Genomic DNA, 61,315 nt, shown 5'->3' with positions numbered 1-61,315 from the left:
TTTTGATTACCATTCCTCTCTTGAGTTGAGGCACACAATTAAGGCTCTTAAACACAAGCTCAAACCATAGAAAAGTAATGGCCATTGACCACAGTACAATGTTGTTGTTTTCCATTTTAGTACTTTTTAAAATTTTTAAATTTTTGTATCATGGGGTTTTATGATTCTTTTATGTAAAAATCTATAAAATTTTAGGTTATTAACAATAAAAGGTTTTAGAATAATAAAAAAAAATGCTGTACTAAACAATGTTGTAACTTATTGTACATGTAGACACTCACTCTGAATTAAATGAAGCCTGAATCCAACTTCGTCTCTTATTTATGTATTGTCTTGTAATTGTGGTAAAATTCTATTTTTTCAATGACTTACACAACTGACATCACATGCCATGATTGTAGCATGTGCATTTGAATAGCTGGTGCATTGAAAAAATGAAAATTGTTAGATCTTTTCTTGCAGCCCATTAACTGTATGTTGTGGGATTGGGATGTTGACAGCTAGAAAAGCACATCCTTTAATGTCTTCTCTCTTTCAGATCAACTGTCTCGCCGGTTTAAAGCAACCATAAACTCATCCAAGTTTTTATCAGTCAGTTCAAGATTATTGCTCCTTAGTCAAACTGCCTCCATTCCCTTGCTTGTCAAAGATTCAAAAAATTAATAAAATAAAAACAAAAAACTTCCCCCGAGAGATTACTTATATTTAGGACAGAAATCCTTCAAGAACTCTCTTGTATTACGATAATATTAATATTTTCTTTAAAAAATTTTAATTAAAATATCACAAATTTATCGAGATTATTTAGGAATGAATACGCTAGTTGCACCGTAATTTTACTTTTCGGAACATAATACTTATAAATGAATAGCTTAATTCTATTGTAAGTTGAGAGTATTGGTTCGAGAACTTAATTCCTTCCTCAATTATGAAATAATTAGGTAAAAATAATTTTTTATCTTACGAAATATGAGTGGAGTAAATATTTCTTAATTATTAATAAGAGTAAAAATCTAGACAATATTTCATAAATTTTAATATAAACTAATATCAATATTAATAGTCTAATTGTAATATCACTATAAAAAAAAAAAGGCTCTATTTCAAGCTCACTGCCAATCCCCAAGTAGGTATATGATTACGTGAATAATTTTTTTATTTTGTATTTTTTTTAAAAAAAAAAAGGAAGAAGAAACAGAAAAGAACAAGGGAAAATAGAAATAGAAAAATAATGAGGCATCTCTGCTCTACTGTTTTGCTGCTGAAAAAGAGGGAAAAGGGCTTAAATAAAAGCACATGGGTGCATGTGTAGTCTGTTGCTTGCATGTCCAAACAACAACAACAACAATAATAATAAATTAATTATGAATGAATGAATGAATGAATGAAAGCGCAAGGAAACAGGCTTCTCTCTAAATGGCTCAATAAATAGAAACAAACCAAAAATTAAATCCAACAATTTTTTCAATTCCCATTTTGAACAAATTTCTTTTTCTTTTTTTTTTCAATCCAAGTTTCCTTTTCTACCGTCACACGCTACTACTCACCATCACGGCACTAGCTTCTAAAATTTTATAAGCATTCTGATTTCTGATAGCGATGAAACTTGTGCGTTCGTGTGACTCGGTTGAGTCCGCCCACCGAAAACGACCGTCCGTGAGAGGTGGCTAATGACTGCTGTTTGGTTGAGACAAGGGACACGTATCTATCCCCACATGAGAATGGCCCCCTATTGAAATTTGACCCTTTTGTCTCCTGAGGACCCCTGCCCTTGAAATTAAGGGAATCAGTTTGAGAGAGAATAATTAATGAAGGCAGGCTAAAAGAGATCTGATAAGCAACCTCTCCTCACCCGCCATGCAAGAGCTTTAACTTGACTTTTTAACGATTGTTCAATGACATTCAAATTACAATCATAAATTAACAAATATTATTACAGATTAATCAAATAGAATAGGTCTTACTAAATTACAGCTGCTATAACTTACTATCTCGTATTAAAAAAATCATACGGATCCCACTGCCTAATTACTACATTTTGTATGGGGTGTAAAATTACACCGCTTAGCAATTGCCCAAATACAATTCTCTAAATATCAAATAATGCGTCGCTCGTTATTGAAAGAGAAGCTTTTTTTTTCGTATCTCCCATGTGCAAAAAAACTAAGAAGGGGAGTTTGTCATTTGTCAATGTGGGGACAAAACCCACATGATATGTCCCAGAATTCTCATGAGTGATATTTGGCGTTTACGGCCAACCTTTTGAGCAGTGGAGGGGTTGGATATTCAAGACAAAAAGTATATGAAATAAATAAAATAAAATAAAATAAATTTAGCCCATAAGTGGCACTTGGCAGCCCAGACAGAGAGGATATGGAGCATATATTACAAAATCGACCTTCTTGAATCATTCATATGATTCGTTCGTCTCCCTCCCTCCCATCTACCCAAATGAAATCAAATTCCATTTACGATTTCAAGCAAATAACCGAAAGGCTTGGCTAAATCTAAACGAGAGTTTATTAGAAAGGATCGATATTCATTCAATAATAAGGCCCTTCCCTTTAACTGAATTTTGTATTCAACAATAATTGATTATCACGCCAAGACAATATTGACCATAAAGTGCAATTTTCATCTATCGTAAATGGCTAAACATTCTAAGCATACACTACTATTAGTAATTGAATAGGACTTGAGAGCACTAAAAAGCCGATTCAAATTTACTTGAACCGATACAGGATCAGGATGTAGACATTTTTTTTTTTTTTTTGGTATTTAATTAAGCATTCTCTAATACTGACCCATATGAATGAATTGAATGAATATATATCAGCACAATTAAGGTGAATTATTAATTTTTAATACTGATTCAAGCAAGACAAGGGAAATAAAAATTTTAAAAATATAAAAATAGAATTATTAAAAAAAAAAAAAAAAAAAAAGAGAAAAGAAAGAGAGAGAGAAATATGTATTCAACAAGAGGGATAAAAATGAAAATAAAAATAGAACATACACAAGGTCATTAACAAGAGTGTCACCATCAGGTGGTGGGAGGGGCGGCGGAGGAGCTGGAACTCGAGCCGCCGCCGACGGAGAGGAGCTCGGCGAGGGCAGTCATGGCACGCACCTGCATCTCGAGAGCAGCTATATAATCAGTTGCTTCTTCGAGGATAACCGGAAACGGCTGCTTACGGCAACCGGGAACCAACCGTCCAAGGACGCGAACTTTCCGTTGAACAGCCGGCAAACTCTTGGCTTTCAGCCTCAAAACGCTAAATCCCGCCTTCTTTGACCGGCCACTCCCGGTGGCCGCAGCTGCTGCTGAAGGAGCCGATACTCTATTCACCTTCTTATGTTTTCTAAACTTGAGCTTGAGTCTGTGAGTCAAAATGGCTCGGCTCCACCGGGTCCTCCCTTTGGCCGCCACGGCTAGCACGCGGTCAGCCGCCTCCCGGACGGCTCGCCCTCGGCGCGGAGCCGAAGGAGACGCGCCGTTGACGTGGTTTAAAGCTTGGATGAGTTTTGAGGAGTAGATTTGTTGCTGAGTTTCTGATTTCCATTGGGTTTGGTTTTGCTTGGACTCTTTTGATTGTGAGGCCTTCTTTTTCTTTTTCCTTTTAGAGCGATCAGAGTTCGTTACCGGATTCGATATCAGAGTTGACGACATCGTTTTGGTGGATAATATTCGGAAATATTCCAAGTGCAGACCTGCTGAGGAGAGAACAACCTATTAGAAATTGGATTTGAGAAAACGGAATTTTGAGAAATTTTTGGGAGAGAATATTATTACCTTTGAGAGAAATAAAAAAGGAGATCAGGAACGAAAACGGAACGGGGTGGGTGAAATGACGTCGTTTGGTTGATTGGAGAGATAGATGGAGGGCGAGAGGAGAGAGAGCTGGAAGGGGGATGATTATAAAGGAATCAAAAGACAGCACGCGTCATTTCCTTAAAACCACATTTTTTTTTTCCATTTTTTTTTGGCTTTTCAGTTTCGTGGAGACGTCGTGTCCGAGGCTCGAGTGGGTGTGCCGCTGGGGCGTGGTCGGTTGGTCCGTTTGGTTCTGGTGCGACTTTCTTTTGAGTGCTGAGTTGAGTCCCTTCATGTCTTTTACTGTTACTTGCCTTTATGATTTTATGATTTTATCTAATCAACAACCAAATCTTATACGTACAAGTAGCAATGACCGAATTGAAAGCTTATATTCTCAAGTGACATCCTAATTGATTTGCTCTCTCTCCCATGGTGAGAATGATTCGGAGTTTAATATATATATATATATATTTAATTTGAGATAAATTGCAATGAAACTATAATAATTAAAAAAAAAAGTCAAATACAAAATTTATATCCTAACTTATATAACAAATATGCAATTCTCATGTACGAAGAACTCCAAAAAATAATTATAGAACTCAAAATAATTTACAATGATGCCACCTCCCATCACCAACCTGGTAAAGATAGGATTATTGTCAATTAATATGCCTCCTAAACACTCTTTACTAATTATGCTGTGATCTAGTAAGCTTAATCCTGTTTTAATGGCATTATCCTGTTTTAAGGGACACTTCAAGGACATTGGAAAAGGTTTAGCACTAAGAATGGTTCCCCTTAAGTAATTACCAAAATTTACCATAACAAAACTTACTAAGTTTTGATTCTTAGTAAGTTTATGGCAGTTAACGAACGCAAAAGGATCTTAAGACGAATGACGAAAAAAAAGTCTTGTACTCTTCTTACCGCCTACGAGAAAAATACAAAAGGCTGCTTCCGAAATTTCATAATTGGAATATCCATTTTCTTTTTCTTTTTTTTCAACGCTGAAAAACTCATATTTGACCAAAATCATACCATCAACTTATTAATTTTCAAGATACAAGTCGCCTCGAACACACATATGGAAATTTCTACAACCGCTGTAACAAGGCTGCTCTATACAGAATTCCAACGAATGCTTTACTATTTATCGGTTCATATTACTAGTAAAAAAGAAACAAGCCTTTCTTCTTGAGTCGTGAACCGGACCGGGTTTTTAGATCGACTGTTGTGGTGTTAGCCCACAACCACAAGCATAACAAAGCAATCGGACACATACAGATTCAGTCATTCAGACACCCACCCTCCCATGCTTCAAAATTCACAGAGAGAGAGAGGGAGAGGTTGGTTAATGGCGTGGCGATAATCGATTGGATGGGTGATGGGTCTATGGTGTTGGCATCCACTAATTGACTAGGCTTATGGGTCCCTGACTCACAAAAATATATTTGTTTATATTCCGTGCAATGATTATTGGAGAGGTGAAAGAAAAGATAAAATAAATAAATAAACAAAAGAGAAGTGCATGTGCAATGTAGGTTGTTCCTCTGGCACTTTTGCTATCTTCGGCTTTTGTTTTGTATTTGTTGGAGGAGATTTTCGAATTTTTCTCGCCTTTGTGAGGTGCGGTGGACAGTTATGCTCCACACTTCATGCTTATGGGTCCCCCACTTTACCTATTGGGTTTGATATTTATTCAATTATCCCTGTTGAATCATACTTATCAAGACGGAGATGGCTACCATTTAAGAAAACAAAATCAGGCTTCTCCACTAAGTAAAATTATTATCAAAACTAATTGTCATTGTGACACTTCCCAATAACAACTATTAACAAATAAACAATGCCCACTTGAACAAATTAAATCAATAATAATATGCGTGTCTGATTATACCAAACTAATCGTCAATAATAAACAAGCAGCCGCATGTATTTTTCAAATGTGAATTTGAGTAACGCAACACCGTTGTGCAGGAAAACAAAGCTATACAGCGTTGATGAGTGGTGGGCATTTTAGGTTTATTCAGAGAATTCTGAACTAATCATGACCCAAGATCCGAATTGAATAGGTATAGTTTGGTTATGTTTGTCAAGTTTTTATTTATTTATTTATTTTTTCGGGTGTAGTTCAATTTTGGAAGACACAAACCGAACCAAAAACGACAATGAATGTTGTTTTGCAGTAAAGCAGAGAAAGCATTTCTTTTTTCAACTGTGATAGCTCTATTTTGGAGCAAAACTATAGTATATTGATCTAATTTGCACTTTATACCGTGCAGGCATGGGAGACTTCACATGTTTCACAAAATAGTTTTTAGCTATTATTTAGGTCTAGACATAAAAGTTGAAGAACATAGGGATTGATGATCTGACTTTAGGATAATGAAAACAATGTTTAAATTCCGCTATGATTATGAATTCGTTAATATGTCTAGAATACTACCAATAATGATGAACCTAATCCTAATTCTCACCAAAAATCATGGTACCATGTGTGTGCCAATGCACATTGTGGCCATTATACAGGGAAACCATAAAATATTTTTTTGAAAATCTAAAAAAATACTACAAGGCATAATGATGTGCCAGAGAGCTTGCCGCCTTCCTATGGGACACAATTAAGCAGTGAGCACCAAAAAGGGAGAAAGCAATAAACGGGAGCAGAAGAGTGGTCTACTAATTGCATAAGGGTGGTAAATGGTGATTGAAGATGAGTTGAATTTGGTTCAATCAGTTATTTGCGAGTGAACATGTGAGCTGTGATATTAGTTTAAAGCCATTAGCAACCAAATCCAGTGAAATGACCAAATCTAAAGAAAGATTTGGTTGTGAATATTGGGGAGGTCTATAACAATAGCAACCAAAGTTTCATATGCATTACCATTCAAAGAACTAAACTAATCTTGTATAATGCAGATAAATCCAAGAGAAGAGGGAGAGAAAGAAAAAAAGAACCCGGGAGTCGAAATCAAGTCCATCCATTTTTCACGCCAGCTCCAGATCACAGTCATCCGGCCTTTATCTTTATGATCTCCCAAAATATATCAATCTGTACGCTGACTTGTGCAGAAAGAAGAAGAAGGAAAGGGAGGAAAAAAAAAAAAACTCAGTACTAAATCAAAGATTGTGAACAATAGCCTCTAAACAGTGTTAAAAAAAATGATACAGTGTTTATGTATTAGCCAATTTAGAGATAGCAACTTGCTGGCAAAATTATATGGCAGCAGTATAGTGTTTCATTAAAATGACTACATCCTCGCATCTAATAATGTCTCTTATTAGCAACGTAAAACAATTCTCTCAATGATTGGTTCATGCATTCATGTGCAATTAATATTGAAATATTCATACGTACTTCTATGAGCAAAATGAAAAGAATATATTAGTATTTGCAAAGTCAATTGCTCCAGCATGAGAGAGATATGTCCTGAAATCTGGTGACCTGTAATGTCTGTTTGTATCTAATCCAGTCCCAATAGTACAAGTTCTGACAGTTTCAAAGAAATTATTAAACAATGTAGATAGAGAAGAGCAAAATAAATACTAGAGAAATTTACAAGAAGATCCCCTGTGCTGTAATTAACATTGAATGAGGAAGCAAGCTCCAATAAAATATAAAATATATTAACTATTTTATATTTTAACTGTATTTAGGTCAGACATTAAAAATAATAATAAATCAAACTACATTTTAAATACCTCACAAGAAGAATATGTTATGAACCGGCCATGTGAGACAGAGTGCTTAGCATGCCTGTGAATTTTTGGACTAAATATCTGAAACTGCTGTAGGAAAAAAAAATGTCCAAAGGGAATTGATTTACTACAGTAATAGAGGTCAAAGTTCCGAGCCTATTAGGTCCTAAAAAATGCTAAAGAATAAAGATACAACACCAAATCATTCCATTTTCATTTGACACCAAAATTGGCCCTGCTCGTTGATTAAACCAGATTTTAGCTTAAAGACACTTGCTGATGGTAACACATCCGATGATTGCAACCCAAACCCTAAATTTCCCTTTAATTGTACTAAACCCTTGCCTTAAAGTAGAACTATCTCTGTGTAATTAAGAACTTTAACTCTTATTCAACAATTAGATATATCTTTTGTGGATTACACCAAATCTTTGCCTTTTAATACAGCTAGCTCTCAAGTAACACTATTATTCATAAACTAACAAAAGCTTATAGGATTACAGCACATCATAATTTGTTTTTAGTATAGGTCACCCAATCTGCACAAAACAAGATCCCTCTCTGTAATTTTTATTTAAAGCAAATGCATCATTAGTTTTTGCAAACCTCTTCATGCTAAAAGAGTTTCAGGCTTCTTTTTTGACCCACTAATGATTAATCTAACTGTCAAATTATTCTTCCCTGTCCCCTCATAACACCACTTTCAAACAAGGAGCCTATATAATCATGCTTGGTGTCTTAACCTGCAATTCATTCTCAATTCTTCTTCTCAACTCTCAACGAATCCAATTAAAAATATTATCATCTCGCTCCATTGTCTTTTTACCCTGATATAAAACTAGTTTGATAACTACATGAATAGAAACTGCGATAAGACAGGAATAAAGTGTCGAAAATCTCCTGATCTGATAGACCCCACTTGTGGTTGTTATAAGGCATTGCTTCTACCATTACCAAAAACCTTAACCATGAAGGCATGCTTACTTTTGGTTCCTTGACATTCACTTTTGACTAATTTACTTCTATTTTCTGTTTCATCATGAGTCAAGAGTCTCTGAACTATCACTTCGATTTCCTCTGTATAAATTATAACAATTCAAGATTCTGTGACCCCTAGCTTTCTAGACATCATTTCTATTGAATATTAGAAATATATAACCAAGTTACTACATAACCTCCGTACAGGTACACTTCTACACTAAAATTTTTTATACGCTATATTTCTACAAATTAACTGCTTCAATTGTTTGCATCAGGGTCACTCCCTGTGTTCAGACAACAATATCTGTTATCCCTCTTCCAGTTAAGGATGGGTTCAGATATGGGACTAGAAACCTGCAGCAAAAGGCTCTCTTCCTGTTGTTGCTGGACTGAAAAAGGAAACCGGATACTTAAGAGTTGCTAACACCTAGGCATGGGTTTCAAGTCAGGCCCAATTCAGTCCACACTTATGAGCCTACTTCGTTGATCCATAAAGATAATTAGCATATTCGGAGAAGATCATGCTTAGCTACAAGAATGTCAAACAAGACCATAACACTGAGGGAACCAATTGTTATGGCTCACTAGTGATACTACGAATGACACTCGGTAATATGAATCTGTCAATGACAATTTGTAGTGGGATAAATCAAGCGCAGACTACAAACACTTTGGAGACCTATAACTAGAACAAAAGATTAAGAAACATTGTTGCAACACTGAAGAGCAATGAATGACGTTCTGAACTGGGACATCACCGTATAAGTGGAAAAGAATTCAACATTATCATTCCTTGATCAGCAAAAGAGATGTGATAAGCATTATAGCCACTTATTTTTGAAGTACTCAGCAATCCAATTGCATGCATTCACTCCATAACAGGGGACCTCAGAAATAACATGAAATGGCCCCTCCGTTTACCATCCACAGACAATTAAAATAGATGCACAGAGAATTGTTCTTCCTCATGTATTACTGTTAGCATCCACCGGTTGTCTTACAAGAGTTCATTAAAGTTCACATTTGTTGAATAAAATGAGAGTCATCACCATTTCTATGCTAGTAATAAAACAATTATATGATCAAAATATCTGCCAAAATGATATGAGTGTACATTTAACCATCCAATCTTTGTCTGAGTCATTCAAAATAAAGAGGATTAGTATTTTAGAGAGTCTATTATCAAACACTTAAAACTCAAACATATAAAACCAGATTTACACATTCACACTTAAATATATATTCAACATAAAGCGCAAAATGGCGAAGTATTACCTCATAAGTAAACGATCAAGTAGGCGGAGGTCCAGTGAAAGCGCGTTGAGGCTCCGAATTAAAGAACAAAATCACCGATACAGCAAGAATACAAACCACGAAACATGCAAACACAATACGATGCTTCATCGAAACAAGTTCTACGACGCCATCTCTCTCTTGAGGAATTGCGAAGAAGTCGTCAACGGCGATCTTAATCAACGAATCCAGAAGCTTCTTGTTCTTGGTATTAACATCGGCCGAGTTCAAAACTTGTAATCGAGCTTCTGTGAGAAGATTCGCGAGTACATCCGCCTCCACGGATCCGATTGTTGCGCAGTTTGATACAATGAATTGATGACAATCGACTGAGAGATCCTTGACGTCACTTTTGTTGACAGAGATTGTGGAAGATGGAGTGAGATCAGACAGATTCAACGGTTCTGGTGAACCGGAGAGTGATGGATTCGAAAAGTTCTAAAAGTGTATGACAAATTCAGTTACGATCAGATCATATTAAAAATTAAATTTAAATTAAATCAAATTTTCAAGCAAATAATATTGGAACCTCGGACACCGTAGGAAGATCGGGCAGCTCCTTGAGGAATTTTTCCGGCGAGGAATCTTCAGAAGCGGTCTTAAACGCAGCGTTTAAGCTCTTCTGAAGAATCTGTGTCGGACAGGAGATGTCAAAAATAGTGAGAAATTGAATTTGAATGCGAGATTTTGGGATTGAACAGTGATTACCTTTTGAGATTTCTTCAGCGGAGTCTCTTTGGATCTGCGATTCGAGACATCGGACAGTCGAGATTGCTCCTTCTGTGGAGTTTGAAAGTCTTTCATCTTTCTGGTTCTTTGAATTTGGCGGGAGAGTTTGAGGATTTATTATTATTATTACTTTTTCACAAAATGTAGTTCGTGAAATGAGAGCGGGTACAGGACTACAGAAGTGACTAAATTGAGAGCGGATACAGAAGTGAGTAAATTGATAAATTATATCGGTTTTATTAAATTATTAGTATTTATTATATGGTAAAATTTATCTGACAAATTAATTATAATGATAGACGTATTAATTATATTGAATTTTTATTTCGGCTGAACCGAGTTCGAATGAGGATATAGAAAGCCCAATCCCTACTTTTTTAAAAAATGTAAAAAAAAAAATATTTACTAATTTTGGGTAATATTTTATATTGAATTATTAGAAATTTATTATTATAGTATATGAGGTAATGTGAGATTTGAAGGTCTTGGTAAGACTGATCTGATCATTAACCAGTAGAGCAACGTCTTGGTCTCCCTTCACACCATTAATTGCCTTGGCATATATAAAATATTAATATGAATTATCATTTATTTAAAAAAATAAATCTAGATTATCAACTGTAGAATAGTGAAATAATAAATATAAAAAATCAAATAATTCTTAACATTTTTTAGTAGATATAAAGCTAACCAAAAAAAAAAAAGGGGGGAGAGAGAGAGAGATAAATCATCCCATGTATATTCATTGCCTAAGAGGAGTATATAGAGAAAAAAATTTGGCGCATCTAATAAAAACTGTTATTTATCCGTTTAATTCTTACATAGGGTTATTATCAGAAACCTCCCCTGAGGTTTAGCGTATTCTCAGTTTGAGAGATTGTATTCGCGTATTATCAGCCACCTCCCCTGACGTTAATAACCTGTTTATTTGACCGTGTATTGACTGATAAAATGATGAAAATACCCCTATCGTGGGAAAATATCTTTCTGTACACAAATTAAAGAATTGTGCGTTAATAATAACATGTATGTTTTGGCGCCAAAATGGTCAATAAAAATACCAAATCATCCTTTGGACTTTCTAAAATGACTTGGATGAATTAAACAAACAATTACAATTTTTGTTAATTATTGGACAGGATGTGAAATATTGAAGTTAATACTTGAAATTGAACTGCAGTTGTTACTAACATTATTACCGTTGCCTTTAACGGTTATATTGCCAATACCAGTGGCTATATAACCTGCCATAAACAAGCTAAATAAGCAGCATACACTTTGAACTCAAACTGAAGAGAAAAATTAGCTTTCATTTCACTTCAAAGGCACAAACCCAACACTACCAATATCACTTCATCTCCTTATCAACCATCTCTGATATATTCATCAATCAATTAAAAAACTCAGCATTATTCAAAGCTGGAACATTCTTGCACATCAATGGAGTCACAAAGTTCAAACAATTCTGTTCGATCAAGCACATTTTATGAGCCTGCTTGGAGGAATACAGTCAATGGCAAGCTCATTAGGTTCTCAAACAAGATATGCAAATGCTACATGAGAGCTGATTTGAAGATTTCAGAATCCGATGACAATCCACATATGCTTTACTACCGTTGTGCCAAAAAAAATGGTTGTGGATATTTTAAGTGGTGGGCACCAAATAGAGATGATTTTAACAATGAAGCTTTATTTGAAGGATGTGTGTCAACAGATGTATGTTATGCGGTACTATCTAGAATTGAAAATGACGTGAAGACAATGAAGACCATAGTGGAGAAATCACGAAAATCTACGAAGGTTGCAACTGTTGCTAAGGTTATGGTTGTATTCAATGTGTTATTTTTTCTTTTCAATGTTGTGATGTACCTTATGTAGTGTGTCACCAAGTCTAATGCTTTCTAAACTAAATGTTCCAGTGATGACTAAAATTTTTTTTGCTGCTTTATAACTCAAATGCAATAGTATTTTCTAAGTGAAATATATTTATAACTCTAATTTGCAATGAAACACAAAGTCAATCATGCCACTCATATATTTTTTTTAAAAAAAACTAACTGAGTTGACCTATTATCAGCATCCAAATGTGTTCGAGCAAAAAATAAATTGTAACTACAAAGTAAACAATAACAATTTCTGAGCATCTGTCAAAGAATATTCACACATCTAATCATGTGATATTCCAATATCACTTGTAACCAATCCATCAACAAATAAAACTGAACTTAAAAACATCAAGCAACCAAATGTAGTAATATGATATTTCAATATTAATAAAATCCAGCAACAACACAAGTGTTAACTGTCACTAATGGCTGTGAAACAATCAGCCAATGCAACATCAACAGCAGCCCATATTTACAAAAAAATCAACTTTCAACAGTTTGTTAAGTTTTGACTTAACTGAAATGCTTTGTTAATGGTGTGAGTATTTTCACTATCACACAATTCACAAAAAAAGAACAAAAAGATGATACAATATCTATACAATTTAAAGCTTATACAGGTAAGGTAAAGTATCATCTCATCCCTCCAAAAAATTTGTAGTATGGGATTAGTCTGGGCTCTGTCATTACTATACAAAAAAATTTCTTACCACCAAAGCTGTTGCTGCAGGATTTATCATCTACAAGCTCTCTATGATTGGGTTAATTGTCCTTCAATAATAAAAATTTGTATTAACAAGTATGAAATAGTTTATAAACAAATAAATTAAGAAAAGTGAGTTGTTGAATCAGTAAATTCAAACCATCATCATGGACAAATTCTTGCGTTCCAGATTCAATGACAGCTGCTGCCTCAAGTTGATTCTGGGCTCCTGAGCTCTGTCCTTTTTCATTATTGATCCCCGATCCATTTCCCTTGAGTTGAAGTGTAAACAAATCATGAGATTATTAAACAGATATATAAGTTGGAAATTTAAATAAAGAGAACTTCAAAACTTATAATTACACAAAGTAACCTGTGTTGACTTTAAATTTTTCTTCTTTGTCATTTTTTTTGAACCCTTATCAACTTTGCATGTCCTCACATTATGCCCCCACTCTTCGCAATTACTGCACCTAACACTGGAACTCTTCTTGAAGGCCCTGTTTTCATCCGCCTCTCTTCTCCTTTTCGTTTGAGGCCTGCCAGCAGTTCTAATGATTATAGGTGGAAGCATGTTATCATGCAATTCAGGAGGCCACCTACTTTCATCAGGCACTGGATAATATTGATGCTTATAAGTCTTCTTCAATGCTTCATTCTTCAATAAAGGATGCACAAAATCATTGACGTTGTACCTCATAGCATCAATGCAACATAGTGCATGAGCACAAGGCAAACCAGACAATTGCCACTCCATACAATCACACTCCTTGGCCTTTAAATTGACAACTTTTCTTTTGGAAACATCCTCCATAACTTCAAAGGTATCATTAGGGGTGGGCAAAATCGGGTTCGGGTCGGGTTCGGGTCAACCCGATCGGGTTTCGGGTTGTTCGGGTTAGACAAGGAACAATCCGAACATAACCCGAATTAATGACCCGACCCGAACCGACCCGAACTATATTCGGGTCGGTTCGGGTCGGGTCATTAATTCGGGTTATGTTCGGGTTGGATCGGGTTGGATTTAAAATGGGTAGAATTGAGTTCGGGTCAATTTGGGTTAGTTCGGGTCAATTCGGGTCAGTTCGGGTCAGTTCGGGTCAGTTCGGGTCAATTCGGGTCGGTTGAAATTGGGTCAGTTCGGGTCAATTCGGGTCGGTTGAAATCGGGTCAGTTCGGGTCAGTTCGGGTCGGTTGAAATCAGGTCAATTCGGGTCAGTACGTTTTTTTTTTTTTTTAAGAACCCGATCGGGTATTCGGATCGGGTCGGGTTTGACCCGAACCGATCACAACCCGATCGGGTTTGTAAATTTCAAACCGATCGGGTTTCGATCCCGACCCGATCCGACCCGAGCCCGAAATTTATCGGGTCGGGTCGGGTCGGATCGGGTCGGGTCGGGTAAAATGCCCATCCCTAGGTATCATTATGCCCAAATATAACTGACATGGACCTGGACTTCACCCTTCCATCTAGTATTCTCCTCCTAACTTGTGGTGGCAGTTCATCTTGACACATGACAGCCTGCTCATACCTTCTATGAATCAGATTCATCACCTTTCTTCTTATCTCTTCTACCATCCTAACAATAGGCAATCCTCTAAAATTATTGATCCAGTTGTTGAATGACTTTGACATGTTGTTAGTCACATGGGAGCATTTTGTGTGCGTTGGAAATTTATGCTTAGCCCAGCAACAAACTGGAATCTGCATCAGCCAATCATGTGCTGCAGAATGAATATTATTTAACTCAGACATGTGAGTATTGAAGTCTGCTAGGTTTGAGCTTCTACAAGCTTTCCAGAATGAATTACGTAATAGTACACTAGGAAATTTCTGCTTGAAGTTAGCATATATATGCCTACAACAATACCTTTTCAAAGATTCAGGAAACACTATCTCCAAAGCATTTAAAATTCCCTTCTGCCTATCACTCATAAAACACAACCCACTACCATCATTACAGCCTATCTGCTCATATAATTTATTCATAAAGTACACCCAAGAGTTAGTATTTTCACTCTCAACAACACACATTGCTAGTGGGTAGATACCATTATTAGCATCTATACTAACTGCAGACAATAATACACCTTTATATAACCCCTTTAGATGACAACCATCAAGCCCTATAAACTGTCTACACCCCTCAAAGAACCCCCTCCTATTTGCATCAAACATAACAAAGAACCTTTTAAAATGAGGGTTCTGCCCACCACCTAACCAATCTCTATCTATAGTTACAGTTGAACCAGGATTAGAGATGAGAATTGCATGCATATACCTGTATAGTTTGGTATAGCTGGCCTTATGGTCCTGCCCTAACAGCTCCAATGCCTTGTTCTTAGCCCTATACAACCGCTGATTACTGCATTTGATACCAAATCTCCTAAGCAGCTCACTTGCTATTACTTCAATGTTTAGCTGAGGGTTGGCTCTAAATAGATGAAGAAATGTTGCAGCAATCCAAGTTGAATTTGCTTCGTAATTATCACTACCTCTAGCACAAATGTGTTCAGGCCGGAATGTTTTGATTTGAAAGTGTTTACCATTCCAATTTGGACTTGCGTGAACCCTCCAAGTACAACCTACTGCTGCACATGCCAGTGTGACTCTACTCTTTTCATTTTTTACCCTTTTCAGCCTAAAACCATTTTGTATCGCAAAAACTTTCACCACATTCCTAAACTCATCCACGTTCTTATACACTGCTCCAACCCTCAACATAATCCTTTCCCTATCTATATTGAACTCAAAACCCCCTGAATTGGCCTCATATCTATTACATGCATCCTGAACTTCATCATCTGACAACATATCTGAGTTTGAACCACTATCGTCTGCTGATTCGTAGTCATCTAAACCAGCATCCCAAGTATTATTATTTCCAGCATCATCCCCACTATCACTGTCCACCATTTCTTCACACCCTACACAGTCATCAACAGTTATATTCTTGGCTGACCCATCTCGTACAATCTCAATTGGCTGCCGCTTTTTGAATTAATCTTCTACAATAACACTACTGCTCTCAAATTCTGAAGTTATTACGGCTTCATTTAAGTCAGGCACTATAATTTCATTCACTTCAGCAAGGTCAAACCACTCAAATTCAGCCTCTTTATCCAATGAAACAGGGAATTGCTCAACTGGGGATCTGAAACCATAATCTCGTTACTAAATGTTCGAAACAAGTTAAAAAAAAAAAGAAATAGAACTACAAGCACATTGGAGCCCAAGCACTAATCTAACTGACCAGAAATAGAAAATGGAAAAACTTATGAACCACAATGGCTTAATCAAGAACTTAAAATCGACAATAAATAAGAACATAAACCAAAAAACATAATGAAATAGGAACTTGACCTGGAAAAACACGGCTTCACCATGCTGGCATTTTACACAACAAACAGCTTTAATTCGAGGAAGAGTTGGATCCGCAGCCACATCCTGCAAAACTTGAGTATTAGGGTTTCGTAATATTGATGGGTTCAACACTAATTAAAATAAAAAAGAAGAGAAAATTAGAGAACAAATAAAAAAGAGAAGTTGCCTGGTGATCGCAGTTACGGTAAGCATAAAGGAGGATCTTTTGATCCTTGTCTTCTTATGGCACTCTTTCTCTACTAAAGCATAACAGAGATGGAGAAAATGGGTGGAATGTTGTTCTCGGTAGTGTTGGTTTGAGCTGAGCAGGGAGATGCCAATTTCTCTTTCTTTTTGGGTGGATTGATAATATTTTTTGGTTAAATGCTTGCTTCTGGTTTTTACTCAATGGATATAAACGAACATCAAATCATTTTTTTGGTGGAGTGGTAATATCTTTTGGTTAAATGCTTGATTCGATTTTAAACCCAATGGATTTAAACAAACTTCAAATCATTCTCAGAATCCAATGTGATAATTTAAAGTTTGTTAGAATTTTTTATTATTAATGAGTTCTATTACCATTTTATCCTCACCAACTCAAATTATACTAAACGGTATACTAACGTTAGGGGAGGTGGCTGATAATACGCGAATACAATCTCTCAAACTGAGAATACGCTAAACCTCAGGGGAGGTTTCTGATAATAACCCTTCTTACATACATGTATTTAATAGTTTATAATTGTTCGAGAGATACATGTGTCAAAAACCAGAGTTTGCTGATGTACTGAAAATACTCAACACTTTTTCTATTATTTTTATATTCATTAAATTATAATATAAAAAATAGAAGGGCGGGTAGCACCCGAATTAATTTTTTAATCCCATACCTTCCACAAAATTTACCAAATAAATATAAAATGCTTGATACCTATGCAAACTTATAATAAGATTTCATACTTATCCATTCACAATTATAATTGTCTATTAAATATCTTCATTTGTCTTTTTTTATTTTAATTTTGTGATTAATTATTTGATTGTGCAATAAATAATGTAGGTCCTTATATGGTGATGCTATTTTCTCTCCTTTTTTTTCTTTTAAATTTTTATTTACCACTTAGCTAATTGACCGTAGAATTTGACGTGAAATTTGTTTATGGATGGTTAATTCACTTGGTTTGTACGAAAAAGGGATCATATAATTATTGTTGGGTAAAAATATATCTGTTTTAATTTTACTTTTTTAGCATGCACCAGCATCACCCAATACAAAACCGTGGCTCAAATGGGAAACCTACATGTCATCCATGATTAATTGCACACCACCTTATAAATTATCAATATTAATTAATTATAATTACTTCCTCGGTGGCCGTATCCCTCTTCCAATAATGCTACAACATTGTGATGCCTCCACTTCACCACTGAATCTTTTTAGTGCTCAAGAATTTTAGTTCATTTCACCAGTAACTCAAATCGTCTATAAATTGACCTTGCCTTCCATCATTATTCTTCACATTTAATCGCTGCAATATAATTGGTATGTTCCATAAAACCCTATCTAGCTAGCTCGCTAGTTTCATTATTTCTGCTTTTTTAAAATTATATTCGCATTAATGTAGTCGCTGTCTCCTTAACAGGATATATATATAATTATATATAATGAAGAAGTTGCTTGTGCTCTTCGTTGCCATCTCGCTGATACTGGGAAGCCTGCAGCAGCAGGCTGATGCAAGGATGCTTGCCAATGAGGACAAGCGCAAGCTGGTGACTGAGCATCAGATCGGGGGCGAGCCCAGCAACTTAGTTCCAAAAGCCAATTACAATGGTGCTAAAGACGCAGCGTATTCAGCTAAAACTGACAGCAGTGATTCAAATGATGACGATGATGATACAAACCAGAGTTATGGTAAATATGGAAACGCAAACGGATCAACTCCTGGGAGTCACCATTATTTTCCCAAAGACCAGAACCCCAGCAAAAACTAATTAAGCTTATCAATTGTGTTGATGGAGCTTAGTTCATTATTATATACACATATATATATATTAATGGTGTGGCTTTTTGATATTCTGTTCTGTCACTATATATATACGGGTTAAGGTCTTGAATATGTATTAATTTTCCTTGGTTAATGTACTGCTTGGCCTGTGCTGCATGTACCAAAATACTGTATGATTAAATAAAGAGAGCATGAATTAATCCATATATACCACCACTGGCGTGGTTTCTGCTTATATATATAATACATACACGGACTGAGACGTACATGCAGGCATCATCATTATTGGTGGATATAATTTAATTTATGCAATATATAATATAATTATCAAGCGATGAATTTAAATTTAAGTTTATGATTCGTTTCAAGAACCTGAAGTTGAGGTTTATTAACAAAATCAAAGAAATTAGCCCAGGTATTCATGCAACCCTAGCTATATTGTACGTTACTCAATTTCTACGACTTTACGATATGCATCAATTTTCGATCGCCATAAATTAATTTTCATCGATCATTCATAATTTCGTTAAGCAAATTAACCAGAAAGTGCTATAAGTTTCAATCATTGATCAGTGAGACTCGCTCGGGCATTGCAGGAGCATTAACCTAATCTGTAGTGATAAACGCCTTTGATTATATTAGATAATTAACTTTATGCAATTCTACTCAGCTTTGCATATCTGAGTAATTATTATTATTATTATATATATATATATATATATATATCTTTATATTGTTTTAATATTCATACTAGGATAATGCTAGTAAAAACAACAGTCTCCTTCAGTTAAAAAGAACAGCCGAATGTCAAGTTGAATGCAAATTATTAGTTTTAAGATTATGATTATACAAGTTTTTAATTAAGCACTATCTGCCAACACTCTCGTGAGTTTTAATTAGTTAATTAAACACTATCGAGAATGGCTATTAGATCACATTATTTGCAATAAAATTAATTCTATGTATTTTACTTTTTCTGATTTTAATTCATTTATTTGAAAAATCAACCAAAACCAAACTGAGATCGATCAACTTTGATGAATTTTCTCAACCAATATTCCCAATTCGAAACGGTTTAACTTGATTCAGTTTGGTTAAATTTCTCACCTGGCTTGATTCGACGTTAGTTTCCTTTGAGTAAATAAGTTTCTGATTAAATTCACAAAAGAAAAGGGGGAAAAAAATATCAAGATTTGTACGTTTTCTGCTAATCTGTTTGTTTTTATTTTTTTCTGCTGCCGCTTACTAGCGGGTAGTATGCATATGCCATATGTGCAAGCTAAATTAAAAGTCCATGACATAGAATTTTGGTCGTCTGAACTATAACCCCGGCCACGTTATATATGCTCACAATGTCACATCAAAAAATTTTAAACTACAAAAAACGAATGCTTATTATGATAAATTCCGATGCCCAAATAGATTAAATAGTTAAGGTTAATTTAAAGTCTAGACCTCTTCAGTCATAATAACAAACTCGATGAATGTATAAGCCCACTGTGTTGATTAATATTTAAGACAGTATATACTAATACATACATAACTAGTCTTTTTTTTTAGCAATAAATGGTATTGGGATATTATCATTTTATCATCTAATGTTTTATAACATATCTTTTTATTACCAAAATTTTCCGACAATTACTTTTTTTTTCACTTAATATTTCAGTTTTTATCATTTTACTACTAAACTATTAAGGTTAACAAAAAATTTTACAAAAATTATAGTAAAAGTTTATTTTGCCCATAAAATGTGTAGGCGTAATTTAACCATCTAAATTAAAAAAATACAAAATTAATTATAAACCAAGAAATAATAATTTTATCAATTGATTATTCTATACATCTAAAATAATTAACTGATAAAATAGCAAATATTATACCTTGTGAAATTTTCAAAATATTAAATATATTGAATTTCATAAAATACTCTTTTGACATATGTAATTTATTAACGTAATTAACGGCTTGGTAGTAAAATGATAAAAAATTAAAACATTAAATGAAAAAATATTTGTCAAAAATTTTGAATGATAAAGTGATATGTCAGGAAATATTAAATAGTCAAATGATAATATATCAATGATATTCAATCATAATGGAGTGGGAAAACATTACAATAAGTGGGCGAAATATTACAATAACTAACATAAAATGTTATGTAGGAATACCAATGTATATACATACATACATTGAATTTCAGTAAGTAAAATATAGTCAGTGATGCTATATGCATTCCAACGGAGGGAGCTTGTCGTATAAATTTTTTTTTTTTTATATCTCCCCTCCACTTTATTTATTTATTGAAGACTTGAACTGAAATTTTGATGCATTAAATGTACCAATATACAGTTAAGAAGCAGCTTGCACTTTATATTTAAAAATTAAAATAGAGCCGGCCTTGTAGCACTCTTTCTGAAGACCTAGCTGGCCTTCAGGCCTTGCTTTGATAGTTTAATTCGGATTTATAATTATTTTTTTTCAAATTCCTTTTCTTTCTTTTTTTCCCGAATGAAAATTCTGATTTTACGAGCTGTATTTGATTTATTGTTGAATTCCGTTTTAAGTGAAATTAATAATAAAAATATCTTATTTCAATTAACTGTCCGCATCGTAAATCACTCGGCACAGCCCGAGTGGCCAGGGCTGCTGCCCTCCAAGGGCAGCAGTTCGAACCCCCACAAAAGCAGTGTGGGGGTATTTTTTTTTTTAATTAATTGAGTGAAGGTAGTCTTCTCTCTTACGCATGAGTGATGAATAGACATTTCTCGAATATTTGTGAGACGCATGAGTGATGAATAGACATTTCTCGAATATTTGTGAGGGTTAAAATCTGGGGGTTAAAATCTGAGCAGAGCTCTGGGGGTTAAAATCTGGGCAGAGCTCCATTAGTATTGATGTAAGTTGGTCTCAGTAATAGTCTGATTTATAAATATTAGTTATAGTCTCATATAATATGAGTGTAATCTGAGCAATAGTCTCGTGTAATAAAATTAAAAAAAAAAAAAAAAAACTGTCCGCATCGTAGTCACAAGAATTACGCGCGACGTCCGTAGTTAACCTTTAATTAAATGTTCCACAGATGTTATCTATAAAATGCAAACGCAAAACCCATCATCATCATCAACCCACGTTTACGGACTCCTAGAAACGGGCCGGGGGGGCACATCTCAAGTTTGTGCGTGAATCTAACCCCATCACAGCCGTCCGTTTTCCCGCTCTCATCTGATGGCGTTAGATTCACGCACAAACTCGCGATCTGTCCATCGACACACACCCAATCTCTCCTCCATCTCTCGCGCCAGAACTCTAGTTACTTTTTCGATTTTCCCTCTCTTTGTCCTGCCACAAAAATTACGTCCAAATTAAAAACTCAAAAGCAAGAAAGAGGAAGGGAGGGAGGGAGGGGGAGAGAGAGAGAGGACTGATCAGATCGGATGGCTGAGGATACCGGAGATGGATCTACGGCTGAGATGGACGATTACGAGACATTGATGTCGACGACCGACGCGGAGTTACTCAAAACGGCGTGGCGTAACGAGAAAGCGGCGCCGGAGATTCTTCAGTTTCAGGCTCCGTTGGTTAAGAGAGCCAAAGAGCAGATCCAATTAATGGTATTTTAACCAAAAAAATTTCAAAACCCTAAGTTCATTGTCATTTCATTTTATTTTTAATTTTCAGTTTCGTGATATTCGAAGTAGCAGACTGGCAATGAAACAGTTGATAGGAAACAACAGACTGAACTTTTATTTGTTTTATATTTGAAGCTAATTTTAGGATTTTATTTAAAAACTGTAACTGGAAAGCCAGAGTATAAAGCAGAATACGAGCACACCTTACTATTAGGAATGTTTTATTTTAATTTTTTTTTGTTTTTGCATTAGATTGAAATTAAACTGCACTTTAATTTGTAATAATTTTATTATTGAATACAAATTTGATGCTTGAATAGGAAGAGACTGTGGAGGAATATGAAGAAAGTGGAATGGATCCTCTTACTGTATCATTATACCAGATGGATTTGGACAGGGCTCAGTTTTTGCTGAGATCTTATCTACGGGTTCGGCTTCAGAAGGTAGCCACTAGCTCGTTTGTGTTGTTGGAAGTTTAAATTAACCCATCAGTTTTATTCTATGGGAGGAGGACTTACTACAATTTCTTCTAATAAAATGCGTAGATTACATTTTATGCTTATGTTTCTGAAGTAGTTGTATGTCACAGCTAGAGAAATATATGTTCTATATTTGGAAAAACGAGAGTTTATGGAGCCGGCTTTCTGACCCAGAGAAAATGTTTGTCCAAAGGTGAATCATCTATGTGCCTTGTGTTTGTGTTGTTAAAAATGAATATAGTACATGATATTTGTTAGCTTGTTATGTTTTGACTTTTGATTGTATGAAGACAGGTGTATTGATGATATGGAAAAGCATCTTGAAGAGACTGTGCTCTCGAAGTTGCCAGATAATTATCAATCTGTGAGAAGGCAATCTGTAATAAGCGAAGAGGATGACATGGGTAATCGGTTACATTTATGACATTTAAATTACAAATACTTATATTTATCTTCTTAAGCATTACGTTGTTATGTATTTTCTCGGTTTCTTTCTACCTTTCGTGCATATTATGTCTCTATTTTTGCAGAATGCTGGACCTGTATTTGCTGAACTTCTATGGCTCTGCAAAATGTGAATGAAGTTACTCTTTTACACATTACTTATTCAAAAGTGTTAAGTCATAATCTTTTGTGCAATCTTCAACACGGGCACATTCAAAATATTATAATGGCCAGACCGTCTGTTATTTTCTTAAGTTTTAAATTGATGCTACTTATTACTATTTGGACAGAATCAGAGCAAAACTGTTTCTGCTTCTTAAGAGCTATATGCATTATTTTATGGGATTGTTTTACTGATTTCTCTGAGATTTGGTTTCTATGACTAGGTTTAAGAAATGGTTAACTCCTTTTTTCCTTTTCCTTTTTGATTCTCTATTTTTCTTGTGCTTGAGAAATATGTGGGTGTTGTTTACTTGCATTGTGCTTTGGCCTTTGTCGACTCATATCTAAAATCTTGTCCTCTGGCACAACTTTGCAACTTAGGATTAATTAATTTATGCTCTGTAAATACTAATTACAATTATTTTTTGTATTAATTGTAGTGCCGGAGCCACAATTGGACACGTTCATAGCCTGCAAAGCCAGGAATAGATTTGTGTCTCTCAGGCTTGCTGACAGGTTATAAGCTGTTCTTGCATTCGCTTTGTGATCTTAAATAACAATCATCTAATTGATTTGCATTTTCCTTGGTTCAGTGAAAGGCCCTTGGAGATGGAACGTCATGATGTATCCTTTGTGCTTTATAAAGTAATAGAGGATAAAATTGGTGCTGACATTGACTTGGTCTGAAGAGCCTGCAATCTGTTTGATCATACTCTGTTTTGCGAAAACCATGCAAGCAGTCCTCGTAGCTTATACTAGCTAATTAGAAACTCCCTTCGGACGATTCTCGTATTAGAAAATCATGAAATGAATGTGTTTGGCACTCACTATAACAAAGTCAGAGCAGTTAGCTTATCTCATTCTCAAGAAAATCACAAATGTTTCTCGAACTCAACTCGGTTCTGCATCTTCTACACAGGTGGGGATTTTACATGCCCAATGTGTCGTGATTCTATAGATTTATTCAGTCTTCAGAAATTTAGAGCTGACTTTATTTATGTAGAATGATTTTGAACTCTCATTTTCAATTATTGGCGACCATACTTAAGCTGGCAATTGTGGGTTGGCTCGTTATTAATAGTGCAATATTTGTTTAAATTGATTCGTGTTTAATGGGTGGCAAAAATTTGACCTGTTTAATAATCTTGCCATTCTAGATCAATTCAAATCTGTTGTTACGTTTATGTTGAGAGATTATAAAATAAATTTGAATTGTTGTCTTCATGATATCATTCACATACAAATTTGTTCTGGAATATTCAATAATTGAATGCAGAGAAGAGAATATAAATACCAAATGTCTGGAGCATCCAGCAAATTGATTCTCACTTGGGGAGAATTTAATTCTTAAACAATCCCAGGTCGTCCCGTTAAAGATAGCTGCGTTGTCTGATCTGGAATATTCTCGACATTACGTCAGAGGAAGAAAATTAAAGAAGCAAAAATTGGTCGTCTGTACCTTCTATATTAAATTTTGTATCATTTTCGGCACATTTGCATATCATTATTAATTATTATTCGAGCTCACGACGACACTACCTAGCATTTGTGTCATACATTCCGCTTAAACAAACAAAATGAACTTATAATGACCTAATAAATTAATTATTCCATAAATAAATTTCCTTTTTTTTTCCCCAAGCAAAATTGAGCAGCACATAAAAATCGAGAGGAAAATTCAAAACATTCAAAGCAGTTGACTATCAGGCAACAGTATCAACGGCCAAAATCTTGAGCAAGCCATCGAAAGAAACGCCGTCAGTCTCATCCCCGCCGCCCAATCTAATCATGGCCTTGATATCGTCATCAGTAGCAGCAAAACCAGCGCACTTCATGTAACTCTTCAAATCATCGTGGCTCAATCTCCCATCACCGTCCTTATCCATGACCTTAAACACATCCTCCATTAGCCCACCTCCACCGTTAGATTTAGATTTTGAGTTCGCTTTTCCGTATTCAAGATCGAGAACACGTTCAAACTCATCGTACTCAACGTAACCGTCCTTGTTAAAATCCGCAACGGATATCATGTTGCCAATAACATCGTCATCGTCTTCAGAGGCGCGGCGTCCTGCGTAAAACGCTCGTAAATCGTCGCGGCTTATCTTCCCGTCGCGGTCGGCGTCGATGACGTCGAATGCTGGCTTGAGACGCGACGGCTTCGCCGCGTCACGTGGCCTCAGGGCGGTACCGGTCGGGCACATTTTGTATGTGGTTGTGTTGTGTGTTTATTTTTCTCAAGGGAAGAGATAATACAAATTTACAAAAGAAAGACAAATTTTGAGGGATCAGGGGAAGTGGTTGTTGTGGTTTATTGCCAATTTTTGAGGAAGCTGAAGAGCTGAATTTTGGTTATATATAGGCGCGAGCGGTGAGGCGCGGCCGCGTGTGGGCTCGTTCCTGCCTTTCGGGGCACGTATATTTTGGAGTAATATCATCTGGGCCCCCTTAGGATTTGAGTTTTATTAAGTAATGTGAGAAATAATTTGTTCGATGTTATCAAATACATCTGGATCTCTCTTACTACATATATTAATATTTAATATTATACTATAATTAAATTACTAAATTTTGAGCATCAAAGTTTTATATTATAGAACTCGATATTAAAGGGTATTCGTGTATTTTGGTCAAGTCAGGTGATAAAATACTATTTTTTATTTTAAATATGAAATTAATTTAAGTTTCTTTAAAAGAATAATTTTTTTTTTGATAAAGAATTTTATATATAAGATAGTAAGATACATATCGACTTTATTATTCTAGATTTAAAATCTATAATCAATAAATTCTCTGACCATGCTATAATTATTTCAAATTGCTAGATTGTTTGTAATATCAGTAGATAGTAATATAATTTTAAAATTAAAAAAAAAATCATATAGACGTGTTCACATAACTAAAATGTCATGCTCTTATTTTAGAGTTTATATAAAACTATAGGGAGACAAATGTTATTATTGTAAACATGAGTTGCATTAATTGGTAATTGGTTGACTAGATTTTCTCTTTGACGGGTGGGATGGGTTTTCGTTGATGATACGTAGGTGGTGACGTAATTGGTCCAAGAGGTCGGCGCGGGGCATGGACCTGCGGGATTCGAAACGCCTTGAAATTATTGGTACTTGTTTTAACTTTTTAGTATGTGGTTTATATAAACGGAGAGGAGGAAAAAGAAGGGAGTGTGATTCAGACTGCGCAGAGCGAGGACTTGACCGGTAGGGGTGTTTAAAATTCAATTTGATCCGTTCAATTTATCTAATTTATAGAAATTTGATTTGTTTAAATATGATTTGTAGATTGATAGATTGGATTGAATTAAAAATTTAATAATCTGTAATCGATGGATTGGATATGAATCTATTTTTATAAATTCGTAAAATCTGCGAATCCGAAAAAAATAAAAAGTATTTATTTAATTAAAAATAAAACTTATAAACATGGCATTAGTACTTACTAGTAAATAAATAAGTTAAAATATAGTTACATTAACACTAAATTATATCTTATCTGATAATAATAAAAAATAATTAATTAAATAAATATAGCTTCTTAAATAGTTAATTTCCATATATTAATCTAAACAAATTAGATTTTTTCTTTTTAATGTGTTATATTTTGAAACTTTAAATGTATTTTTTTGCTTTATTTAAATAATTTATTTATTTAAATCTTATTTAATTTTAAATTTGATCGGTAGTAAAATTATTTTTATATTAAATTTATTTATTTAGTTAGTTCGTGCATTAGACATAATTAAAAATTTTTAGTCTGTAAACCAATCTACAAAATAGTGGATTGAATATGAATTGGGTCAAATCCGTATCCAATCCGCAGAAGTATGAATTGAATTTGTATTAAATTTCATCAATCCGTGGATTGGATTGGATTAAAAATTTATAATCTGTAAAATCGTGGATCAGATATGGATTGATATCCAATCCGTAAAATTCGATCCGCGAACACCCCTACAGACCGGTAAGTTTTGTTGGTTTGTTTATTAGTTTTGCTTTCAGAAAGTTGAGTGATGGTAGCGAAACTCCTCCAACTTAACTAAAACGACTTTGTGGAAAACAATGTTCAAACTCATAAATGGCGACACTGTTACACATGGGTGGCTTTAAGTATAGGCAAACAAGGCGGTCGCCTAAGGCCTCAGTTTTTTGGTATTAATAATAATTCTCTAGTTAATAAAATCTTTTAAAAAAAATTATATGTGTGGTAGAAAAGCCTATTAGACATATCTCTAATTAATAATTATCCTATAATTATTAATAATTATTTTTTATAAAAAAAACCTATAATTGGTTATCTTATTGTTAAATAGATATGATTAATAATATTCTCTAACCATTAATTTATTCATTATTAGTTTTTCTAATAAAAATAAGTAATTTTTTTTATCTTTTCAACTTCTTAAAAAAGCTCAATTATTCAACATTGGAATCTTTGACTTTGAGTATTCCTTTTAATTTCTACTAAAAATCTTATAATCTAGAAAATTATAGATGAAAAATTTCTTGTTCTCTTCTCGACAATGAAGATTATTACATGCATTAATTCATTCAAAAAAGAAAGAGAAAAAATTAGTTACTTGAAATACAAAGTCCATATCCATTATCTAACCATCAATTCATGATTTTAACTTTTTATATGCTACCATTCTAAATATTCTATTTGAAAATAGTATTGTTCTGATTTATTCGTTTGCTTCTTTTTGTATAATTTATAATGGTAAATTTTAGATTTTGTTTTTGAAAATTTTTAGAATCTTTTTGATTATTTGTTGAAATTTAAGAATTAAAACTGAAATGGATTTTCAGTTCTTTATTGTTTCATTGAGTATTGAAATTATTAAATAAAAAGAGGCCTCATAAAAAAAAGAAAAAGTTCGCCTAAGGCCCCTAATACTGTAAAGCCGACCCTGCTGTTACGCAGTGTTGCTTGCTAAATTTTGAACGTGTCTATATTTAGGTGAAACGTGAATAAGTTTAAATGTGTATCTCTAAATAATATGTTTTTTTCAATATTTAAATTCAAGTGTTGAGTTATTTTTTTCTTATAAAAAAATTTATTTATTGTTTTAAAAGAAAACATCTAAAATATGATCTTCTAACATATATACTTTTATAAATATAATGAATACTTATATTTATTTATTAAACACTCGACAAGTTATAAATAAATTATTTTATTAAAAAAATTATAACATGTACCTTACAAAGTTTGATATATATATATATATATATATATATATAACACATGTATTTTTTGACGTTAATATATGATATTTATAATGATTTTGTTATACATATGATTTTTTTTTGTTAATTATGTAAGCCAACCAATAATTGTTTAATCATTTGGATTAACATTAATGTGTTAAATAATATTCAAAATCTATTGTAAAAATAGTAATTGTCAAAATAAAGGTATAGACCTGTTATAATACGCAGTCACCTAAAGTCCTATTATGTTTAAAATTTTCGTTCACATTAAAAAAAAAGAGAAAATAATAGTTGAATATCCTACCTGGCAAAGACAAGGGAAGCTGATAAATAAAATAAAATAAATTTATATTGCAAAAGTATTTATAAGAGAGAATATTAAAATTTCATTGCAACGTTTTTTGCCAGTTAAATAAAAGATAAAATATTTAATTTTTTCTATTCAAACCTAATATATCTTATAATCATATATAAGTTATAAAAAATAAATAAGCTAAAAATATTAAGTATTTAAAAATAATTAAAATTCAAACTTCAGAAAAAAAAAAAAAAAAACTTTAACTAGTGTGATTTTAGTGGGCAGTTTCCATAAAAGTCGTTCCTTTGACTACTCAGAAAAATTGTTAGACCAATTCTAAGAAAATGAATCCAATCATCTACTCTACTGAGTATATTACTAGTTATGCATGATATATGCATCCATTTATTATGTTTAATTTTATCAACGATTAATCTTTGAAAAAATAAAGCCCAAAGGCAACATGAGTAAAAAATTTGAATCCAAATCTCAAAATACTTTTAAATTCTGAGGATGATGAGTAATGGACTGAAGATTTATCTTAGTTCCTTAATCACAAAGAATTACAAACTCGTGTTATGTTAGTTGCTTTGTCAAAAACTTGTGTAGTGGCATAGTTAACATATAATCCAATTACCATAGCAACTGCTGCTCTGCTCTGGTTTGGTGGTGAAGATTGAAACCATTAAAAAAGGTTTAATGAAGGTGGGGGGAGGCAAAAAAATCAACGATCATGGTGAGGAGTGCCTCTCAACCATTTATAAGATGTTATAATTTTTTCAACCGATATTGTAAATGTAATTTTATTCTTCCAACTTTAGAATTGGATTCCTACGAATGAGTATGAAGTATCTTTTTAGTATAGATCATAATCTCATCCCTTCATACTAATTGTGTGAAAAAAGATAAACATATATTGGGCTTCGTTGAGATTTGCTTGCTCCGACAATAAAAGGCCGGACTCAACATTTGGGTTTAGCTTGCAGCCCTTAAGAATGTACAGGTTATTTTGAAATAATCGACAGGACAAAGAATCTTTTTGGTAATTTGCCATGACCCACAACTCTTAAAACCCTAATTTTCCAATATAAACTCTTCAAACTTCCCTCTTGCGCTTGCAGAACATCCGTTATAATTCTCTCTCAATTATTTCTTTCTTTCTTTTGTGTTTATGATTTGAATGGGTGGTTTTTTTTTCATTTGATAAATAAGCGATGCCTCTTGTAGGATCCTTGTTTATCTTATCACTGTAGATTGATTTCGGGATTCTTTTATATTTTTTCAATGAAGAGGCTTATATTTACCGCAGGAATGTTGAGTCGCTTCGCCTTTGCATTTTCTTTATATGGGCGCAGTGAATAAAGTACTGCTAAATATTTTTCAGCGTCAAAAACTTAAAAACAGTTTTGTGTGTGTGTGTGTGTGTTTTTTTTTTAAATTTTTTATATGTGGGGTTCCGATGATGGCATGAAATCTTTGAGACCTGATTCTTTAATTTGATGACAACTGTAAGCATTACACGCTGAGGTCCCCAATTGTGAATTTTTTTTTTTGGGAATTTGTGAAATTGATTGATTTGAATCACATTTTTAATGAATTTTGAAATGAATGATGTTCTGAGTAGATGATGAGTATGCACTGGGCTCTGAGCGGTTCAATTAACTGCTTAATTTGATGCACATTGCAGCCTAGAAAGCTATGCCTGATATTTTGATGTTTCAATTGTAAATGTCTAATTGCTAATGCGTCTTATGTGTGAAAAGTGTGGATTTTTTTACAGTTTTATCATATAAAATGTCGAATTTCCTGTGCCTTGAGCTTGTTTTTTGTTTGTAACTCGAAATTTTGGAGTATGTTTTACAATAATGAGATTACGGTTATCCAATAATGACGTCAGCTTCAAATGCTTTTCAATTTTAATGTCCAACTGCATGAATTCGCGATGACTGAGCATTTTTACGGATGGCCTGAGCCGTGGAACTTCAGAATGAGTGTTAATCCAACGCGTGATGTCATTGGTCATTGACAAACACAACAAATGAAAGAACACAAAAGCTAAAATTATTTGTAAAACACCATCAATATCATCTATATTAATATTAAGGAGATACCATAAACATCATTAAGAGGCCTTGTCGATAGTTATTGCTCATGCATGATATCTCAACGGGAAATTTTGTGCCCTAAACATCCATGACAATGATCTGCTGGCTATTTTTGCCGATAATTAATGTAAGTTCGACAACCTATAATCAGCTACAGTTGCAACAATTACTGGGCCAATCAGTAATTACTGACTAGTAATCTACAAAAAGCGAGGATGTATTCAATTGCCTTTTGCACTTTCAAAACTAATATTTCTATCCGGATGCCTTTCTTCCATGGAATTCCGTCTTGAAAGATCTGTTATTTCTATGCTGTCATTTGTGTTTTAAGATCAGCGGACGGGAGATGAAAAGAAAATGACAACGAAATATACGAGAAAACCGGCGATAAGAATTCCTCCATAAACGAAAGTTTGAGAAGAGTGTACAGGGTATTTGTACTCGATCTCGCAGCACTTCATTTTTTCCCTTTCAGTGACCAATACACGATCTACGTACCTGCATCCGGACATTCAGATATTGTCAGAAAAACAATACCATTTACAACTAAATGATTCTTCAGATTCACAAATATCAAATTTTCTACGCATAAGAAATGTGGCACAATAACTTACTGCTCTGTGAATATGGAGCTTTGAAGAATCTCAGAACTATTTAAATGTGCGTCTTGTAACCGGTGATCATATAACAAAGATGACAGATCAACAAGCTGCTCCTCAAGGCTCTGTATTTAAACAAACAAAAAACGACACATTATAATCCAAGAAGATTAAATGGCACAGAGCAGTTAATAAGGAAAGGAAAGGGGTCACTTACATCCAAGTATTTCTCCAATCGTTCAATCAATTCATGTGGGTAAGGTTCAGGCAGATTAGTTGTTTTCTTATAAAACTTCTCCAACCATAGCTCGGTGCTGGACTTGTTCTTCTGACCTTTTACAGGTTCACCAAGAGGGGTTTTCAAATATTCTGCAGCAAAAGATTGGACAGCCTGCAAAAGAATAGTAAGGATTCTGTAAGCAAAAAGACATTACCATATATATATATCAGATCCTAAAATGGAGACTGAATCACCTCTGATGTATCACGAATTCTTCGAAGTGCAGAATCCACACGTGCATAAATTGTGTTTCTCTGCCAGGAATAATCAAAGTAAATTTAGATGCCCATTATTGAATTAAGAATCTATTATGACCAAACAAGAACCAAAGCTTCTCAATTAAATCATGGTACATACATAAACATAATTAATTGTCAGTAAGTAATCTCAATGCGCCATTGGTCTCTGAGTCCTATATTTTTCATATTTCCAGTACTTAATGGAATGAAGTTGACTTACCAATGCAACGTCCTGAAGCATTTGACTGATTTGAGAAGTATTAGAGAATGGTCCAAATGGATGGCAACCAGTTGCCCAGAGCCAGTCTACAACTGGCCTTTCATGCACATGAGAAGCCTTTTGATATGGAGCACTCAACCCACCTACAGCTGAAGCAAGCCCTGCCAATACGTGGCGTTGTGCTTGTGACGGAAAGGCATGCCTTCTCTCTGTTTCAGAGACGTAACTGTTCAAAGCATTTGAATTAATCAAGGAAACGTTATTCAAACCAAATTTAAGTTTAAGACATAAGCACTGCAAATATATAGAAAAAAATTAGTGTCACTCACCTCAGAGGTATCTTTTCACTTTGATGCTGAAGTACAATGACAACGTCATTGCTTGTCCATACAAGGCTTTCATCCTCCATCAGAAGGTGTGGATCCACATCAGCCAATGAAAGCACAAATCTGCAAAATAAGAGCTGAACAAGTTCAAATATATGTTGCATCAATCGTTCTTTCGCCCTGTCCAGAGCAACACCAAAAGAAGCAAGATTTGTAAAAATAACTAAAAAATCTTTAGCTCTGTTCGCACAGAATAATGGAAAATTCCAAAAGTTGTCAGACATTGCATCATGCAACTTGTTTGTAATTGTTAATGCAAGAGCAGATGGCATGCTTACACAGGAATAACTCGAGTCCCATAGGTCCGGTACACATCCCCTTCTTTCTTTGGCATTTTCTTTTTCTTGTCCTTCCCATGTTTAGAACCATAAGTAGCCCAAAGAGGTTTATGCTTTAGAATCGAATCACTTGAACCATCTGATTCATCCGTCCAGTGCTGTAAGATGGTACAATTGACTTTAGGGCCATCAAGACATAAACAGAGGAGAAACCACTAGAAGCACTATTTACTTCTGTATGCAAAGCATAGAGAAGATTCATGGTGTAGGCCAGCATAAGATAATCTAGAAATTCCACAAAATTAATTGTAGTAGTGAAACAGACCTGGCGGAGGAAAAATTTACTTGAAAGAGATGGATCAGCCACTTCGAGTAAACCAGCAGCCAGTACATCGGCAGACCGTTCCATTTCCTGCAATAAAGATTTTCAAGGATTGATCAACAAGCATGCTAATGTGCAAAATCATACTTTTCAAACAGCAACAAAAATTAAAAGGAAACTCACTTCTTTAAGAATGGCGCCATCCAAGTATGTCTTTGTGTGAACATGAAAACGTCCATCCTTTTTAGTTTCTTGGACAGAATGCCCACGCATAGCTTTTGACACAGCAATAGCCAACTTTTCATGACGATGTAATGGATGTAAACCCCCAATAATCACTACTTCTTGCCCATCATGAACAAGCTTCTTCACCTGGAAAAAAGATAATAAATAAATAAAAGAAAGAAAAGTTCATGTAGCCCTCATCTTCCCTGGCAGCCAATTATTAAGCCTGAAATTTATCCAGCACAAATCCACAAAGCCTTGATCTCTACTAACGTTAATTAAAGGGATAAAAGTGATTCATCTTCACTGTTGTCATCAAATCCAACCAGGTCATTACTCCAAACAATTTCAAATTATGATACGAAACAACAAAGGAGTTACCTATGGCAAAGCCACCTAAAACTGCATTATAGACAGCCCAGAAAACTAAACTCACAAGATAACATACAAATTTTTTGATATTAAGTAACTCACCTCTCTCTCAATTGCTTCAATATCTATCGAGTAATTATGGCCTTTCTCCATAATATTGTATCGGTTATGGTTTTGGAGGATAATAATTGGAATAAGCAACCTTGTTGTCATATCAACAGTTTCAAACCTGAGTTAAATGAGGATTGAAAACAAGATTAGGCTCTGCAGGCATTTAAGTCAATATTGGCTTGATGTCAAAATTAAGCCAATGCCCTAGCTGATACAGCTTGAAATAACTGTTAAGTCAAACAATCCGTAAGTGAGATTACAGTGTTAGATTACCTAACATCTGGAGCAATCACATGCTCAACTGTTGTTGATATCAAACTGGAAAGTTGTCCAACAAAAATATCATGAGTAATTTGACTGTTCAAAGGAGCCAAACCACCTGGAAACATCACATTCCGAATCCGTGGCAGCGTTCTATGACTGACACTTCCCTCTTCGGTTTCAATTTTTCCATATGTACAAGGGCCTGCTGAGAGGTCGATCACAACAAATCTGAACAGTGTGGCAGAAAAATCAGACTTTTAGCTACCAGACAGAGGGAAGAGGGAATCACTAAATATGTCTTCAAAAATAAAAAAGAAACAGACTCTGATCACAGCTAAGAGAACAACAGGCTGCATTAGGTATAATTATAAATATATAATCATCAGCAGGATTCAAACATCTATAGTTAATTTTCTGCTGTAGGACAGATCCAACTATAATAGCTTGTGAAAGGTCATTATTAAAACCTATCAAACAAGTAATGCCAAATGTACCTGCCAGATGCAAGCCAAACTTGAGATGCTCCACCTCCATTGTACCGATAACGATACATATAATCTCCCTCTTGTCTTTTCATATCCTCTTCAGTCAGCTGGGAAACTTTATCAAACATTAAACTCTCGAGATCAATTTCCTTATTCCTAGGGTCCATCCTGACCTGGAAAAAAAAAAAAAGAATGATGGCAGATCAATAGGAAAGACTATTAAAGACAGAAATAAGGTAGAAATAGTTTACAAACTAGAAGCATGGAGAAAGAAAATTTAGCACCAGATGAAAAGTGTGGGGGAAGAGTGATGATAATATCAATGGACTTCAATTGTAATCCATACCTTATCAAAGTTGATGATGAATATTGCGTTGGGCACAGGTCTATCCATCTCCATAGCAGAATATCCACCACCTTCCATGTCAAATATATAGGAATATAGCCTCTGAAACATATGCTCCACAGCTGTTGCTTCTACGTCAAATGAAGGTACCTCTCTTCCATAATCAGCCTAACATATACACTTATATTCAGTACTTCAACTGTAGATAATTGATAGAAAAACTTAAACAATAAGCATAAATCATGCCAATCACCTCTCGAGCAGTCCCTGAAGGAACCATGGCCTCTTTCAATGCCTTTTCAAGTGATATCAATTCAGGCTGCCCGGCCTGCATTCATAATCTAATATGAGAACAAATTATAAAAACGGAGGCAACAGCGCAAGAACACATTCTTCTACTATTTGAAATGTGATTGATCATTTAACCTTGTAATAAAACCACAATCTTCAATTACAATGAAATTATACTACATATTTGACCTAAATTTACAAGAGTTGCCATTATTACAGAGGAAAAGGCATGATTAAAGTGTAAATAGTTGCTTACAGGATAGACATTATAGACAATATGATGCTCGATATCGAGAGGCTCGCCAGTCTCTTGACACGACGGCCTGTAAGTCGAAAAGCTAACTCTCAGAAACTCCTCCAATTTGTGAGGATCCATGACGTACCTATAGCCGCCATCGCCATTGAAACCAATCAGCACTATATTCACCTCCAATGGAACCTGAAACGGAACCTGAACCAAAAAGAAAAAACGACCACCGAGTTCTATAACTAAATGAACGGAAGTGTTAAGAAAAAAAAAAAATTGCAATTGTAAAATGCAGTTGAACTAACCTCGGCACGTGAGTGCAGCATGTGGCGGACGTCGGATCGGACGCTGTCTCTGACATCGAGAAAGGCGCCGTGGTGCCAGAGAGGGTGGCCGGGTTCACGACGGAAGGCTTCTCGAGCAGACTCGGATTGGAAAACGAGTTGACTCAGTGTGAGAATCAACGCGTGTGATAGTAGTAATATGAACCTTTGATTTGGTTTCATTGCTGAGCCTGAGAGCTCGATTTGCCGGGTTCGATTTATTTCTGCTCTTAATTTTTTGAATTTGTTTTTGTTATAAACTAGACTCGCGATCAGTGATTTGGCTTTGGCATGGTTGATGAAATGAGGTGTCCATGGCTTCACCCGTCGTCCTTTCGAATAGGGGAGGGTAAATACGGGTTTGGATCGGGTTCAGGTCATTTCGGTTGGGATTTGGATTAATGAGATTGAATAAAAATCATTCCAGTTCAATCTGAATTTATAGTTAGATTCGATTTTTTTTTTTTTTTTATATACTGATATATTACAATTATAACTCTACTGATATTTTCACAATCGAATATTTCGAACAACAATCCTCACTTTAATATGGATGAAAATCATACTCTATCCCAAAGTATGAGTTAAATAAATATCTATCAAAAGAGAGTTGATGCCCAATAAATTGTTGGGACTTAAACTCATGCACCCAAAGTTATTGGGCGCATGAGTTACTAATGGGTTACAAGTCCATTAGATCAGAATATAATTAAATAATATTAGATCAAAATAAATTTTGATAGGCTACTATGCATGCGTTTGTATAAATTATTACTGAGTAAAACAAATGCACAAGGCAAGTAAAGCAAATTATCAGTATTATAATGCTTTTCAAATTTAAAATAACAATCACACATTGCAAATAATAGTTATAATGTCACATCACAATCACTCATTGCATGATTTATACAATCTAATGACCAATAATATAGTGAAAATTTAAAATTAATTATTTAATATAATATTAATATACCATGAAAAAAGTTACCATATTTGGGTCTAAGAAGATGGTTGTTGAGAATTATTAGGTCTTGTCCTAGTGGCTAGAGCCACTTTCTCATACTTGTGAGGGAAGTGATTCGAGCCCCCGCAGACGCATTGTAGAGGTTTAATTTAAATTTCTTTCCTCAAAATTTGAGTGAAGGCAGTCTTTCTCCTATGAGAGGAGTTGACGTCCCTCGAATATTTGAGAGGGTTTGAGAGGGTTAAAATTTGAACGGTGTCATATCAAAATTAATGTAAACTGGTCTCAGTAATTATATGATTGTAAATATCACGGGCAATAATCTCCTTTAAAAAGAAGAAGGTGGTTGTTGAGGTGCAGCAAGCTGAAGCAGCAATCATGGTGCTTGGCGAAGCAAGTTGCACCAACTGACGAGGTGGAGTAGAGCAATAATCTCCTCAAAAAAAAGAAAAAAAAAGAAGGTGGTTCTTGAGGTGGAGCAAGCTGAAGCAGCAGTCATGGTGCCCGGCGGAGCAAGTTGCACCAACTGACGAGGTGGAGTAGATTTGCTGCATCAGCGCATCGTGTTGGCCTGACTTCTCACTACAGCAATAGCTTGCGTTGGCCTATTGCAGTTTGTGTGTGCCTGTGGTTGTGTCAGTGACTCAGTGGCTCAGAGCTATTAACTGAGTGTGTGCCGCTGTGTCCCATGTGGCGTGAGCTTTGAGCTCTTTGTATGTGGTGTGACGTGTGAGGCTGTGAGCTCTATGTGTGGGATCTTAAGCTAGCTATTTGATTTAGGACTTTAAATTTTAGTTTTTTAATTCAATTTTTTTTTTGTTAATTGTGTCATTATCCAACCTAATCGGATTTAAGATCGAATCGAATTTAATCCGATCAGATCATTGTACAAAATCCTGCTCGATTGGACTTGGGTCTTCATCTACATCTAATCCGAAATCAAATTTTTCGGGTCGGGTCGGGTTAAATGCCGACCCTAGTGTCGAATTTGAGAGGAAGACAAGACAATAATACAGTATGACTAGTGGATTGTTAGCGAATAAAATTTACAAAAATTCCCGTGGTTTTGTGACTAATTACGTTCTAACACTGGACAGAGTTAGGTTGGGCCGAATTTCATATCATTGTTATATAAATGTACATATGTATGCATACTCTTCGACACTTCTCTTATGTTGTGTTTATTTTATGGAGTGGGAGTGAAGAGTGTAGATTCCTGCCACTCCAGTGTTTACTTCAATATTTCGTGGGCCTCATATATTTTTAGAGTGGGGAGTGCGAGTGGGACTCCCATGGGGAGAGGTGAGAGTGGGAATCTATTCCCACCACTTTCTTTTCTACCTTTTTTTTCAATTATATTTAATATTTAATTTAATAAAATAAATTATATTATATTTATTTAAATAATATTATTATATTTAACTAAATAATAATTTACATTGATTATAAGTTAAAATTGCTTTAAAATAATATTATTATATTAATAGATTAATAGAGAATTAATAAATATTACTATACACTATCTTCATTTGAAAATATAATATTATAATATTTATTTTAAAAATAATAGCACTATATTATTTAATATTAATAATTAATAATAATAAATAGTTTATTCTAAGAAAATATTAATTTCGTACTATGTTAATAGTACAAATATTTTATTTATATTACTCTTATCAATAATTTTTAATTTATCTAATTAAAATTAAAATTAATAAAAAATTGTGATGTACATAATTAAGAATATTATTATTATTATTATAAATTTACAAATATAATAAAATAAATGTTTATTCATTAAATATATTTTTTTATTAACTTTGTAATTAAAAACTACAATTCTTTAAATAAAGATAAAATGTTAATTTGAAATTATTTACTCCCAATCCAAGACAAAATAAACATATAAATTGGATTCTGATCTCCACTCCATACTTTCATTCCCGTGTAAGTAAACAACATACTCTCACTCTCATTCCATACTCCCAATTTTAAGATTCTCACTCTTCAGGATTCCCACTCAAATTCAAAAAATAAACGCTACCTTAGTCTTTTATATGCTCTTTGACGGTGATGAACGTTTGGTTATTATTATTTTTTAAAATGAATGCGTAAAATGATAACCAACTGCGGGAAGACACTAATCAGTGCCTGTAGAAAATTTTCCATGACACGACGTGCATACACATGGGTCTCTAGATCTGTTTATTATGTGTGTCTACTCATATCCCATAGAATGACAACTTAAAACATGATGCATGGATGATTCAATCACTGGGGGCTCATTCACATCACACCAGTGAGGTGGAAAAGGGTGAGCCAACTTGAAATGTTTGTTAATGACGAATTCAATAAGTTTCCAGATTCGTGTTGTGTGTGTGGGTATATATATAGCAGCAGGCTAAATATAACAAGAAACAGAGGAGTATAAATAGAGTGCTACTTGCAAGGGATGATGTCTTGAGGTTGCTGTTTTTATCGCCTGAGATATTTGAATCCATTTTGAAGAGAGATGCCACTTACATATATTCATGGGTTCTTGGCGAAGCCATTTTCATTCTTGTTCCTGGGATTTTTCCTAAACAACCAAACACAAAATTGACCATTGCATATGACATGCTTTGCTTTTTGGTATTTCTTGATATTTTGAAGGTTGGAACAATTAGTAAAACTAAGGTTAAGTCACAGACTCAAGTCATATTGGTAAAATTTATCTTGCATCTCATCACACCTTAGTGTTGACGATATTTTTCCTTTCGGTTATCAGGTAAATAAAAAAAAAAGTGCAAAATCAAATACTTGTGTTTGTGGGAGGAACAAAGAGTTCGATGTCCCCTTTAGTTTCTAACATCGCATTAACCTGGGAGAATAAGAATCCGTTCAACGAAGAAACTATGTCTTTATGCATATTTAACAAAATGATTAGGGACCCACGTGTTACCAGTCCGATAGAAAACAAAATATATCACCGTAATTGCTACGCCGTCCAAAATTAAGCTACAAATAAAGACCGTTGATTAGACTGACCCAGACCCACCAATAAAGATATGGACATTAGAAAGGCTTTATTCCCATTTGTCCTGTTCATTAAAATTCAAACTTTCAGTCAATCTCCGACCATTTCACTTAGCTTCACTCTTCTTCACTCCGGTCACAACTCAGACGAACTCCTTTCAGGTATGCTACGTCGTTTTTGTTGAATTCTCGTTTCATGTCTTCATAATTCATGCTCATATTTATGTCCATGGAGCTAGAAACAGCAGCAAGATTCTTTTCTACTCTTAAAGCACTGTCATTTTTCTGGGGTCAAATTATAATTCTGGTAAAGTTACAAGAGTCTGATGAAACTGCAATTTTTCATTAATAGTGTCTAAAGATATGAACATTTTTGGAGAAAAAAATCATTTTTATCAGGAAAAATCAGTTTTTGTGTTCCTTTTTTATTTTTTTTTTATTGTTGGTTACTTTCAGAAACTGAAAAGGGGATAACTTGAGCTAGTAAGACACATTATAGCAACAGGTTTCTGTACAAGAGAAAAGCGGTTTTTTTTTTTTTTAATTTATATTCTTTGACCGTGGATGTTTATTTTATGACTTGAATTGTGAAGTTGGGTATATGAATCTTCAAGAAAAGGCATGAGATGTAGTTTGATATGCTTTCATTATGTGTTCTTTGCATTTTCATTTATAATTTAGGGTCGCATTTCTGACGTTTAATTTATGATGAATCTATCTTGGAATGTATGCTTACCCTTCTATATGTTCAGTAAAATGTGGTGTAGTAAACTTAAACATTTGTCTCAGTAATTGACGTAAGTGTTCCTCTCCAAATGGTGGAAAAACAGATATCAAATGGTTTGATGGAAAAGCAGCAACGATGAATAGCCTTAATGAGATTTTTGGAACCAATGAATCTGATCATTTTAGCAGCCTATCAGCTGAATTGTTTGGAAAATCTGCAGAAGATCCTGTTTGTAGTCATGAAGAAATCAATTTTGGGACAATATTTGACCTTGATTTGAGGCGGCCTTGCCATGAGGGTAAAAACGTGGGACAAGGAACTTGTGAAGATATTTTGCCTATTGACAAAACTCTATGCAACCCCCATCATGAATTATTTTCTTATTCGATCCAACAAACTAGTTTGTTGGATCAAGGTTCTAATATGCAAAGTTGTCTTGGGATAGCTGATGAAGAATATTATAACCCATATTTATATTTTATGGGCTGGCAAAATCTTCCGCAGATTGCACCATCTTATTGGCCACGGACACCGTTGAGAGAGCCAATTGCAGGACTTCCGATTACACTTGTTCTAGATTTGGATGGTATGATTTAGTCCATCCTATTATCCATAGTTCATTTCTTCACATATTTGCTTACCACACTACTTAGTGTATTATGTTTTGTGAATCAATGACTTGTGCCTACTGCCGAAGCATAACCTAAACCTAATTTTCTTCTTTGCTTCTATCATGCTAGTTGATGTTGGTAAAAATCTTATGCAGCTTAGTTAATTTTTTTCACATAGTAAAGTATATCTTGATCTTGGCTGGGACAAAGGAAACCATCTAACTGGCTGTTCGGTTTTGGGTTAGTAGTTTATTTGATCAGGGTAATAGACTGTACCTGAAAAATCATCCCTTTAGTATACATGAAATATGAATATTGTTATGGTTTTTTTTTTTTTGGGTAATTGTCTGTCAAAAAAGGGTTTGTTTGTCAGCGTGTATGCAATTTACTATGCTGAATTGATACTCATATATTTTGCATCTCTTTGTATTATTCAAGAATGGAATTGTGTGGCAGTCTATAATTGATTGAATTAGATAAAGCACGAAATCAATATCTCCAGAATATAGTAATTATACTTGAATCATAATCTGGTCCAGAACCAGCAGTTCATTCTTGAGTTGTGCTGATTTGTTATTGGTGGAGCAAGTAAAATCTGCCATGTTTGTCAGTTTCACCTATCAAATTAGCACTGTCTAACCTGTCACTGTCTTCCTGCAGAAACCTTAGTACACTCCTCATTTGATAATTGCAAAGATGCAGATTTCAGTTTTCCTATTCATTCCAAAATGGAAGTGCAGACAGTGTTTGTCCGGCAAAGACCATACCTTCACATGTTCTTGGAGGCAGTTGCAAGTATGTTTGACGTTGTCATATTTACAGCTGGCCAGAGCATTTACGCAGGACAATTGCTTGATATACTAGATCCAAACCAAACTCTCATAGGTCAGCGGGTTTATCGAGACTCTTGTGTGTTTGCTGATGGCGAATACTTAAAAGATCTGACAATATTAGGCCGAGATCTTGCAAGGATTGCAATTGTTGATAATACGCCTCAGGTTTATCTCTTTCTTTCTTATATTAATTATCCTCCAGATATATTAATTATATATCTGTCTTTCTATATCAATGCTTCCCTAGATATATTATATTCATGCACTTAGTAGCCTTACATACCAAAATATGCAAGTGCCTACTCTTATGTATAAATTTGACAACTTTAAATGTATTTCAAAGACTCTTGAGGCATGATGATGCTTTGAGAACATATATGGTGCGAACCCCTTTCTTCACACTGTATCAGAGATGTGCGAGTGCACACACACGATTCACTTTTTTATGTGCTTTTTTCTGGATATGTTTTGCTATGATTCCATACTCTTTCCCAATTAATCTTTAAGTGTTGACCAAATTCTTTGCCCAACATTGGTAAAAGACACCTAGGTTTTATCGTTATTAAATTCTGGCCACACCTTATATAAACTAGCATTGTCTTCATGTTTGTTCTTGAATATTCCACTGGTTGAGTCATCAAGATGCTGTTTGTTAAATTAGTTGATATCTCCTATACATAAATGCAGGTATTTCAATTGCAAGTTGACAATGGGATACCCATTGAAAGCTGGTTTGGTGATCCATCAGATAGTGCGCTGCTTTCATTGCTTATGTTTCTGGAAACACTTGTTGGTGCTGATGATGTCCGTCCAATCATCAAACAAAAATATGGTTCCCAGGAATGATAAGTAAAACTTTTACCTAATCCAGGAACTGGCCATGTATTACACCAGTTTGCAACTCTCCATTCCACATGATTTGAGTACAACGACTTTCTCCCGGCAAGATTTAGAATCCACAGGATGGGAGTATGTAATCTGTGATTGTTTTGTTAAGAGAGTGTATACTAGGATTTAGGCTTAGTTTGGAGGTGATCCTAAGTGCCTACTTGTTAGTAATTACTATGTACATGCTAATATGTAATTGACTGCACCTGAACCACCAAGTCAAATGTAATCACTATTGGCAACATTCAACATTAAAATTTAGACATTGATTGAATGAGCTGATCAAATCTTTTGTTATGCTTATTTCTTCATCTCGATAGTTATATTAAATTTAGAAAAGATGTAATGATTCTTGATATCACGAACCATGTGATTGGAAGGCAATGACATCAAGAATTTAATAAATTATATCAGCAAATTAAATTGAATCTGTGGCAATAGATGTTACATTCTTACAACAAATTGTACCAATTTTAGGCCTTGTAAATAGGTGGTCTCTCAAAATATTAGGTAACTACTTTGTTAATGCAGCTCTCCAGCCGTGGTCATCTTAAGGCATGGCCAAATCAGAGGAAGCAGAATCATATTTGGTTCTGTGAAATATCAGTGTTGCAGAGCACATCGAATAGAGAGTGGAGGGTCCTGAACCGTGCCTCTGGATATAAGATCATGGTTTAAGAATAAAACAATAACAGTTATATCATCATGAAAATGACGCCGAACCATTTTGTCAATCTTTTGAAGATCTGCATATCTCATCTCTCGTTTTCTTGCTGCTTCTTGGAGTGCAGCCTTGACAAGCCTTTTGGCAATTCCCTGCATTAGGAGAAAACCATGAGAAAGATGTTCGAAATCACAATAATCAATATGCCCATGTTAGTATATTATGATTACTTATTCATCTAAAAACCTTTGACAAATATCCAGTAAAAAAATTAGTTACCCGGTGCCATGCCTTCATTTAATGAGGCATTAAGCATAAAAACTTTTCAATGCATCAAAGTGAAGCAACAAAAATAGAAATAAATGTCATTAGATCTTACCACACGGGGATGATTTTGGACAATATCCACAGCCTTTTCATTACTCAAGTGTTCCCATAGACCATCGGATGCAAATATAAGGAAAGAATCATTTGGGTGGAGAGGATGAACAATTATAGATGGATTGGCAGTCAAGATAGGCATGTCCATTGGTTCAGGAAGCCTGAATTTTCCATTTATTGGTTCCCGGTTATACTGTGCATTCTTCATATATAAATCACCAATAGACCTAGAAACCTGCAATTATTAAGTTAAGAAATGAGACCCAAGTTCAAAATGGCCAATGCACTCAAAGATTTCTCAAACACCAAAAGCATGGGTTATGCATAGCTGGATACATATCACGAGCTTCAAAATTTTTGGAACAATCATGTTTTTGACCACAAATCAGAACACAAGTACCTAAGTGTAAAGATATATTCAAGTCCGGTGTTCCTGAAAAAATTCCAGCACTGCCAACAACTAAATTCTACCAGAAATACACCATAAAAACAATATATTGAAGAATAGGTTATATCAAGAAGCTACAGCATTTACCCTCTAATCAAAAGCAAATTGGGTATTTGAAATAACCTGAATAATGCCCTTCACTCTCCAAACTCCATGCTTGAGGATTACGATCTGAGGATCATGTGGGTGTAATTCCTTAAGTTCCTGCCTGATCTCCTCAAAGTTTGCATTGTGTTCCTTTGATAGCTGAATAGCAGCAGTTCCCCCAGTGTTGCCAACTTTCTTGCCCAAAACAACACGAGAATCTCCAAGGTTTGCCACAAACAATGTCTGCCGAGATATCACGCCAACAAGACAGCATGACCCAACTGTTGCTATTTGGGGTCGAGTACTCCATAATTCTGATACCTGAGCAGTAAAGCCTTCCTCCGTTAAGCGAAAAGCTCTTTCAATGGTTTCTCTAGTTACAACTCCCTGGGTCTCAGCTGCTATTGCTGCATAAACACAAAGCCTAAGCAAGCCAACATAAGAAGAGTTCCTCCTCCAAAGTTCAAATAAAAAAACCCAGAAGATTCAAGACAAAATATCAACTAAAAACGAAGGATTAAAAAAAAAAATCATCCAATACACTGAAAGGTGTTCAAAGTATCAAAACCGCTAATTTCAACCAAATTCTAGTTTTTACAACTGACCCAATTCTTTAAAGCATTGTTTGCAAATTACTAGAGAAGTACTTCCTTGTTATCTCAACATAAAATTAACCAAGGAACCAAAACGGTATCTCTGAATCCAATAATTTGATTTTGCCATCAAAACAATTGCATCATATTGGGTTTCTCCTCTTGAGAATTTTCATGGTACAAATGGCATTTTCAGAACTCAAAATTTGACATCGTCAGTTAAGAAAAGCAAGCAATGTGATCATGCAATAAATAAGCAGTGCGTGGAGTCTCAACTGTAAGAGCTTCGCAATCCAAACTCGCACATGTCACCCAAATCGAAATCAAAATCAAAATCAAAACTTTGACAACCTTACAAACGTGGCTAATCAAAAACCACAAAATAGGATCACTACAAACAAAACTACTAACATAGCTAAGCAATCATTTTTTTTTCCTCTCCCAATTGCCACAATATTCGAAAATAAACTAAACGCTGACCTTGAAAGTGTGGAAACAAGTGATCACAAACGTAGCGGGCTGCGTCGGGCCCGCCGTGTCCATCATAAACGCCAACAAAAGTGCCAAAAGGGCCGCTTTCAATCTGGCTCTGATCTTCAAGAACTTGATTCGCTTGAACAACCGCCATTGAAAAGTCACCAGACCCATACTTCCCCAAATCTCTAAACCAAAGCAGACCCTCTTTCCCGCCAAACCCGTTACCGTTGACTGAGTCAACTCGGTCCTCACTATGTCGCCCGAAAGGCCTGAAACACGAAGACAGTAGGTTCATCAATGCATGGAGCATCCCACATCGCTCACAAAAACACTTATCCCCCTTGAATCGAATCAGCAGCTGATTCGGCCAACTGGGTTTCTGACGATTTGTCAAATTGTTTGGAATGATAAAAGGAGATTTTTTTTTTTTTGTTTTTTTTTTAGTGAAGGTGTGCGTAGGATAGGAGAGCGGAGTAGGTTAGAGGAGGGTGGTGGTGTGTGCGCTTGTGTTCGGTGGAGAAGGAACAAGGAAAAGGGCGACTGTTGTTTATAGGTTTTTATTTTTCATTTTGTTTCATTTATTATTATTTATTTTCCATTTTTGGGTTGGGGGTGGAGGTGTTTTCAATGTATCTTTTTGTTGAGAGTACCTCTATTTTACATGCACGTAAGATATATTTTTTTCATATGAATAATATATGAGTTTCACATATACATTATTTATGTGAAGGGAGTGCATCTTACATGCATATAAGATAGAGATTGCCTTTTGTTAATGTTACTGTTATTGCGATTGCATTTGCATTTGCTTTTGCTCGTGTCTCTTCAACTATTTTTCCTTTTTCCTTTTTTTTGGCTTGGAGACATGTCGGTTGCATGTTTTTTACGTGTTTTATTTTCACTATTTTCTTTTTTTCTTTTTTCTTTTTGTTTCTGTTTCTGTTTCTTTGCTTTGGTGTAAGTGAAAGAATTCTTTAGAATTTATAATTTTTCAAGATATATAGTCGAAGAAAAAAGGTGATGGTGAATTTGTGAGATGTTGCATAATGATAGTTGTTTCTATATAATTTGACCCAAGTGCAAGTAGGGTAATGGTAGTAATTTTTTTAATTTTTTTATGCGGAGGGATGGTCGTTTAAAGTTGGAAAATTTTGGTGCTTTTCGAATACTATTTCTTTCCATTTCTTGCTTGCAATTGTCAAGTTGGTTTGAGTTAATTAATGTTATAGACTTATAGTCATTGAACAGTTCAAAAGAAAAAGTTATAGTCATTCTACCTGTACTGTAAGTTCACGCAATAGGGTCATGGCACTATTTCACGAATGTTACAGTCATTGTACGGCAAGTTAAGTCAATTATTTAGTTAATTAAACAATACGCTCTTTGGGAAAAGTTGACGCAATAAAGGGTGATAGTTTTAAGTCAATTATTGATTTGTTTAGACATTAATTTTGATAAATGGGTCATTAATATATGATCAAATGAGGTTGATAATGGAACCCAGTTATTAAAGAAAGCTGGCCTTCACCCAGAGAACAAATTGCAGGACATTTAAAGGAGGCCCTGCTGCTGCAGTTTTATTGTGCTCGTCACGTCTCGCGGGCGTTGGCCACTTTTAACTACGCATTCAGTTCAAAGACAAGTATAATGGAGAGAGCCTGAGCAGTCCTTTTTAAATATTGTCGCCATTATCAAATTCCACCAAAATTCAATAATAGATAATCACATTTGGTGTCTTTCTGGCCGTTGAGCATAGTTTTAATGGTGAAAGGCCTGTTAATATTTTGGTTGTTGAGTGTTTGATCAAAGTTCTGAGAGAGCCATTCTGATTTGAGTTGTCACACGCGCGCGCACACACACACACACATAGGGCAGTGAAAAGAAATGTCGACATCTTTGCTAGCTGTTGTTGCCAGAGAAATAGGCAGCCAGCCACCGTTGAAAGTGGCTTCCATTTCATATCATGGTAGATTATTGACTTTGCCTTTGCCTGTTTGGCATTGGCATTTGCCTCATAAAACCACTTCGAGACATTTGATGGCAACACGACGTTGAACCCAAAAAGAAAATTTTCTTAATTTTCATGAACACCTGATGGAGTAAATTTCTTAATTACACCAAACAGGCATAATTTATTAGGATCCGGCAATCTAATCGACAAAGCTCACAATTTTGCGACCACATCAATTGTGTTTGGCCCAATTTTTTACATTAAGAACCCAAATGTGTTTAAGAGTAGATGGTAATTTGGCGTTATCTCTGTGTTTGTTGAGCAGAAGGAAAAAATGGGTGACGTTAGTTTCTTGCAACTCATAATATTCACCCGGGTCACATTAGCTATGGTACAAAGAACAAGTTGACATAAATTAATTCGGCAAATAGCTCGTTTTCAATTTTTTGAAGAAACAAAAATATTCTGTCCCGATGAGTTTTGTAGTGGGGTCGATTAAAACAGAGATTTGTCCTTGGAATTTTGCTTGTGTGATTGTCAATGTATAGCAAATTTGGGAACATTGCAACAAATTTCCGAAGCTGCCATCCAGCTCGCTGTTTGGTTCCCGCATCAGTTGCAGCGCCAAAAAGTTGCCTGCTCGTGTTAGCTCAATAAGGCAATTGATGAAACACCGAGCATCAATTATAAGCAAAATATTTGGGACATTTGTTTTTGATGGTTCTGCAATGGCAGGCAAAAATAGGGTGGGAGCTAGTTGGTCGGTTTTGACGTTAGTTCAACAGTTTGTCGCAACAAATTTTCATTTTTTTGTTTGGGCTTGAATTTCATACTCTCTTCTGTAAGCTCAGTTGGGTTAATAATCACAGCCCAATGTAGTGAATTGGGTTCCTTTAAATTAGATTTTGGGCTTGCCATATTATTGGCCCACAATCTCCTACTAGATTCTTCCAGATGCCCGTTTTGTCTCTGTACCCCGCGTGTCTCACGTACGCGTACACTTTGCTTCGTGGAATTGGTTGTTTGGTCATCTACGTTGAAGCTCCAAGTACGGATAGCGTAGCGTTGCAGCCCCAATTGGGGATAGCAACAGATATTGTGTGAGATGCCAACACTTGTATCCGTATTTGGTAAAGGATATTTCCGTCCCCAATCTTTATTTATTGTTGGCTTGAATGGGTATGGGTTAGAAATTTCCCAATAAAATTAAAAATATTCATCCGTTCTCTAATCCTCTATATCTCCTTTTACTTTTTAACATCTGTATATATATATATTTTAAATATAATTATTTAGTTATGAAATTAGTTAAATATAATTAAACAGTAAAAGATTATGATTCTCTCATGATCTAATCATGTTCTGAGCAAATAATTATTATGAAATTAGTTAAACAAACTTTTTAGTTTTCTTTAAATATAATTATTTAGTTATGAATATAATTATTTAGGGATGAATATTTTTTAAATATAATTATTAAAAATAATTATTTAACTCATGCGTGCAAGTTGCCTCAATGTTTAATTTTAATCAATTTATTACTAAATATATGAATTGAAAAAAAAAGAGTCTCTAGTTGGCATTTCCTTGTCCATCCTTCACTCCTTTCAATTGGTCCTAATTTGAATATTATTCTATTGTCATTTGTTTTCGATTAGGACAAATTTTAGACGGTCCAGTAAATGTCTAGTTCATTTAACGGCTAATCTTTAAGTAAATGTCTAAAAAAATATCATTTTAAATATTTGTTTTAATTTCTCAGCTGCTAAGTGCTAATGTTTTTGTTTTAGGATTTTAACTTTTTACTTTAATATTTATTTGACTTAGCTATTAATTTTAGCTCTTAAAAAATTAAAAGAATAATAAATAGTCACTAGTCAAATGGGTTTAGTGAGTAGGTAAGGATATTAGTGTTATTATACTTGTACTCAACCTTTCTAATTAATAAATATAATTTTTTTTTTGTGTAAGTCATTCGGTATCTGGCGATCGCATTGGATCTCGACTAATTCGAATTCGGGGTATAGTCATAGTTAAGACTCTTTATCCCTCCTAAATGACGTGTTTAGCGGAGATTGAACTCGAGAGCTCTTCTTACAAACTTAGCATGTGCTGCCAATTGAGCCACAACTATTTAGTAATAAATATAAATTTTTAAATCTGTATACAATCTTTTTTTTGTGGAAGAAAGATAAAATTAAAGCAAGTACACTGATCTTAGCATGACGGACCCCACAAAATTCCTACTCACTAGGATTCTTCGCCATCCCTAGCTAGAAGCTTCCCCTTGGGCTTCTTCGCACCTCAAAAGTCCATATCAAATGGGGTTTTCACTTTTCAATTCATATATATGTGAGTGTGTAGGTTTTTTTTTTTTTTTAAAAAAAAATTTTATTACATGCTTATTTGTTTATGAAATCAATGCATTTATAATTATACCAAAAGGAGGCTGTATTTCCCAACTTTCTTATTATAAGTGGGCGGCCAGGGACCTCTAGAATACAGCAAGAAACAAAAATAAGAAACTGCCAGTTCTCTTAAAATAGATAAGAATGTTTGGCGTCGAGCCAAAATTTTTTTATTTAAAGGTTGATCTCATTCTTTATTCACACCCATGAAAGGTTCAAGCTTATTTTCATGGTCTCACGTAATCGTCATTTCAATTTGCATATCCATTAGAAATGATATAATCAATGCGCTTCAATGTCAAAAATAAAATAAAATCAAATCAAAACCGATATGGTAATTGATGTGTTTGATTTTTTTTTGGTTTGATATGGTTTATTGTTGTGCATGCTTAATTAAATGACACATAAATAAAAAAATATATTTTAATAGTACTACTTATTCGATAAGATTTATACTAAATTAATGTACAAAATATGTTTTCAATTTGACACGATTTACTTCAATGCATACTTAAAGCATCCCATAGGCAGAAAATATTTATTTTACATATATATTTTTAAACAATTCATACAAAAAGAGATTTTTTTTAAAAAAAATTTATATTCCAAACATTACAATTGGGGATTGGGAAAACTTAAAATGCTTATGATTATAACAATATAACGGGACATTGGTACCTTTAGTTATATAGCCTGTAGATCCACTAAACAAAACTCGAAAATTTACATATAATACGTGCAAATTTGTCCGTGCATATAAATGTATATTTAAAGTACAGAATGAGCCCCTTGATCGTTACCCTTGATTTTACCCCCTCCCCCACCCAAACAAAAAAAAAAGAAAATTAAGAAAAAAAAAAAAAAAAAAAAGGAAAAAAATCTTATCCAATTTGGGAAATTGCGTCGCCCAAAAATCAAAATCACACTCCATTGATTAACCTACATTATCCAAAACTTGCGTCTTGGGTTTAATGCTCCATGCTCCACTAATATGCCAACAGCAGTCCCCCGTCTAACCGACCATCAGTTTACTCGTAACGGTGACAGCCTCTCCGCGTATAACCGACTTAACTAACCTTGATCGTTACAGCCAATCACATGCTTCCACGTAGTGGAATGTTTCTTCTTACTAAAACGTTTGACTATTGGGCCCCACGTTAATTACTTAGATTAGATGTCAGAAAACTAAAACCCCTTTTGAATCTGTTGGGATTCAATGGACCCCACGTAAGTGATCCATAAGCCAAATCCGTTTGAATGATGCATTCAAGTTACCAATATACGCTTAATTAAATCAGACGGTGTAGATTAGTTGATGGGTGGTCAAAGCATGGAATTTTAGAATATTATACTAGGATTCTTCGCTAGTCAGAATCACAAGTTTCTACTTCACATTATCTGTTGCCTTTTCAAGCTCGAATCAAGAATTAACACTTTCTCAAAGCCCATGAGAGTTGCAATCTTCAATTCATCACAAAACTAGCAATAAGCTTAAGCTAATTATTGGCTAAATTACAGAAGCGGCCTAAAAATTATTCCTAATTTGTAGACTATTTCTGAAAATTTCCCCAATCCTTTTGGCATCAAAAGACATAGATCACCTCATCAGTACGTGTCACATGATAATACCTCGGACCCACATCTCGATTGTTCTATAGAAGTGGGTCCATTGATCAAAACCCACATGATTTAATCAACTGGGTCTGAGCACATACACTCTAGGCCTGCTGATATCTCTATATATTCACCAGCTCCTCCTCTTCTTGTTTCCTCATTCAAAGCCAAAAGTCTTTTCATTGAAATTGTATTTCTGTCTCTCATATTCGTCTTTGTTTCTAGTATCTTGTTGCTTCATCATAATGTCTCCTCCTAACTTTGTCTCTCAGAGAGTTGGAAATAAGCCTACAAGCAACAACACTTTCAATACTTCAAGATTCTCATTATGCAATAGAAACATCTCCGTTGATGGCATTACTCTTCTTTCTGAAGTCCCCGTGAACGTAGCTCTATCACCTTTCTCTTCACTTCCTCATAGCTCAGACACCGACTCCATTCCTCCTCATATACTCAAATCTGTCGCTTCCAAATCCAAAAACGGCGCCTTTCTCGGCTTGTCCGTGAAGCAAGCTCAAGACAGAATCTTGAACCCCATAGGCAAACTCCTTAACAGGAAGTTTTTGAGCCTCTTTCGGTTCAAAACTTGGTGGTCAACTATGTGGGTTGGTTCAAGTGGCTCTGATTTGCAAATGGAGACTCAGCTGATCCTCTTGCAACTCCCTGAACTTAACTCATTTGCTGTACTAATCCCTCTAATAGAAGGCAATTTTCGCTCGGCAATTCACCCTGGTGCCTCTCACGGTGACGTTGTACTCTGTGTTGAGAGTGGCTCAACAAAAGTGAGGGGCCAAAAATTCTCTTCTTGTGCTTATTTGCATGTTGGTGACAATCCTTATGAGCTCATGAGAGATGCCTTCGCCGCTGTTCGCGTTTATCTGGGGACTTTTAGGCTCTTGGAAGAGAAAACTGTGCCCAAAATTGTTGACAAGTTTGGTTGGTGCTCTTGGGATGCTTTCTATTTGACTGTTGAGCCTGTTGGGTTGTGGCACGGTGTTAAAAGCTTTGCTGAAAATGGGCTGCCACCAAGGTTTTTGATCATTGATGATGGCTGGCAAAGCATTAACATGGATCATGAACCAGCGTTACAGGATTCTAAAGATTTGACAACTTTAGGGTCTCAAATGCTTTGCAGACTCTATAGGTTGAAGGAGAATGAGAAGTTTGCCAAGTACAAATCGGGCACCATGTTGAGACCAAATGCGCCGAAATTTGATCAAGAGAAGCATGACGCGATGTTCAAAGAAATGGTTGCCTTAGCAGAGAAGAAAAGGAAGATTAAGGAAGAAGGAGGTGATGTCTTAGCTCTCCCTTCGCCAAAAACTATTGAGTATCTGAACGATGATGAAGATGATGGTCAAGAGAGAGGGGGGTTGATGGCTTTGGTGAGTGATTTGAAGGAAAAATATCAAACACTTGATGATGTATATGTGTGGCATGCTTTGTGTGGTGCTTGGGGAGGTGTTAGGCCTGGGACAATTGCTGGGCTGGAGGCTAAGGTCACTAGTGCTAAGTTGGCTGCTGGGTTGCAAAATACAATGAACGATTTGGCTGTTGACATGATAATTGAAGGAGGGCTTGGGCTTGTAAATCCAAATCAAGCTGCTGATTTGTATGAAGCTATGCATTCATACCTTGCTGATGTTGGTATCTCTGGTGTTAAAGTTGACGTTATTCATGTAAGTTTTTTTACCAATTATTACCATTGATTTGCTTTTGTTTTGGTTTGTTTAATTCACGACACAAACACGAGCATCATTAGCATCAATCATAATCATTATGAACCATATTACTGTATGTTGGTATCTAGAACTATAGGCTATGTATTTTGTGGGTATTATTTGCATAAATGGATTAGCTTCAAATTTGTTTTTCCTTGCATGGGTTTGTCTTCCACTATTCAAGATGAAGTCTTAAAGCTATATTAATTACTAATTTAATTAAAAAAATCTCTTTAAAGTTACTTTTATTATTTTTCCCCCCAAAAGTCATCATTATCAATATGTTCATGGTCTCCTAACTGCCATAATCTTATCACGCTCATACTGTTGGCATCATCACCATCATGATCAATTTATCATGCATGCTCTTTATTATAATAAAAGCATTTGGTTTTGCCTATGCTGAACTTGTAAAATCATCAATAATATATGATTGGACAGAGGATGGGATGCATGTTTTTCTTATGTACTGCAGAAATTTTCATCAGGTGAGCACCATTTCTCTCTAGCAAGCATTTTTGGGCATTCCAAAAATATTACTAAAGGCTGGAGATTAGCAATTAGAGAAGTTTTTCTTAATTTCCCGAAAGATTGAACTGATTTTGAATGGTCTGTAACTTATTTCCCTGTGAACCTTTTACTGAAACGAAAAATTGTTTATAGAGGGAAAAGATCATTCAATCGGTTCAGTCTATAAAATCTGTCATGAAGATGTTAATTCTTTTGACAGGATGTGTAATCTCCATCGGACAGACGAATCCAGGAAGTCACACCAGAAACACAAGGGAGCCAACTTTATGACAAAATTGAAAAAAAAAAAAAAATCAAAATTTTGGTCTTATCTTATGTATGCATATGTTCTCGTACTCTGCTAATCTTTTTAACTGCAGCTGATTTAAACTTAAACAAAGTAATACGTTTAATAAAGTCCTTTTCATTTAGCTTTTTCAGGATAGGATTGTGGTTGTGCCACGCATTGCAATGTTGCAAAATTTGGATTGAAGAACCCATTTATAGAAATAAACTGTAAATTATAATCTCTTCACCAATTTCACCAAAGCTAGCTTAGAAACTGTCAGGCTCTAGCTATGATTGTTCAAAATTGGTCTATAGTATTTTTGAAGCATAGAGGCTTTGGCGAACCTTGTTTCACATTACATTTCTTGGAAAAATTATAGGATAAAAAATGAAAATGAAGGCATCATTATTTGTTAACATTCTTTCTCTTCTTCTGATGATGTCTGGTTTTATGCTCTACAGACTTTGGAGTATGTGTCTGAGGACCATGGTGGCCGTGTCCAGCTTGCCAAGGCATATTATGATGGTCTGAACAAGTCTCTTCAGAAGAACTTTGCTGGAAGTGGGCTAATTGCAAGCATGGAGCAATGCAATGACTTCTTTTTCCTGGCAACCAAACAGGTCTCCATGGGCAGAGTTGGTAATTTTTTACTACTACATCATTTGAAAACACTAAAAATTGATTTCATAAGTTAATTCGAATGATAAAAGATCTAAAATCTCTTTGTAGGTGATGACTTTTGGTTTCAGGACCCAAATGGCGACCCGATGGGAGCCTTTTGGCTACAAGGAGTTCACATGATTCACTGCAGTTACAATAGCCTGTGGCAGGGCCAATTTATTCAGCCTGATTGGGACATGTTTCAATCAGATCATATATGTGCTGAGTTTCATGCTGGATCAAGAGCCATTTGTGGAGGGCCAGTGTACGTCAGCGACAAAGTTGGCCACCATAACTTTGATCTCCTGAGAAAGCTAGTTCTTCCCGATGGTACCATTCTTAGATGCCAGCATTATGCCCTTCCTACTAGAGACTGTCTCTTCGAGAATCCGCTCTTCGATGCCAAAACCTTGCTCAAAATTTGGAACCTAAACAAGTTCGCTGGTGTGGTTGGTGTATTTAACTGCCAAGGAGCTGGGTGGTACCCGGAAGAGCACAGATGCAGGGCCTACCCACAATGCTACAAGTCAATATCTGGGGTTATATCTGCAGACGATGTTGAGTGGGAGCAAAAAGACTCAACAGCGGTGTACAGAAACACCGAGCAATTTGCGGTGTACCTTCACAAATCTGATAATCTGACCGTAGTAAAATCCAATGAGCAAATCAATATCACTCTGCAACCATCTTCCTTTGAGCTATTCACAATCTCCCCTGTGCACAGGCTCAACGAGAGGGCTAAATTTGCACCTATTGGCCTTGAGAATATGTTCAACAGTGGGGGGGCAATTGAGTTCCTTGAGTATGTAAGCAAAGGGGGGCTTTACAATGTGAAGATTAAGGTTAAGGGAACAGGCAAATTCTTGGCTTACTCAAGTGAAAAGCCTAGAGAGATTATTTTGAATGGAGAGGATGTTGAGTTTGATCGGTCAAGTAACGGAATCCTGGGGTTTGAAGTGCCGTGGATTGGTGGAGGGTTATCTACTGTTTATATTTCAATATACTAAGCAACTATTTCCTTTCTTTGTTTTTAGACTTTTTTTTTTTATTTTGGAATATTTAAACATTGATTGTAGAATTTTTATTAAGATTTAAAGATATGTTTGTAACTAATTGTGTTTTTGTTGGTATAATTTTAGAAGTAAGAAATATAATTATTTAGTAATTTTATTAAATTACAATATTTCTCAATTTTAAACATCTATTGAGACATTGTTCTTTAATTTATATCCCAACTAATGTAAGAATAATTATAAATGGTCATGTGTTAAGATGGCATGTATACTATTTTCGTTAGTTTTTTTTTTATCTGAACCACAAGGTAGTCATGAATGAGCTCCAACTGTGAAAAACACTTTTAAACCCGATTTTTATTAGTTTGAATACAAACTTTTATCGTAATCCGATAAGTGCAACGGAATTTATTCCGCTAACTACGACCCTAGGAACTGGGAATATGCTCAATCTTCATTTTGTACCTTTATTTTTCTAAAGCTAATTAGTAAAGATTACGTGTATGAATTGCCGGACCACTATTATTGTGTTACATGTGCTTGTCTCAGGCGCCTTAGGAAATTAACTTTTCAAGTAAATCAAATCATTAGTAAGCCTCAAGCCAAAGTTAAAGCTACAGCTAACAACAACAAATGAACAAACTTCAAAGCAAACACATCTTCTTTATCGTCTTGTTTTAACTTTCAATAAAGCATTAAAATTATGAACAAGAAGTGAAACATATAATTATCATTAAAATCAACAAAATCCCGAAAGAATTCCTATTATTTACCTAGTTTGCAGATCCCCACTTTGCCCCTTCATTTCGACTTAATTATTTACCTTAATAACCCCATTTTTCTTCAATCCCAAGGCCACCTTAATTTTTCCAAACACCTTGCGTGCAATCCCACTTGTATTCTTCTCTTTTTTCTGCTTCAAAACTCCTTCTCCCTTAAACGGCACCGTCTTCCTCTCAAACTTAACCTGCTCCGTTAAACTCCCCAAAGAAGCCCCGGTTCTGCTGAACGCCGTTACTAGCTCGGGATACAACTGCACAATCAAGCCCTGAAACTTCTCGGACACGTCAACGCAACCACCGGGTCCAGGACTAGAAGCGCCACCACCAGACGACCCCTCGTTCAGATAATACCCAACTCTCACGTGACCACTTAAATAACTCTTGCAAGCTGACAAAATCACGTGACCTCGTTCTCTAAAATGACTCCTCACAAAACCCTCGAAATTCTTCGGGGGGTTACGAAGTAAAAATGTCATCGACTTGCAAGATAAAATGAAGACGTCTTCATTATACGCCGTTGATTTTTTCTCCCAAATACTCCGACCCGGCCACATTCCGTGACCCGGTTCGTTGAAATACGGTTTCTCGTTCAAAACAAGAGCTTGAATGGAGACCAAAACCTGAAGCACCGTCGACTCGTCAGGGTTCCATTTCTCGCTCTTCTTCCCCGTCCACGTGTTCAGCAAGCTCAGACAGACCCGCCCGTTCGCGTATAGGTTCGGGTTGAGCCGCAACCCGAATGAGCGGTAATGCACCATAGGCGGATGGTTCGGGTAATCGGCCGGGAAGGCGAGATCAAAGAAGAAGAGTCCGTCGTGGTACGGCGTGCCGGCGGTGCCGACTATGACGGCGCGAAGGAGATCGATCCGGTTCTCGTAAACCCGGACGAATATGGATTCGGGTAAGTGCTTTTCGAGGATTTTCCACTCTTGCATGATCTTCTTGTGGGACCCCGCTGGGAAGTGATCCCTGCCGTTCTTTTTTGTGAAGCTTGAGGTGATGTAGTGGTGGTCGGACACGTCTGACACGACGTCGAATCGGGGGAAGGAGATTGTCTCTTCGATTTCGCCGTTGGGCTTTTGCGGGTTGGTGTTTATAGTGAGAGCCATTTTCGTTTCTTCGGTCTCTGTTCTGTTCTCAGTGAAGAAGAGTTTGTTCCCACTTCCAGTGTGGATAAAATGTGTGTTTTTTTTCACTTTCTTTACATTTTTTTTAAAAAGAAATTTGCAGAAATGGTCTAAAGTTATGCTGAATGTATAAAAGTAACTCATTTATTATTTTTATATTTTCTTGTTTTATTAGTTAAAAATAGACATTGCACCCTGAGCAAGTGAATGAGATCGACATGTCGATTGACATATCGATGACATGCCAAATCTCTGAACAATTGATGAATGATCGACTTGTTGCGAATCTGTTAAAAGAGACATATTAATTGTGAGCATCTTATATGTCCGAAATGCATATTTTTACTACTGAAGTTAAAAAAGAAAAAAGAAAAATGATAAGGTGTTACTTCTATAACTTGAACTTAAATTTTCCCTTTTTTTTGTGACTGTCATTTTAGGACTATACGAGGAATGGGATTCTGGCCCCTGGTTTTGATTGAAATGGACGGTGATTAAAGCACTTAAGGTTTTTTCATGCAGTGAGATTTTGTGGCCTAACATCACATGGTCCCACTGGGGGTAATGCTGAGTGGTGAAGTCTGACGGTTGATTTTATATTTTCCGATTTTGATCATATGGGTTACGGGTTACCAACTCCCTACTAAATTGGCAATAAAAAAAAAAAGCTCGGCTTTTTTTTTTTTTTTAATACTGTTATACAGGATTGTAAGTATTACAATTAATATTTACAAACAGATTCTACAATTGGGACCTTCATCGTGGCATGTACTCCTCTGAAGTGCTGCCCAAATTCTTCAAACCCTCTCAAATATTCGAGGGCTGTCCACTCTACTCACCTTTTGTGAGGAATAGATTGGCTCCACTCAATTATTTGATAATTGAGGAAGGATTGTAAATAAGCCCCATAAATGCTTTCATGGAGGCTCGAACCCTTGCACTCATTATTCTAAGTGCAAGGGCTCTCCCACTGGACCAAAGACCCATTGGTAAAAAAAAAAAAAAAAAAAAAAAAAGAAAGCTCGGCTTGATACATATAAATTGGAACCTTTAGAGACGCGAGCAAAGAGTGCATGCACAATTTGCTCGTTCACCCAGCAATTTTTGAGGCCCAATGTGGAATCTGTGACTGTGAGTGGCACAATTCAAAATCACTTACCGTTCTTCAATGCATTATTGCTGCTGCCTGCTGGCAACTTGTCTTTTACAGTGCTTATTCTCCAACTCTTTCGATTGTCTTTTTACCTAAACCCTAGCTGTAGCTCTAAATGTGCTATATGTTTGCTTTTTGAAAGTGGTTTTAGTAAACAAAGACGGCATCTTACCTGGCCTTTAGCTTTTCCATTTTCTCTACTAAAGTTGAAGAATTGTGTGATGCCTAGAGTCCGAGTACTCCAGAAGTTCACTAAGTTAATGATTGTGTTGTAAGAAAACCACTCAATAATAATTTGGTGATAAAGCACTTTCCTTTCAACCTATATACTACCTAAATTGGGGTTGGGTTCTTAAATTTAGGACTGTGCTAATATGAAACCGTCCGACGGTATTGTAAGTGGTTAACCACCTCCCCACATGTTGAATTGTAGTATCATAAGGTTGATTTAGAAAATTCAAAATTTTTAATTGTTAATATTAGGAAAAAAAAAGAAAAAAAAAGATTGTGCTAATGTGTAGTTAAAGGTAGTGCAAAATGGTAAACAGGGCCATTGCTACATCTAAAGAATTGTCGATTACCTTTTGCTTGGTTTAAGTCTCCGGCCTTTACTCTGTCAAAATTACCAACAAACTTAATCAAAATTAATAAGAAATTGACTTAGAACACTCTTTATACCATAAGCTTAGTTCTTTGGCTACTCAGCATGCCTATCTTAAAACATAAAAATAATTCAGTTTCCCAAAAACACTGAAATATACCAGGACTCTTCTTTATTGGGTGCTAGTATCGGGTTCCAGGTTCTGCTAAGAAGTTCCAATCCCAGCAAAGGCCCCGTAAAGATTCGGATAAACTTTGTCTACGACTTCTTGGATAAGCCTGATACACATGAGGGTTTTGCTTCACTTTCATAAACCCGTTTTCAGAAAACAAACTAACAGTCACAATGCCATATCTATACTGTAAGCAAGCTCTTAATATAGCGTGTGCGCGCTTCCCGAAAATGTGCTACAACAAAGCCTCAATATTCTTGCGCGGATTTCGACGCAAGAACAACATTGATTTGCAGGACAATAGGAAAACATTTTTGTTAAAAGGATTCCTATGTTACGTTTAACGTAACTTACACCCACACACAGCAACAGTACCTATCGGTGGGATCTACCACTATTGCTGTGTGCACGCGCGCTAAGTTACGTTAAACATAACTTAGCACTGGCCTCGTTAAAATTCTTCCAATAATCACCTTCTTTTACAGTCATCGGAGTGTTATTTAAAGGTCTCTCATTCAGGACTACTCCTGGAGTGAAATTGGAACCCGAAGAATCGTCGATGCAGAAGGGTTCCGCCCTTCATTTGCTTCAGCATGCAACAGATTCAAATAAAATTTTACAGTGTGGGTAGAAGCAGGGATTTAGGAAAAGTTCATGTGATCGGCAAGTCACCATTAGAGGCTTATTGGGATAATCATGGCGGAATGCAATGTCTAAGAAAAACAGTATACTAGTTTTTGGAGAATCGTTTTCTATTAATTTGGACAAGTCGATTTGCTTAAACCATAATATTAATAGATTGGAATTGGGAAAGCAAAAACAATTACACTCTTTCGATGATCATTTGATCCGCTGCAAGTCTAATTTCATCTTCTTAGATTTTCTTTTTAATTTTATTTCCTGCACCCGGTGCTGTTGCATTTTAAGATAAATGATTCATGATTTTTTTTTCAAATAAGTTATATTTTAACGCCATAGGTAAAAACAAACAACTCCTAAGACTTCATTGCAAAAAAAGGTTAAAATATCGTACACACTAAATAACACAAATCTCACCAAGCCACCAATCTCACCATGCTCCATTCTTCCTCAACACACTTCGTTCTCATTGTCGGCTCTCTCTCTTCCCTCCAAATCTAGTAGCCAACTGTATCTCGCTCCCTCACGGCGAGTCACTCTCTTGGGTCTCGCAGAAAATTGACTTGTGGCTTTACTCTTTTCCCACCCCAAAATCCACAGCAGCCGTGGGTCACAACTGTTGTTGTCTCGTCACCGACAGCTACCTCATTAATTCTAAATTTGGTTGGCTTGATTTTTTGATTCGTGATGCTCAGTTTATTGGGCAAATTTCGTTGACTTAATTTATTGATTCTTGATGCTGAGCTTAGTGGGCAAATTTGGGTGGCTTCATTTTTTGATTCTTTATTCTTGTTTTAACTGAGCAAATTTGGTTGGCGTCAGTGGAGTGAGATTTATGGCGCTGTGGGTGAGTTGAGATTTGGCATGAGTGAAAGGAAGCATGTGTGTGTTGTGTGAGTGAGGTGAGCTGCGTGTGTTGCATGCGTAGAGACTCTCACCACAGTTAGAATTTATAATTAGTACAAAACAAAGCATTCCGTGCTAACTATGGAGTTAGCTGTGGTGAGAATGTCGCTCATTCGCTATTGTAATTAATGGTCGGCAAGCGGAAAATTTTAAAGAAACAAAGTAAAAAAAGATTCATAAATAGACGTGCATTTCTAAACTCTTGATTGGGATCTTTGCTCTGTCAAAATTTATCTACAAATCTAATCAAAATTAACA

The 61,315-nt window shown here is 35.3% G+C and overlaps 10 protein-coding genes and 3 non-coding genes across 19 annotated transcripts; 6 read left to right on the top strand and 7 right to left on the bottom strand.

Moving 5' to 3' along the window:
• Positions 1 to 2,953: 2,953 nt before the first annotated feature.
• On the bottom strand, positions 2,954 to 4,103 carry LOC102614299 (transcription factor bHLH147). 2 transcript variants are annotated; one of them, XM_006488764.4, is made up of 2 exons: positions 3,794 to 4,103; positions 2,954 to 3,714 (listed from the first exon to the last, which is right to left on the bottom strand). In XM_006488764.4, the coding sequence occupies exon 2, from the start codon at positions 3,668 to 3,670 to the stop codon at positions 3,044 to 3,046; it is 627 nt and encodes a 208-aa protein (XP_006488827.1). In that variant the 5' UTR covers positions 3,671 to 3,714; positions 3,794 to 4,103; the 3' UTR covers positions 2,954 to 3,043. The 2 variants fall into 2 exon arrangements, with proteins under 2 accessions (XP_006488827.1, XP_006488826.1); XM_006488763.4 differs by having other exon boundaries at positions 2,954 to 3,711; positions 3,794 to 4,101.
• Positions 4,104 to 4,735: 632 nt separating this feature from the next.
• On the bottom strand, positions 4,736 to 10,718 carry LOC102611822 (protein SINE3). Of its 4 annotated transcripts, none has more exons than XM_052433383.1 (4): positions 10,502 to 10,718; positions 10,323 to 10,424; positions 9,776 to 10,231; positions 4,736 to 6,872 (listed from the first exon to the last, which is right to left on the bottom strand). In XM_052433383.1, exons 1-3 carry the CDS (start codon positions 10,595 to 10,597, stop codon positions 9,791 to 9,793), a joined length of 639 nt encoding a protein of 212 aa, XP_052289343.1. In that variant the 5' UTR covers positions 10,598 to 10,718; the 3' UTR covers positions 4,736 to 6,872; positions 9,776 to 9,790. The 4 variants fall into 4 exon arrangements, with proteins under 4 accessions (XP_052289343.1, XP_024958383.1, XP_006488985.1 ...); XM_025102615.2 differs by having other exon boundaries at positions 5,778 to 6,883; XM_006488922.4 differs by having other exon boundaries at positions 5,780 to 6,879.
• Positions 10,719 to 12,763: 2,045 nt separating this feature from the next.
• On the bottom strand, positions 12,764 to 16,591 carry LOC102621645 (uncharacterized). Its single transcript, XM_052435069.1, has 4 exons — positions 16,476 to 16,591; positions 15,394 to 16,266; positions 13,272 to 13,383; positions 12,764 to 13,179 (listed from the first exon to the last, which is right to left on the bottom strand). Exons 2-4 carry the CDS (start codon positions 16,026 to 16,028, stop codon positions 13,171 to 13,173), a joined length of 756 nt encoding a protein of 251 aa, XP_052291029.1. The 5' UTR covers positions 16,029 to 16,266; positions 16,476 to 16,591; the 3' UTR covers positions 12,764 to 13,170.
• A 5,021-nt stretch (positions 16,592 to 21,612) lies between these two features.
• On the top strand, positions 21,613 to 24,257 carry LOC102615271 (DNA replication complex GINS protein SLD5). The gene is made up of 6 exons (XM_006488766.4): positions 21,613 to 22,098; positions 22,437 to 22,559; positions 22,706 to 22,788; positions 22,890 to 22,999; positions 23,642 to 23,717; positions 23,795 to 24,257. Exons 1-6 carry the CDS (start codon positions 21,922 to 21,924, stop codon positions 23,886 to 23,888), a joined length of 663 nt encoding a protein of 220 aa, XP_006488829.1. The 5' UTR covers positions 21,613 to 21,921; the 3' UTR covers positions 23,889 to 24,257.
• MIR403B (microRNA MIR403b) lies at positions 21,645 to 21,749 on the top strand. Its single transcript, NR_161537.1, has one exon. It is a non-coding gene; the product is annotated as a microRNA MIR403b (primary transcript).
• A 374-nt stretch (positions 24,258 to 24,631) lies between the features above and the next one.
• On the bottom strand, positions 24,632 to 25,544 carry LOC102615552 (calcium-binding protein CP1). The gene has a single exon (XM_006488767.4). It carries the CDS (start codon positions 25,403 to 25,405, stop codon positions 24,905 to 24,907), a length of 501 nt encoding a protein of 166 aa, XP_006488830.1. The 5' UTR covers positions 25,406 to 25,544; the 3' UTR covers positions 24,632 to 24,904.
• Positions 25,545 to 30,182: 4,638 nt separating this feature from the next.
• LOC112495708 (small nucleolar RNA R66) lies at positions 30,183 to 30,257 on the top strand. Its single transcript, XR_003062037.1, has one exon. It is a non-coding gene; the product is annotated as a small nucleolar RNA R66 (small nucleolar RNA).
• Positions 30,258 to 30,347: 90 nt separating this feature from the next.
• On the top strand, positions 30,348 to 30,436 carry LOC112495717 (small nucleolar RNA snoR118). Its single transcript, XR_003062046.1, has one exon. It is a non-coding gene; the product is annotated as a small nucleolar RNA snoR118 (small nucleolar RNA).
• A 352-nt stretch (positions 30,437 to 30,788) lies between these two features.
• Positions 30,789 to 36,226, bottom strand: LOC102615853 (uncharacterized). Its single transcript, XM_006488768.4, has 16 exons — positions 35,803 to 36,226; positions 35,507 to 35,701; positions 35,213 to 35,287; positions 34,960 to 35,127; positions 34,623 to 34,786; positions 34,138 to 34,356; positions 33,856 to 33,982; positions 33,340 to 33,528; positions 33,160 to 33,246; positions 32,835 to 32,992; positions 32,500 to 32,619; positions 32,171 to 32,396; positions 31,906 to 31,965; positions 31,649 to 31,822; positions 31,447 to 31,556; positions 30,789 to 31,330 (listed from the first exon to the last, which is right to left on the bottom strand). Exons 1-16 carry the CDS (start codon positions 36,001 to 36,003, stop codon positions 31,165 to 31,167), a joined length of 2,439 nt encoding a protein of 812 aa, XP_006488831.1. The 5' UTR covers positions 36,004 to 36,226; the 3' UTR covers positions 30,789 to 31,164.
• A 3,581-nt stretch (positions 36,227 to 39,807) lies between these two features.
• LOC102616146 (uncharacterized) lies at positions 39,808 to 43,164 on the top strand. Of its 3 annotated transcripts, none has more exons than XM_006488769.4 (4): positions 39,808 to 39,964; positions 40,633 to 41,115; positions 41,801 to 42,138; positions 42,661 to 43,164. In XM_006488769.4, the coding sequence occupies exons 1-4, from the start codon at positions 39,835 to 39,837 to the stop codon at positions 42,817 to 42,819; spliced, it is 1,110 nt and encodes a 369-aa protein (XP_006488832.2). In that variant the 5' UTR covers positions 39,808 to 39,834; the 3' UTR covers positions 42,820 to 43,164. The 3 variants fall into 3 exon arrangements, with proteins under 3 accessions (XP_006488832.2, XP_052295047.1, XP_052295048.1); XM_052439087.1 differs by having other exon boundaries at positions 39,870 to 39,964; positions 40,592 to 41,115; XM_052439088.1 differs by having other exon boundaries at positions 39,899 to 39,964; positions 40,555 to 41,115.
• Positions 43,165 to 43,234: 70 nt separating this feature from the next.
• Positions 43,235 to 46,128, bottom strand: LOC102616436 (probable protein phosphatase 2C 42). The gene is made up of 4 exons (XM_006488770.4): positions 45,515 to 46,128; positions 44,478 to 44,848; positions 43,905 to 44,141; positions 43,235 to 43,677 (listed from the first exon to the last, which is right to left on the bottom strand). The coding sequence occupies exons 1-4, from the start codon at positions 45,819 to 45,821 to the stop codon at positions 43,465 to 43,467; spliced, it is 1,128 nt and encodes a 375-aa protein (XP_006488833.1). The 5' UTR covers positions 45,822 to 46,128; the 3' UTR covers positions 43,235 to 43,464.
• Positions 46,129 to 51,661: 5,533 nt separating this feature from the next.
• Positions 51,662 to 56,074, top strand: LOC102612410 (stachyose synthase-like). Its single transcript, XM_006488924.3, has 3 exons — positions 51,662 to 53,163; positions 54,466 to 54,643; positions 54,734 to 56,074. Exons 1-3 carry the CDS (start codon positions 51,730 to 51,732, stop codon positions 55,669 to 55,671), a joined length of 2,550 nt encoding a protein of 849 aa, XP_006488987.1. The 5' UTR covers positions 51,662 to 51,729; the 3' UTR covers positions 55,672 to 56,074.
• Positions 56,075 to 56,317: 243 nt separating this feature from the next.
• LOC102616731 (putative ubiquitin-conjugating enzyme E2 38) lies at positions 56,318 to 57,768 on the bottom strand. Its single transcript, XM_006488771.4, has one exon. It carries the CDS (start codon positions 57,728 to 57,730, stop codon positions 56,489 to 56,491), a length of 1,242 nt encoding a protein of 413 aa, XP_006488834.2. The 5' UTR covers positions 57,731 to 57,768; the 3' UTR covers positions 56,318 to 56,488.
• Positions 57,769 to 61,315: the final 3,547 nt, after the last annotated feature.

Source organism: Citrus sinensis, chromosome 1, assembly GCF_022201045.2.
Source record: "Citrus sinensis cultivar Valencia sweet orange chromosome 1, DVS_A1.0, whole genome shotgun sequence".
Taxonomy (NCBI): Eukaryota; Viridiplantae; Streptophyta; class Magnoliopsida; order Sapindales; family Rutaceae; genus Citrus; species Citrus sinensis.
Note: the sequence above shows the minus strand (reverse complement) of the source record. Positions and strands in the feature narration are given on the sequence as shown.

Excerpts from the sequence above, each read along its gene's own strand:
- LOC102614299 (XM_006488764.4), bottom strand. The coding sequence starts at position 3,670 with ATGTCGTCAACTCTGATATCGAATCCGGTAACGAACTCTGATCGCTCT.
- LOC102611822 (XM_052433383.1), bottom strand. The coding sequence starts at position 10,597 with ATGAAAGACTTTCAAACTCCACAGAAGGAGCAATCTCGACTGTCCGAT. Across the intron at positions 10,425-10,501 it reads CGCTGAAGAAATCTCAAAAG|ATTCTTCAGAAGAGCTTAAA; the intron begins GTAATCACTGTT and ends TGTCCGACACAG. Across the intron at positions 10,232-10,322 it reads ATCTTCCTACGGTGTCCGAG|AACTTTTCGAATCCATCACT; the intron begins GTTCCAATATTA and ends ATACACTTTTAG.
- LOC102621645 (XM_052435069.1), bottom strand. The coding sequence starts at position 16,028 with ATGGTGGACAGTGATAGTGGGGATGATGCTGGAAATAATAATACTTGG. Across the intron at positions 13,384-15,393 it reads AGCTATACCAAACTATACAG|GGAAATGGATCGGGGATCAA; the intron begins GTATATGCATGC and ends CTTCAACTCAAG.
- LOC102615271 (XM_006488766.4), top strand. The coding sequence starts at position 21,922 with ATGGCTGAGGATACCGGAGATGGATCTACGGCTGAGATGGACGATTAC. Across the intron at positions 22,560-22,705 it reads TACGGGTTCGGCTTCAGAAG|CTAGAGAAATATATGTTCTA; the intron begins GTAGCCACTAGC and ends TGTATGTCACAG. Across the intron at positions 22,789-22,889 it reads GAGAAAATGTTTGTCCAAAG|GTGTATTGATGATATGGAAA; the intron begins GTGAATCATCTA and ends GTATGAAGACAG.
- LOC102615552 (XM_006488767.4), bottom strand. The coding sequence starts at position 25,405 with ATGTGCCCGACCGGTACCGCCCTGAGGCCACGTGACGCGGCGAAGCCG.
- LOC102615853 (XM_006488768.4), bottom strand. The coding sequence starts at position 36,003 with ATGAAACCAAATCAAAGGTTCATATTACTACTATCACACGCGTTGATT. Across the intron at positions 35,702-35,802 it reads TGCTGCACTCACGTGCCGAG|GTTCCGTTTCAGGTTCCATT; the intron begins GTTAGTTCAACT and ends TTTTTGGTTCAG. Across the intron at positions 32,993-33,159 it reads GTAAATTTTTCCTCCGCCAG|CACTGGACGGATGAATCAGA; the intron begins GTCTGTTTCACT and ends ACCATCTTACAG.
- LOC102616146 (XM_006488769.4), top strand. The coding sequence starts at position 39,835 with ATGGACATTAGAAAGGCTTTATTCCCATTTGTCCTGTTCATTAAAATT. Across the intron at positions 39,965-40,632 it reads CTCAGACGAACTCCTTTCAG|ATATCAAATGGTTTGATGGA; the intron begins GTATGCTACGTC and ends GTGGAAAAACAG. Across the intron at positions 41,116-41,800 it reads ACTTGTTCTAGATTTGGATG|AAACCTTAGTACACTCCTCA; the intron begins GTATGATTTAGT and ends GTCTTCCTGCAG.
- LOC102616436 (XM_006488770.4), bottom strand. The coding sequence starts at position 45,821 with ATGCTCCATGCATTGATGAACCTACTGTCTTCGTGTTTCAGGCCTTTC. Across the intron at positions 44,849-45,514 it reads CTTGTTTCCACACTTTCAAG|CAATAGCAGCTGAGACCCAG; the intron begins GTCAGCGTTTAG and ends GTGTTTATGCAG. Across the intron at positions 43,678-43,904 it reads TCCAAAATCATCCCCGTGTG|GGAATTGCCAAAAGGCTTGT; the intron begins GTAAGATCTAAT and ends CTCCTAATGCAG.
- LOC102612410 (XM_006488924.3), top strand. The coding sequence starts at position 51,730 with ATGTCTCCTCCTAACTTTGTCTCTCAGAGAGTTGGAAATAAGCCTACA. Across the intron at positions 53,164-54,465 it reads TTAAAGTTGACGTTATTCAT|ACTTTGGAGTATGTGTCTGA; the intron begins GTAAGTTTTTTT and ends TATGCTCTACAG. Across the intron at positions 54,644-54,733 it reads GGTCTCCATGGGCAGAGTTG|GTGATGACTTTTGGTTTCAG; the intron begins GTAATTTTTTAC and ends ATCTCTTTGTAG.
- LOC102616731 (XM_006488771.4), bottom strand. The coding sequence starts at position 57,730 with ATGAGTTACTTTTATACATTCAGCATAACTTTAGACCATTTCTGCAAA.